Raw genomic sequence first — 58,674 nt, 5'->3', positions numbered from 1 at the left:
ATGAGTTGGGTGAAGGGAAGGGGAAAGCAGAGCGAGGAGGGTGCGAACGAAGGGAAAACTGGAGGAGGATGGGAGGAGAGAGAGAGAGAGAGAGAGAGAGAGAGGAGAGAGAGAGAGAGATGGGGGGGGGGAGACAGAGAGAGGGGGGAGGCGAAGGGAAAGGCGATTGAAAACAGGTAGAAGGGAAGGCAGATGGAGCTAAAATAGAGAGAAGGATAAGAGGAATGGTGTTGAAAGAAGAAGAGAATAAAGGAAGAGTAGGAAAAGTGAGGAGAAAGAGGTGGGGAAGTGAAAGGGTAAATGGAAATGGAAACAAGAAAAAGGCAAGTGGGAGTGAAAACCAGAAAGGAAAAAAGATATGGAATGTGAAGGGGAAGGGGACGCAAGGGAGAGAAGTGATTGACAGAGGTAGCAAATGACAAGGGGATAAAGATGGAGAGTGGGATAGAGAGATTGGGGAAATTGGTTAAGAGGGCAAATAGTTGAAAGGAGAAGTGGCATGGAAGGTGTATGGGGTAAGGGGAGGGGAAAAAAGGGAAGTTGGGAAAAAAGGTGAGGAAGAATATAGTACGGGTAAAGGAAATCAAGGTCATGCAAGGCGGAGAAAAGGAGGAGGGATGACAGGGGACGAGAAGGGGGAAAGGGGGAAGGGATGAGGAAATGGGGAAGGGATGAGGAAAGGGGGAAGGGATGAGGAAATGGGGAAGGGATGAGGAAAGGGGGAAGGGATGAGGAAAGGGGGAAGGGAGGACGAAGGGAGCAGGAAAGGAGGAAGGGATGAGGAAGGGAGCAGGAAAGGAGGAAGGAATGAGGAAAGGAGGAAGGGAGGAGGAGGGGAACAGGAGAGGAGGAAGGGAGGAGGAAGGGAGCAGGAAAGGAGGAAGGGGGGAGAAAGGGAGCAGGAAAGGAGGAAGGGGGGAGGAAGGGAGCAGGAAAGGAGGAAGGGAGGAGGATGGAGCAGGAAGGGAGGAGGATGGAGCAGGAAAGGAGGAAGGGAGCAGGAAAGGAGGGGGAGGAGAAAAGGAGGAGAGGAAGGGAGGAGGAAGGGAGAAAAGGAGGAGGAAGGGAGGAAAGGAGCAGGAAAGGAGGAAGGGAGGAGGAAAGGAGGAAGGGAGGAGGAAAGGAGGAAGGGAGTAGTAAAGGAGGAAAGGAGGAAGGGAGTAGTAAAGGAGGAAGGGAGGAGGAAAGGAGGAAGGGAGGAGGAAAGGAGGAAGGGAGTAGTAAAGGAGGAAGGGAGGAGGAAAGGAGGAAGGGAGTAGTAAAGGAGGAGGAAAAGAGGAAGGGAGTAGGAAAGGAAGAAGAAGGGAGGAAGAACGGGGAAGGGAGGAGGAAAGGAGGAAGAAGAGAGGAAGAACGGGGGAAGGGAGGAGGGAGGAGGAAAGGAGGAAGGGAGGAGTTAAGGGGGAGGGGAAGAGGAGGGGAAAGGGAGGGGAAGAGGATGGGAAAGGGAGGGGAAGGGGAGCGGAAAGGGAGGGGAAGAGGGAGGAAAGGGAGGGGAAGAGGATGAGAAAGGGAGGGGAAGAGGAGCGGAAAGGGAGGGGAAGAGGATGAGAAAGGGAGGGGAAGAGGAGCGGAAAGGAAGGGGAAGAGGATGGGAAAGGGAGGGGGAAAGGAAGGGGAAGAGGATGGGAAAGGGAGGGGGAAAGGAAGGGGAAGAGGATGGGAAAGGGAGGGGGAAAGGAAGGGGAAGAGGATGGGAAAGGGAGGGGGAAAGGAAGGGGAAGAGGATGGGAAAGGGAGGGGAAGAGGATGGGAAAGGGAGGGGGAAAGGGAGGGGAAGAGGATGGGAAAGGGGGGGAAAGGGAGGGGAAGAGGATGGGAAAGGGAGGGGGAAAGGGAGGGGAAGAGAATGGGAAAGGGAGGGGGAAAGGGAGGGGAAGAGGATGGGAAAGGGAGGGGAAGAGGATGGGAAAGGGAGGGGGAAAGGGAGGGGAAGAGGATGGGAAAGGGAGGGGGAAAGGGAGGGGAAGAGGATGGGAAAGGGAGGGGGAAAGGGAGGGGAAGAGGATGGGAAAGGGAGGGGGAAAGGGAGGGGAAGAGGATGGGAAAGGGAGGGGGAAAGGGAGGGGAAGAGGATGGGAAAGGGAGGGGGAAAGGGAGGGGGAAAGGGAGGGGAAGAGGATGGGAAAGGGAGGGGGAAAGGGAGGGGGAAAGGGAGGGGGAAAGGGAGGGGGAAAGGGAGGGGAAGAGGATGGGAAAGGGAGGGGGAAAGGGAGGGGAAGAGGATGGGAAAGGGAGGGGGAAAGGGAGGGGAAGAGGATGGGAAAGGGAGGGGGAAAGGGAGGGGAAGAGGATGGGAAAGGGAGGGGAAGAGGATGGGAAAGGGAGGGGAAGAGGATGGGAAAGGGAGGGGAAGAGGATGGGAAAGGGAGGGGAAGAGGATGGGAAAGGGAGGGGAAGAGGATGGGAAAGGGAGGAGTTAAGAGGGAGGGGAAGAGGATGGGAAAGGGAGGAGTTAAGAGGGAGGGGAAGAGGATGGGAAAAGGAGGAGTTAAGAGGGAGGGGAAGAGGATGGGAAAGGGAGGAGTTAAGAGGGAGGGGAAGAGGATGGGAAAAGGAGGAGTTAAGAGGGAGGGGAAGAGGATGGGAAAAGGAGGAGTTAAGAGGGAGGGGAAGAGGATGGGAAAGGGAGGAGTTAAGAGGGAGGGGAAGAGGATGGGAAAGGAAGGAGTTAAAAGGGAGGGGAAGTGGATGGGAAAGGGAGGAGTTCAGAGGGTGGGGAAGAGGGAGGGGAAGAGGATGGGAAAGGGAGGAGTTAAGGGGAAGAGGATGGGAAAGGGAGGAGTTAAGGGGAAGAGGATGGGAAAGGGAGGAGTTAAGGGGAAGAGGATGGGAAAGGGAGAGTTAAGGGGAAGAGGATGGGAAAGGGAGAGTTATGGGGAAGAGGATGGGAAAGGGAGAGTTAAGGGGAAGAGGATGGGAAAGGGAGAGTTAAGGGGAAGAGGATGGGAAAGGGAGAGTTAAGGGGAAGGGGATGAGGAAGAGGATGTTATAGGGAGCAGTTAAGGGGAAGAGGATGTTATAGGGAGCAGTTAAGGGGAAGAGGATGCGAAAGGGAGAATTAAGAGAAAGGTGAAGAGGAAGGGAAAGGGGGGAGTTAAGGGAGAGTAGAAGATGAGGGGAAAGGGAGGAGGATGTGAAGGGAGGAGGAGGGGAAAGGGAGGACGATGGGGAAAGAGAGGAGGATAGGGAAAGGGAGGAGGATGGGGAAAGAGAGGAGGATGGGGAAAGAGAGGAGGATGGGGAAAGGGAGGAGGATGGGGAAAGAGAGGAGGATGGGGAAAGTGAGGAGGATGGGGAAAGGGAGGAGGATAGGGAAAGAGAGGAGGATAGGGAAAGAGAGGAGGATAGGGGAAAGAGAGGAGGATGGGGAAAGAGAGGAGGATGGGGAAAGAGAGGAGTATAGGGAAAGGGAGGAGGATGGGGAAAGAGAGGAGGATGGGGAAAGAGAGGAGGATGGGAAAGGGAGGAGGATGGGAAAAGACAGGAGGATGGGGAAAGACAGGAGGATGGGGAAAGACAGGAGGATGGGGAAAGACAGGAGGATGGGGAAAGACAGGAGGATGGGGAAAGACAGGAGGATGGGGAAAGACAGGAGGATGGGGAATGAGAGGAGGGGAAAGGGTGGGGTAGACAGGGAAGAGGGAGGGGAAAGGGTGGGGTAGAGAGGGGAGAGGGGGGAAGGATGGGGGTGGAGAGGGGGGAAAGGGTGGTGGGTAGAGAGGGGAGAGGTGGGAAAGAGTGCGGGTAGTTAGGTGAGAGGGAGGGGAAAGGATGGGGCTAGAGAGGGGAAAGAGTGGGGCTAGAGAGGGGAGAGGGAGGGGAAAGGGTGGGGGTAGGGACAGGGAGACGAAAGTGTATAGGAGAGGTATGGCAGAGGGTGTTGAAGGATTGGGAGGGGGAGAACGGAGGGAGATGTAGGAATGGGAGAGGGAATGAGGGAAATGATGTGGGACGGGGGAGAGGAAGGGGTAACGGGTGTCGAAAGCCAAGGGGAGGAGGGAGAGGTATGAGATTGGAAGGGCAGGGGAAGAGGGAGAGGTCATGACTGGAAGGGGGACGGGGAGAGGGAGAGTTATGACTGTGGAAGAGCACGGGAGAGGGAGGGTCATGAGCGTGGAAGGGCGGGGGAAAGGGAGGGGTATGAGTGTGGAAGGGTGAGGGGAGAGGGAGGGGTATGAGTGTGGAAGGGTGAGGGGAGAGGAAAGGGGTATGAGTGTGGAAGGGTGAGGGGAGAGGGAGGGGTATGAGTGTGGAAGGGTGGAGGGGAGAGGGAGGGGTATGAGTGTGGAAGGGTGAGGGGAGAGGGAGGGGTATGAGTGTGGAAGGGTGAGGGGAGAGGGAGGGGTATGAGCGTGGAAGGGTGAGGGGAGAGGGAGGGGTATGAGCGTGGAAGGGTGAGGGGAGAGGGAGGAGTATGAGCGTGGAAGGGTGAGGGGAGAGGGAGGGGTATGAGCGTGGAAGGGTGAGGGGAGAGGGAGGGGTATGAGCGTGGAAGGGTGAGGGGAGAGGGAGGGGTATGAGTGTGGAAGGGTGAGGGGAGAGGGAGGGGTATGAGTGTGGAAGGGTGAGGGGAGAGGGAGGGGTATGAGCGTGGAAGGGTGAGGGGAGAGGGAGGGGTATGAGCGTGGAAGGGTGAGGGGAGAGGGAGGGGTATGAGCGTGGAAGGGTGAGGGGAGAGGGAGGGGTATGAGCGTGGAAGGGTGAGGGGAGAGGGAGAGGTATGAGTGTGGAAGGGTGAGGGGAGAGGGAGGGGTATGAGCGTGGAAGGGTGAGGGGAGAGGGAGGGGTATGCACATGGAAGGGTGAGGGGAGAGGGAGGGGTATGTACATGAAAGGGTGAGGGGAGAGGGAGCGGTATTAGCGTGGAAGGGTGAGGTGAGACGTAGGGGTATGACGGGGGAAGGGCGAGGTGAGACGTAGGGGTATGACGGGGGAAGGGCGAGGTGAGATGTAGGGGTATGACGGGGGAAGGGCGAGGTGAGACGTAGGGGTATGACGGGGGAAGGGCGAGGTGAGTCGTAGGGGTATGACGGGGGAAGGGCGAGGGAGAGGGAGGGGGTATGAGCGCGGAAGGGCGAGGGAGAGGAAGTGGGAGGGGAATGAGCGCAGGGACTAGGGGGAAAGAGTGACAGAGAGGGGGACTGGGTGTGTGTGTGTGTGTGTGTGTGTGTGTGTGTGTGTGTGTGAGAGAGAGAGAGAGAGAGAGAGAGATAGAGAGAGAGAGAGGGGGGGGGGACTGGGGGGGGAGAGAGAGAGAGAGAGAGAGAGAGAGAGAGAGAGAGAGAGAGAGAGACTGAGAGGGGGACTGGGGGGGAGAGAGAAAGAGAGAGAGGGGGGACTGGGGGGGAGAGAGACGGGGGACTGGGGGGGAGAGAGAGGGGGGACTGGGGGGAGAGAGGGGGGTGACTGGGGGAGAGAGGGGGGGACTGGGGGAGAGAGAGGGGGGCTGGGCGAGAGAGAGGGGGGACTGGGGGAGAGAGAGGGGGGGACTGGGGGAGAGAGGGGGGACTGGGGGAGAGAGGGGGGACTGGGGGGGAGAGAAAAAGAGACAGAGGGGGGCAAGGGGGGAGAGAAAAAGAGACAGAGAGAAGGGGCTGGGGGGAGAGAAAAGGAGAGACAGAGAGGGGGACTGGGGGGAGAGAAAAGGAGAGACAGAGAGGGGGACTGGGGGGAGAGAAAAGGAGAGACAGAGAGGGGGACTGGGGGGAGAGAAAAGGAGAGACACAGAGGGGGACTGGGGGGAGAGAAAAGGAGAGACAGAGAGGGGGACTGGGGGAGAGAGAGGGGGGGCCTGGGGGAGAGAGGGGGGGACTGGGGGGGAGAGAAAAAGAGACAGAGGGGGGCTGGGGGGGGAGAAAATGAGAGACAGAGAGGGGGGCTGGGGGGGGAGAAAATGAGAGACAGAGAGGGGGACTGGGGGGAGAGAAAAGGAGAGACAGAGAGGGGGATTGGGGGAGAGAAAAGGAGAGACAGAGAGGGGGACTGGGGGGAGAGAAAAAGAGACAGAGAGGGGGACTGGGAGGGAGAAAAAGAGACAGAGAGGGGGACTGGGGGAGAGAAAAAGAGACAGAGAGGGGGACTGGGGGAGAGAAAAGGAGAGACAGAGAGGGGGACTGGGGGGAGAGAAAAGGAGAGACAGAGAGGGGGACTGGGGGGAGAGAAAAGGAGAGACAGAGAGGGGGACTGGGGGGAGAGAAAAGGAGAGACAGAGAGAGGGACTGGGGGGAGAGAAAAGGAGAGACAGAGAGGGGGACTGGGGGGAGAGAAAAGGAGAGACAGAGAGGGGGACTGGGGGGAGAGAAAAGGAGAGACATAGAGGGGGACTGGGGGAGAGAGAAAAGGAGAGACAGAGAGGGGGACTGGGGGGAGAGAGAAAATGAGAGACAGAGAGGGGTTCTGGGGGGAGAGAGAAAATGAGAGACAGAGAGGGGGACTGGGGGGAGAGAGAAAATGAGAGACAGAGAGGGGGACTGGGGGGGGAGAGAAAATGAGAGACAGAGAGGGGGACTGGGGGGAGAGATATAATGAGAGACAGAGAGGGGGACTGGGGGGAGAGAGAAAATGAGAGACAGAGAGGGGGACTGGGGGGAGAGATATAATGAGAGACAGAGAGGGGGACTGGGGAGAGAGAGAAAATGAGAGACAGAGAGGGGGACTGGGGAGAGAGAAAAGTAGTGACAGAGAGGGGGACAGGGGGGAGAGAGAAAAGGAGAGTCAGAGAGGGGGCAGGGGGAGAGAGAAAAGGAGAGACAGAGAGGGGGCAGGGGGAGAGAGAAAAGGAGAGACAGAGAGGGGGCAGGGGGAGAGAGAAAAGGAGAGACAGAGAGGGGGCAGGGGGAGAGAGAAAAGGAGAGAGAGGGGGACAGGGGCGTGAGACAGAGGGGTGGACAGGGGGAGAGGCAGAGGGTGGCAGGGGGGAGAGGCAGAAGGGGTAGGGGGGAAATGCCGAGGGGGGACAGGGGAAGAGGCAGAGGGGAGAGACAGGTGGGGACTGGGGAGAGAGAAAGAGAGACAGAGGGGGGACTGGGGAGAGAGAAAGAGAGACAGAGGGGGGACTGGGGAGAGAGAAAGAGAGACAGAGGGGGGACTGGGGAGAGAGAAAGAGAGACAGAGGGGGGACTGGGGAGAGAGAAAGAGAGACAGAGGGGGGACTGGGGAGAGAGAAAGAGAGACAGGGGGGGACTGGGGAGAGAAAGAGAGAGACAGAGGGGGGACTGGGGAGAGAGAAGAGGAGTGATAGAGAGGGGGACTGGGGAGAGAGAAGAGGAGTGATAGAGAGGGGGACTGGGGAGAGAGGAGTGATAGAGAGGGGGACTGGGGAGAGAGAAGAGGAGTGATAGAGAGGGGGACTGGGGAGAGAGAAGAGGAGTGATAGAGAGGGGGACTGGGGAGAGAGAACAGGAGTGATAGAGAGGGGGACTGGGGAGAGAGAAGAGGAGTGATAGAGAGGGGGACTGGGGAGAGAGAACAGGAGTGATAGAGAGGGGGAGAGAGAAGAGGAGTGATAGAGAGGGGGACTGGGGAGAGAGAAGAGGAGTGATAGAGAGGGGGAGAGAGAAGAGGAGTGATAGAGAGGGGGAGAGAGAAGAGGAGTGATAGAGAGGGGGACTGGGGAGAGAGAAGAGGAGTGATAGAGAGGGGGACTGGGGAGAGAGAAGAGGAGTGATAGAGAGGGGGACTGGGGAGAGAGAAAAGGAGAGACAGAGAGGGGGACTGGGGAGAGAGGAAAGGAGAGACAGAGAGGGGGACTGGGGAGAGAGGAAAGGAGAGACAGAGGGGGGACTGGGGATAGAGGAAAGGGGAGACAGAGGGGGGACTGGGGGGAGAAAGAGAGAGACAGAGGGGAGACAGAGGGGGACTGGGGGGAGAAAGAGAGAGACAGAGGGGGGACTGGGGAGAGGAAGAGAGAGACTGGAGAGAGAAAGGGGACTGGAAAGAGAAAGAAAGAGAGAGGGGGGACTGGGGAGAGGAAGAGAGAGACTGGAGAGAGAAAGGGGACTGGAAAGAGAAAGAAAGAGAGAGGGGGGACTGGGGAGAGGAAGAGAGAGACTGGAGAGAGAAAGGGGACTGGAAAGAGAAAGAAAGAGATAGGGGACTGGAAAGAGAAAGAAAGAGATAGGGGACTGGAAAGAGAGAGAGAGAGAGAGAGAGAGAGAGAGAGAGAGAGAGAGATACTGACAGGGGGACTGGAGAAAGAGAAAGAGAGGGATGGAAAAGGAGAGGGAGAGAGTGAGAGAAAGGGAGGAGAGAGAAAAGGAGAGCAAAGGTGAAACAAAAAGGGATGGTGAAAGGAAGAGGGAGGATGAAAGGGAGGGAGAAATGGAGATAGGTGCATTGAGAGAGGATGGGAAAAAGGGAGGTAGGGAGAAAATGTGGGAATGTGAAAGGGAGTGGGAGGGAGAAAGGGAGTGACAAGTAGGGAAGGGCTGAGAGAAGGGTAAATAGAATGGTAGGGGTGAGAAGCAGTAGGGATAAACAGGTATTTTGGAGGGGAGTGGTAGGAAAGGGGGGGGAGAATGGCGACGGGGGGGGGGGGGGGGAGCGGCAACGAGGGGAAAGGCAGCTGTGTTAAGGTGGGGTGACAGGGTGAGAAGCAGCTGTGTTATTAAGGTGGGGTGACAGGGTGAGAAGCAGCTGTGTTACTAGGGTGGGGTCGCAGGGGGAGAAGCACGTGAGTTGCAGTGGGGTGGCAGGGGGAGAAGCACATGAGTTGCAGTAGGGTGGCAGGGAGAGTGGCAGCTGAGTTAAGGTGGGTTGGCAAGGGAGAGAGGGCTGAGTTAAGGTGGGTTGGCAAGGGAGAGAGGGCTGAGTTAAGGTGGGCTGGCAAGGGAGAGAGGGCTGAGTTAAGATGGGTTGGCGAGGGAGAGAGGGCTGCTTTAAGGTGGGCTGGCCAGGGAGAGAGGGCTGAGTTAAGATGATAGGGCAGCAGGAGGGAGGGTGGCCAGGGAGAGGGCAGGGTGGCCAGGGAGGGAGAGGGCAGGGTGGCCAGGGAGAGGACACGGTAGCCAGGGAGGGAGAGGACAGGGTGGCCAGGAGAGGGCAGGGTGGCCATGGAGGGAGAGGGCTGGGTGGCCAGGGAGAGGGCAGGGTGGCCAGGGAGAGGGCAGGGTGGCCAGGGAGAGGGCAGGGTGGCCAGGGAGGAAGAGGGCAGGGTGGCCAGGGAGGAAGAGGGCAGGGTGGCCAGGGAGGAAGAGGGCAGGGTGGCCAGGGAGGAAGAGGGCAGGGTGGCCAGGGAGGAAGAGGGCAGGGTGGCCAGGGAGGAAGAGGGCAGGGTGGCCAGGGAGGAAGAGGGCAGGGTGGCCAGGGAGGAAGAGGGCAGGGTGGCCAGGGAGGAAGAGGGCAGGGTGGCCAGGGAGAGGACAGGGTAGCCAGGGAGGAAGAGGGCAGGGTGGCCAGGGAGAGGACAGGGTAGCCAGGGAGGAAGAGGGCAGGGTGGCCAGGGAGAGGACAGGGAGCCAGGGAGGAAGAGGGCAGGGTGGCCAGGGAGAGGACAGGGTAGCCAGGGAGGAAGAGGGCAGGGTGGCCAGGGAGAGGACAGGGTAGCCAGGGAGGAAGAGGGCAGGGTGGCCAGGGAGAGGACAGGGTAGCCAGGGAGGAAGAGGGCAGGGTGGCCAGGGAGAGGACAGGGTGGCCAGGGAGAGGACAGGGTGGCCAGGGAGAGGACAAGGTGGCCAGGGAGAGGACAGGGTGGCCAGGGAGAGGACAGGGTGGCCAGGGAGAGGACAAGGTGGCCAGGGAGAGGACAGGGTGGCCAGGGAGAGGACAAGGTGGCCAGGGAGAGGACAGGGTGGCCAGGGAGAGGACAGGGTGGCCAGGGAGAGGACAGGGTGGCCAGGGAGGGAGAGGGCAGGGTGGCCAGGGAGGGAGAGGGCAGGGTGGCCAGGGAGGGAGAGGGCAGGGTGGCCAGGGAGGGAGAGGGCAGGGTGGCCAGGGAGGGAGAGGGCAGGGTGGCCAGGGAGGGAGAGGGCAGGGTGGCCAGGGAGGGAGAGGGCAGGGTGTCCAGGGAGAGAGAGGGCAGTGTGGCCAGGGACGGAGAGGGCAGGGTGGCCAGGGAGGGAGAGGGGTGGCCAAGAGGGAGAGATGGCCAGACAGGGAGAGAGGGATAACCAGTAGGAGAGATTGTGCATGGCAGAGAGAGATAGGAAGCAGAAGAGAATCCGCAAAAATGTGTGGGTGGCAAGGGCCCAGGGTGGAGGGTGATGCAAACTTCACCGTGAAGCTGACATATAAGGAAGGTGTGTAAGTAACATGAGAATCAATTTTTTTCACCGATTAGTTTCTGAAAATCATTTGAGAAAGGTTACAGGAGGGTCCACTTCGATTCTGTCAGCACAGCGGCAGGCAACGTGTTACCAGACAAATGGTGTAACTCAGGAATCTTATTACCAATACTTTGAAAAGTGTTGACAGTGCTCAAAAAACTAATGCTGACAGATCAAATGAATTCACAACTGAAAATAATGACTACCAACAGCTGTTGAATGGAATGACTACAAATGAAAATTTGTGCCAGACTGGGACTTGAACCCCAATTTCCCATTTATCACAAGCAGTTGCCTTACCATTTGACTACCCGTGCACTCACAGGCAGACCCAAACTTCCATATGTCATCAACCATATGTCTAAAGCTAATGGCAGTTATTATTCGCAACTGCGAATTCATTTGATGTGTTTAGTAACAGCTGTGGTCACTGCAATGCATCATCATCAGAATAACACAAGCACTGCAATATCATAATGCTGACAGGTTTGCCTGCAACATAAAACTGATGATAATGAGGACTGAAGGCTCAGGAATAAAAATCAGTGCGGATCTTAAAAAACGAAGTTTTTTACAAGAAAATAAGAAGAAAACAAGAAGTGATAGGCCAGGAGATTATTGCATACTTCACAGGAAAAAAGGATGTTCAAGGAAAACAAGTGCATAAGCAAAACACAGCAAAAGGCAATAAGGGCCTAAGGTGCCTCATTTGAACATATACATCACCGCTAGACAGTGCCACATAACAAAGAAACAGACAAGTACATCAGGAGACAATAAAACTTCCATCGCAGCTTTTACATCTTCTACACATTCAATGAAGCCGGACATATGGTTATGTGGATTCAAGGGCCTTAATGCACATGAGTACTTGATGTGACTGGTGTATGAAGTACGAAGCCTACCAACACCTACTGTAACCGCTGCCAGCAACATCCTGCTTCCTGGATAATATTGGAAATGTTAATTTGATACTGAATTGTGAGGAAAACAAGAATTCAGATAACAGCTGTAGTATATTACTGAAAGTTACTGCTAATCCTTCGTCAGTTAGTGCTACAATGAAACACAGATGATATGTGCATTTTAGGCACAATGACTGCCATATATACTACAGGGAGGGATCGTTTGTGTGTTCAATGGCAATGATAAATTATTTTCATTTTTTGAACACACTAAGGGAAATCAATGGTAATTTAACTGGTCCACATAATTTAAATTCCGTTGCCCTCAGGCATCGGCACATGGGACATTAGAATTTTAGTAATGTAAATAAAATAGCAGATTGTACCCAAGATGTAAGTTTTTCTACTGCTGGTAGTAAGGAACCTATTCCATGCACAACGTGCCTTGAAGCGAAGAAAGCCAGACTGCCATTCAGTGTTGCTGGTTCACGAGCTTCACAACCATGGTCCTATGAAAACAGTATCACCAGGAGGTATGTATACTTCATTACTTTCACAGATGATCGTCCCACAAGTGTGTGTGTGTGTGTGTGTGTGTGTGTGTGTGTGTGTGTGTGTGTGTGTGTGTGTCTTTCCTAAAAGAAAACTCTCTTGTTTTGGGAGCTATCAAGACTTACAAAAACAGAATAGGAAAAAAAACTAGAAAAGAAAATTTTTTGAACAGAAATAGTATCCACCAATGGACGACAACTCCATAGTTTCCTCAGCAGAATGAGCTCGTAGACCACATGAAAAGAACACTAGTTGAAAAAGCGAAGTGTATGTTATTAGAAGCTGTATGTAAGCTACTCTGGACAGAGGCAACAACAAAAGCGGCTCAGATAATTAATAGACCATCTGAGAAAATTATTCATGGAAAGACTTCTTTGGAGGTATGGCCTGGCAAGAAATCTGATTTATCACATATAGGAATTTTTGGAGATGTTGAGTTGCAGATAGGCACAAAAAGACTGATATACTCTAAATCTTTTGACTAAAAGCCCTTTATCTAAAGGAGAGAACACACACACACACACACACGCACACACAGAAGCACAACGAGAACAACCGAGCGAGGTGGCGCAGTGGTTAGACACTAAATCAGGATGGCCGGACGCGGGATTGAACCGTCGTCCTCCCGAATGCGAGTCCAGGTTTTCGATGATTTCCCTAAATCATTCCAGGCAAATGCCGGGATGATTCCTCTGAAAAGGCACGGCCGACTTCCTTCCCTAATCCGATGAGACCGATGACCACGCTGTCTGGTCTCCTTCCCCAACCAACCAACCAACCAACAACTAGAACAACTGTGACCAGCTTTTGGCCCATAGCTTACATGTATAGTAGGCCTTTGTTGAGCCTGTCTGTGACTCGACAGCTCTTCTATAATGTGAGTAGCAATCTATCCTTTTCACAATATTGTTATTACCTTGTAAGAGGATATTTTAAATGAAGACAAATGAGAGTGATAACTAATTCAGTATAAAGTGACAGAAGTGGTTAAAGGGCATATTCAAAGAAGAGGTACTGTTTATGATAAATTCTTCTGACCAATTGCGAGGTACACTTCGAATTGTAATATGTTTGCTTTTGCTGCAAAATATCACTTATAGTCTGATTAAAATTACTTGAGATTTGATATCTGTCACTTGCTGCTAGTATTTCCAAATCCACTGCCAACTACCACCTCATTATAGGTGACATACGAGCATGGCAGGTCACTTGATGTATGTTGTTAATGTATAATCTCAACCAATGCTGGCAGCAACCACCACGGGGGTGGCGGGAGGCAGGAGGGGGACGAGGGGGGCAGGAGGGGGACAAGGGGGGCAGGAGGGGGACGAGAGGGGCAGGAGGGGGACGAGAGGGGCAGGAGGGGGACTAGAGGGGTAGGAGGGGGACGAGAGGGGCAGGAGGGGGACGAGAGGGGCAGGAGGGGGACGAGAGGGGCAGGAGGCCGAGGCAGGTTGCAGGAGAGGGATGGGTTAAGGGGCGGTGCGCGGGTTAAGGGGCGGTGGGCGGGTTAAGGGGCGCTGGTCGGGTTATGGGGCGGTTGGGGGGTTAAGGGGCGGTTGGGGGGTTAAGGGGCCGTTGGGGGGTTAAGGGGCCGTTGGGGGGTTAAGGGGCCGTTGTGGGGTTAAGGGGCGGCTGGGGGGTTAAGGGGCGGCTGGGAGGTTAAGGGGCGACAGGGAGGTTAAGGGGCGGCAGGGAGGTTAAGGGGCGGCAGGGAGGTTAAGGGGCGGCAGGGAGGTTAAGGGGCGGCAGGGAGGTTAAGGGGCGGCAGGGGGTTAAGGGGCGGCAGGGGGTTAAGGGGCGGCAGGGGGTTAAGGGGCGGCAGGGGGTTAAGGGGCGGCAGGGGGTTAAGGGGCGGCAGGGGGTTAAGGGGCGGCAGGGGGTTAAGGGGCGGCAGGGGGTTAAGGGGCGGCAGGGGGTTAAGGGGCGGCAGGGGGTTAAGGGGCGGCAGGGGGTTAAGGGGCGGCAGGGGGTTAAGGGGAGGCAGGGGGTTAAGGGGAGGCAGGGGGTTAAGGGGAGACAGGGGGTTAAGGGGAGACAGGGGGTTAAGGTTAGGCAGGGGGTTAAGGGGCGGCAGGTGGGTTAAGAGGTGGCAGGGGGGTTAAGGGCCCGTGGGGGTTTGTTTAAGGGGCGTTGGGGTGTTATGGGACAGTGGGGCATTATGGGGTAGTGGGGAGTTATGGGACAGTGGGGGATTAAGGGACAGGAGGGGGTTAAGGGGCAGTGGGTGGGGGGTTAAGGGGCAGTGGGTGAGTTAAGGGGCAGCAGGGGGGTTTAGGGGCTGTGGGGGGGGGGGGGCGTTTAAAGAGCGGTGAGGGGTGTTTAAGAGGCATTGGGGTGTCATGGGACGATGGGGAGTTAAGGAGCGGTGGGGAATTACGGGGCGGTGTTGAGTTATGGGGCGGTGTTGAGTTATGGGGTGGGGGGGTTATGGGGTGGGGGGGTTATGGTGCGGAGGGGTTATGGGGTGGCGGGGGTTATGGGGGTTATTGGGCGGTGGGGGTTATTGGGCGGTGGGGGTTATGGGGCGGTGGGGGTTATGGGGCGGTGGGGGTTATGGGGCGGTGGGGGTTATGGGGCGGTGGGGGTTATGGGGCAGTGGGGCTTATGGGGCAGTGTGGCTTATGGGGCAGTGGGGCTTATGGGGCAGTGGGGCTTATGGGGCAGTGGTGAGTTATGGGGCGGAAGGGGTTGTGGGGCGGTGGGGAGTTATGGGGCGGTGGGGAGTTATGGGGCGGTGGGGAGTTATGGGGCGGTGGGGAGTTATGGGGCGGTGGGGAGTTATGGGGCGGTGGGGAGTTATGGGGCGGAGGGGGTTATGGGGCGGTGGGGGTTATGGGGCGGTGGGGGTTATGGGGCGGTGGGGGTTATTGGGCAGTGGGGGTTATAGGGCAGTGGGGGTTATAGGGCAGTGGGGGTTATAGGGCGGTGGGGAGTTATGGGGCGGTGGAGAGTTATGAGGCAGTGGAGAGTTATGAGGCAGTGGGGAGTTATGGGGTGGTGGGGGAGTTATGGGGCAGTGGGTGTTATGGGGCGGTGGGGGGTTATGGGGAGGTAGGGAGTTATGAGGCAGTGGGGAGTTATGGGGCGGCTGGGGGTTTTTGGGGTTGTGGAAGGTTAAGGGGCGTTGGTGGGGGTAAGGGGGCGTTGGTGGTGGTAAGGGGCATTGGGGGGGGGGGGGGGGGTAAGGGGCAGTGGGGGGGGGGGGGTAAGGGGCAGTGGGGGGCGTAAGGGGCAGTGGGGGGCGTAAGGGGCAGTGGGTGGGTAAGGGGGAGTGGGTGGGTAAGGGGCAGTGGGTGGGTAAGGGGCAGTGGGTGGGTAAGGGGCAGTGGGTGGGTAAGGGGCAGTGGGTAAGGGGCAGTGCGGGGGTAAGGGGCAGTGGGTGGAAGGGGCAGTGGGTGGAAGGGGCAGTGGGTGGGTAAGGGGCAGTGGGGGTTAAGGGAGGTGGGGGTGTTTACAGGCAGTGGGGGGTTAAGGGAGGTGGGGTGTTTACGGGTGGTGGGTGGTTGAGGGGCGGTGGGGGGTTTAGGGGCGGTGGGGGGTTGAGGGGCGGTGGGGGGTTTAGGGGCGGTGGGGGGTTGAGGGGCGGTGGAGGGGTTGAGGGTCATTGGAGGGGTTATGGGGTGGTGGAGTTGAGGGGCATTGGAAGGGTTATGGGGTGGTGGAGTTGAGGGGCATTGGAGGGGTTATGGGGTGGTGGAGTTGAGGGGCATTGGAGGGGTTATGGGGTGGTGGAGTTGAGGGGCATTGGAGGGGTTATGGGGTGGTGGAGTTGAGGGGCATTGGAGGGGTTATGGGGTGGTGGAGTTGAGGGGCATTGGTGGGGTTACGGGGTGGTGGGGTGTTGACGTTAGGTGGTCGGGTTGAGGGGAGGTGGTCGGGTTGAGGGGAGGTGGTCGGGTTGAGGGGAGGTGGGCGGCTTGAGGGGAGGTGGTCGGGTTGAGGGGAGGTGGTCGGGTTGAGGGGAGGTGGTCGGGTTGAGGGGAGTTGGTCGGGTTGAGGGGAGTTGGTCGGGTTGAGGGGAGTTGGTCGGGTTGAGGGGAGTTGGTCGGGTTGAGGGGAGTTGGTCGGGTTGAGGGGAGATGGGCTGGTTGAGGGGCGGTGGGCTGGTTGAGGGGCGGTGGGCTGGTTGAGGGGCGGTGGGCTGGTTGAGGGGCGGTGGGCTGGTTGAGGGGCGGTGGGCTGGTTGAGGGGCGGTGGGCTGGTTGAGGGGCGGTGGGCTGGTTGAGGGGCGGTGGGCTGGTTGAGGGGCGGTAGGCTGGTTTAGGGGCGGTGGGCTGGTTGAGGGGCGGTGGGCTGGTTTAGGGGCGGTGGGCTGGTTTAGGGGCGGTGGGCTGGTTGAGGGGCGGTGGGCTGGTTGAGGGGCGGTGGGCTGGTTGAGGGGCGGTGGGCTGGTTGAGGGGCGGTGGGCTGGTTGAGGGGTGGTGGGCTGGTTGAGGGGTGGTGGGCTGGTTGAGGGGCAGTGGATGGGGTTGAGGGGCAGTGGGCGGGGTTGTGGGTCAGTTGGCTGGTAGAGGGGCAGTGGGGGGTTAAGTGGCGGTTAAGGTACGGTGAAGAGGTTAAAGGACGGTGGGGAGGTTAAGGGGCAGTCGGGAGGTTAAGGGGCAGTCGGGAGGTTAAGGGGCAGTCGGGAGGTTAAGGGGCGGTGGGGAGGTTAAGGGGCGGTGGGGAGGTTAAGGGGCGGTGGGGAGGTTAAGGGGCGGTGGGGAGGTTAAGGGGCGGTGGGGAGGTTAAGGGGCGGTGGGGAGGTTAAGGGGCGGTGGGGAGGTTAAGGGGCGGTGGGGAGGTTAAGGGCAGTGGGGAGGTTAAGGGCAGTGGGGAGGTTAAGGGGTGGTGGGGAGGTTAAGGGCAGTGAGGAAGTTAAGGGGTGGTGGGGAGGTTAAGGGGCAGTGGGGGTGTAGGGGCTTTGGGGGATTAAGGGGAAGTGGTGGGGTTAAGTGGCGGTAGGGGGTTAAGGTGTGGGGGGGGGTTGAGGAACGGCAGGGGATAAGGGGTGGCAGGGGGTTAAGGAATGGCGGGGGATAAGGGGCGGCAGGGTGTTAAGGGGCGGTGGGGGGATTAATGGGCGGCAGGGTGTTACGGGGCGGTGGGGGGATTAAGGGGTGGCAGGGGGGTTAGGGGGCGGTGGGGGAATTATGTGGCGGCAGGGGGGTTATGGGGCAGTGGGGGTTTACAAGGTGGTGGGTGGTTAGGGGGCGGTGGAGGGTTAAGGGGTGGTGGATTTTTAAGGGGCGGTGGATTTTTAAGGGGCGGTGGATTTTTAAGGGGCGGTGGATTTTTAAGGGGCGGTGGATTTTTAAGGGGCGGTGGATTTTTAAGGGGCAGTGGATTTTTAAGGGGCGGTGGATTTTTAAGGGGCGGTCGAGGGTTAAGGGGTAGTGGTGGGTTAAGGGGTGGTGGAGGGTTAAGGGGTGGTGGAGGGTTAAGTGGTGGTGGAGGGTTAAGGGGTGGTGGAGGGGTTACAGGTGGTGGATCAGTAAAGGGCAGTGTGGGGGAGGACAGGCTACGAAGGTAGTCAGCCTGTTTTTCTGGGGGATTTGTGGGCTAGGGTAGCAGGACCCTTACAAGAATTTAATGTGGGTGAAAGGGCTAAAAATATTTTCTCGCTCTCACTCTTGCATTGACCCACACAATCACTCCATATCACATGCTGTAGAACAAACGAGAAATAGTGATAGAAACGACAGAAGAGGTAAAACAATGGCATAGGTAAATGTGACAGGGCTGACCACTTACAAAAATCATGGATGAGCCAGTCACACTGTTAAAACCTTAAGCATATCTCCCTAAAATATTAGGAAGCAAGATGGACTTTTCACAAAACCATTAGAAACCATTCATTTCAATGGCAGTAAAAACAGTGGGTAGATCTGCTGGCAAATGTGCTGCTCCTCCCTGTCTGAAACTAAATACAGTCTCATAAAATGTGGTGCAAAGTGATCTGTATGCCACAAGCACTACACACTGGAGGGCCTTCTCATTGGAGGCCAAGCATCATATGGCTGTTGCCTAAGCAAAGGAGGACCTCATCCCGTCCTCGTTGCTTTAATAGATGCAGGTTATTATCAGTCACTGAAATAACTGAGGATTGCTACATGCCTCTTTGGTTACTACATGTGTCTTCCTGTTTCTCACAATACCCATTTGCCCTGGTATCAAGCAGAAAGATACCTGCTTCCCCAGGCATTGTGGTTGGAGGCGGGTATCCTGGATATTCAGGACTACTTTATCTTCTGGGTACAAGTGTTACAGAGTGGAGGTCACTCAGAGAATCGGAACACACAAGGAATTTAGCACTTGAAGCAACCCCATTTGCTGCAGTCACCTTAAGACGGCAGACAGTATAGTCTTGACACAGGGTCAGATTGTTGACAGTGGACTGAACTCTCCAGAATCCATACTAGTAGCAATTAAATAGTTGCTTGGTCTCTAGCAAACAGACCAGACAATGGTTAACCAATCACGCTACGTTCTTCCCTACACAGCTTGTTAGGGTGAAATTCCTATAACTACTGGGACATGTGCAGTCTTTTTCTGGTTTGTGCTGAGGTATCAATACTGTTCTCTCCACACATGGGGAAACTGTCTAATCCGCCATATCAAATTAAAATACTGAAGGAGGATTTTCTTTGATGCTGCTGGCAGCTGACAAAGCATGCAGTACCAGATGTAGTAATGACGAGGTACTGTACCATGAATCTCAGCCAGTACTGATTCGAGTTCGCACATGGAGAAGGTGCAGTTGTAAGACTCATAAGTGTGAGACCCGAATTCTAACTTGCCGCCTCCCCCCCCCCCCCCCCCCCCGCGGAGTTGCAAGGTAGTGGGGAGATGTCGGATCCTGGCAGCGAACGGGACAGAGGCACGGCGGAGGTGTGGAGGGGCGGCGAAGGTGCGGAGGAGCGGCGGAGGTGCGGACAGGCAGTGGAGGGAGTGTTTTGGGGGGAAGCGGAGTGCGTGTTTTGGGGGGACGCAGAGGGCGTGTCGTGGGGGGACGCAGAGGGCGTGTCGTGGGGGGACGCAGAGGGCGTGTCGTGGGGGGGGACGCAGAGGGCGTGTCGTGGGGGGGGGACGCAGAGGGCGTGTCGTGGGGGGGGGACGCAGAGGGCGTGTCGTGGGGGGGGACGCAGAGGGCGTGTCGTGGGGGGGGACGCAGAGGGCGTGTCGTGGGGGGGGACGCAGAGGGCGTGTCGTGGGGGGGGACGCAGAGGGCGTGTCGTGGGGGGGACGCAGAGGGCGTGTCGTGGGGGGGACGCAGAGGGCGTGTCGTGGGGGGACGCAGAGGGCGTGTCGTGGGGGGGAAGCAGAGCGCGTGTCGTGGGGGGACGCAGAGGGCGTGTCGTCGGGGGACGCAGAGGGCGTGTCGTCGGGGGACGCAGAGGGCGTGTCGTCGGGGGATGCAGAGGGCGTGTTGTGGGGGGACGCAAAGGGCGTGTTGTGGGGGACGCAGAGGGCGTGTTGTGGGGGGAAGCAGAGGGTGCATTGTGGGGGGAAGCAGAGGGTGCATTGTGAGGGAAGAAGCAGAGGGTGTGAGGAGGAGGAAGAGGAGAGGGCATGTTGGAGATGGAACAGATGGCACATTGGTGATGGAGCACAGAGCACAGAAGTGGATCAGAGGGCAGGAGTCTTGGGAAAAGGATGTGGAGCAGAGGGCACGAGTCTGGGGCGCAGGAGGCTGAGCAGAGGATGTAGACAGACTGAGAAGAAGGGTAGGAAATTAAGGGAGAGTGTACATTGAAAAAGGTTGATACTGATGAGTTTGTTGTAAGAGACTGGAATAAGAAAATGGTGAAAGGAAACAAATAGGAGGTACACAGCAAGAAGGGTAAGAGAAAGGAACAACTGTAGTGGTACAAATTAAATAGGAAAAGTGAATGAAACTTTTGAAGTTAATAGCAGAAAGGGTGGTATATTCGAAGAAGAGAGAAGAAAGAATGGAGGAAGAAAGTATGAAAAAGAAACACAAGACCTTAGGACTCAGTGTTTAGCATTTTTCTTTTCCTAACAAGGCACACCTCCATAACTCAAGCATGACGAATTACGCCTATGACACCTTAGCCTTAAACTATTGCGAAGAATATAAAGAAGTGGAATCTTCAGAACACTTATGGGGTAATAGAAATAACTAAATACTTCAATGGTAAGGACATGAAATATATCTCAGATACTGGCATTTAAAACATGCAGTTTCCAACACACTAACATAAATAATACACATATATTCCAGGCAACTGGAAATTTCTTGGCGTATATGTGAATGAAAATTTTCATTACTTGGTTTGGGGAAAATCAGTAGTGCCTTTTATCTTTACAGCCAGCTGTGAAAGATAACCCATGGCTAAACACTAAGAATTGCAGAACTGTATGCTGTGGGACAATTTATCCTTTTTTTCTGAATGGACTATGTGACTGAATTCAGACTTATACCTAAGTAAGTCACAAAGAATCTTTGTTTAATGATGGTTGTGCTGCATAAATACTTAATAATATATATTCTTTAGAGGATTTAATTAGTTAGATTTTTGTGGCTCATAAACTGAAGCAAATAATGAGTGGGGCAAATAAAAGTGGTCCAGACGAGTGAATATATTTGGGCGGAATGTATGCATATAACCACACCACATGACATGCACACCAGGTGCATGCCCGCCACACAATCCACACCAGTTCAGACATTAATGCAGGCTGTGTCAGTGTGAGTGGAGCAGTGCAAAGGGGATGCTGGTGTTCACAGAGGAGCAGCAGGTGGTCATTATGGAAAGTTACGTGACAATAAAGTTATGGGAATAGTGTGGTCAATTGTTTGCTGAGAAGTTTAATGGTGTCAAAGTGCCAGCAAAGAGTGCCATGCAATGCTTAGTCCAAAAATGGCATCAGACAGGATCTGTTTTGAACAAGTCAAAAAGCATTCTGAAACATGCCTGCACACTAGAAAATGTTGCTGTAGTTCACCATAAAATGGTTCAGAGTTCTACCAAATCACTCTAGTGCCAGTTGAAAGAGACCAGAATATTATATCAATCATGCAGATGAATACTTCACCTGAAACTGCACATGCACCACTGCTGAGTGTCTGTTGCTCATGCACTAAAACCAGCAGATGCTCCTCAGTGCCTCCAGTTTTGTGAGTGGCTGTTCACTAAGGTAAGAACGAATGGCTTGAACATGGATCTGTTGTTTATGTCTGATGAAGCCTGTTTCATCTGAGTGATTATGTCAACTCACAGAATCACAGGAAGTGGAGAATCTGCGTAACTTCCACAAAACACCATTGCATGATCAGAAGGTCCCGCCTTCTTTCATCAGACTCTGATTTCAGCTCATTACATTGCAAACACTTTGAAACCATTTGCGGCAGTGTTAAAGGAAGAGGAAAAGATCTACAGCTATTTTCAACAGGATGAAGCAACTGCCCATACAGCTGCCTGAACCTTGGAGAACAGTTACGCAATCTTCACACCTAACAGAGTTGTTATCAAAGGCCAGTCTGGTCATGGTCCTAGCTGGCCATCCAGGTCACCTGGTCTGTTGGTGTGCAATTACTTTGTGTGGGGATGCCTCATGTTCAAAATGTATTGCAGCAACCCTCAGTCTTTAAGAACTAGCAGCAGAACATTTTGGATGAGACTGCAGGAATCCCAGCTATCCCAGCTTCAATCCGCCTTCAGAAACTTGCTGATCAGGCCCCAAAAGTGTCAAGAGATGAATGATGGTCATTTTCAACATTTGCTACAGTGAAGTTAGCACTGTATTTCTTTTCCTCTGCTGTGTTTCTTTCTATGCCGGAGCTCTGATCTCCAAGGCACAACCTGTAAACACACTGCAATGATGCACAGGATCACAACAGTAGAAGGAGGTATAACCACTTTCCACAAACAATACCTATTGAAATTTTCAGATAGAAAGCCATTTATGAATTGTTTCTCTTTGTTTAATAATCTACCAATCTAACATTTGCAAAATCCATCAATTTGGCAACTCCATGAAAAAATGTAAATGAAGTTTTTAAAAATTCTTGTATTCCAAAAATTGCAGTGCTTGTATCAAGCTGTTTGTTTAAACGTTCAGAGGCTGTAACTACTTTAAATACACTTTTCTCAAATAGTCTATTACATTTTTGGTGCTAGCCTCACTGACCCAGATAGTATTTAACACTCTGCTACATTGTACTGATGTGCAACACAAAAAAATGCAGCAAGTAAGCAATAATGTAAACAATTTCTAAAGCAGGTTTGCATATGTATAATTAATTTTTGCAATTACTTTTTTTCTGGTGATAAAAGTAATTCAGGAGCAACAAGCACAATGTAACAGTATCATTCAAATATTTATTTTTCTCAAATTTCAGAGATTAAGTCATATGACATTTTTATTATTTCTTGGTGTGGTGAAAACTAGGTTTCAAGTTTCCCCTAAATTAAAAAAATCATGAACAAACTTGTTCACTTTAAGATCATTATAAACGCTCCAGCCAGGACTGCAGAACTAAAGTACTAAAATTACTATACAAATTATGTATAGTGAATTCTTGTATGCCAACAGTTTCACTATGAAACAGCAATAAACAAGTAATAAGTAATTTAGAAATTGAGATATCATGTCATGGAAATCTCCTTCATGAAGTCATAACATACTAGATGTAGGTGAGAATATCGCCTTTGCTAGTACTTTCAATTCAGTGCAGGATATCCAAGTAACAAATGAAAACACTAATCATGTATCGGGCCTATTTCTTTTACACCTTTCTAAAACACCATGACAGTCTACAAGCACTAATACCATACATGGTAGCAAAGGAGACTTAAAATTACACAGAAGTTCCATATGAGATGAAGAGAAAGCTGGAACTAAAGAAAATAAGAATTTGACCAGAATGATGGCACTTAGAAATGGAACAAGATGACAAGGGAGAAGGGAAATACGTTCCATGCCACTTGTTCCTCACAGAGAAATAGGTGAAATAATTATTTCAGTAAATGGGATGTATTAGTATTTAAAGGCTTAATGGCATAATACAAGAAATCTTGGTATATCTAAGACAGCTGCAGAGGTCAATGGGCTCTGAATACCAACAGTCGTGCACACTTCTCTAATATAAACTGACTAGAAACACATACCATGCAAAACGATTAGTAGTAGCAATTGTGAACATTAATGCAAAATTATCTGCTTTTCAGTTTGTAGTTTAACAGTGTAAACATACATTTTAAGTTCGTAGGCTAACTGTGTAGACATACATAAGACTTCAGGAAAAATCAATGGAACCAATGATAAGGGACCTGGAGGACATATACATGATGGAAGGTCTTCAATCCAGAACACTGTTTCTGGCAACATAAATGTATCTTCCAGATTTAAAACTCAACTGTCTTGCACACAAATTAAGAAATTGTATCACTTATAGGAAATTCTGATCAATGTTTAGGCTCTATTTAATCTGCTGGCAATTTAAAACATGCTAGTAGTTGTGCGTAAGAAAGTACACCACGTACAGGGTTATTACAAATGATTGAAGCGATTTCACAGCTCTACAATAACTTTATTATTTGAGATATTTTTACAATGCTTTGCACACACATACAAAAACTCAAAAAGTTTTTTTAGGCATTCACAAATGTTCGATATGTGCGCCTTTAGTGATTCGACAGACATCAAGCCGATAATCAAGTTCCTCCCACACTCGGCGCAGCATGTCCCCATCAATGAGTTCGAAAGCATCGTTGATGCGAGCTCGTAGTTCTGGCACGTTTCTTGGTAGAGGAGGTTTAAACACTGAATCTTTCACATAACCCCACAGAAAGAAATCGCACGGGGTTTAGTCGGGAGAGCGTGGAGGCCATGACATGAATTGCTGATCATGATCTCCACCACGACCGATCCATCGGTTTTCCAATCTCCTGTTTAAGAAATGCCAAACATCATGATGGAAGTGCGGTGGAGCACCATCCTGTTCAAAGATGAAGTCGGCCAGTTGTGGCATGAGCCAATTTTCCAGCATGTCCAGATACACGTGTCCTGTAACGTTTTTTTTTTTTTTCACAGAAGAAAAAGGGGCCGTAAACTTTAAACCGTGAGATTGCACAAAACACGTTAACTTTTGGTGAATTGCGAATTTGCTGCACGAATGCGTGAGGATTCTCTACCGCCCAGATTCCCACATTGTGTCTGTTCACTTCACCATTAAGAAGAAATGTTGCCTCCTCACTGAAAACAAGTTTCACACTGAACGCATCCTCTTCCATGAGCTGTTGCAACCGCGCCGAAAATTCAAAGCGTTTGACTTTGTCATCGGGTGTCAGGGCTTGTAGCAATTGTAAACGGTAAGGCTTCTGCTTTAGCCTTTTCCGTACGATTTTCTAAACCGTCGGCTGTGGTACGTTTAGCTCCCTGCTTGCTTTATTCGTCGACTTCTGCGGGCTACGCGTGAAACTTGCCCGCACGCGTTCAACCGTTTCTTCGCTCACTGCAGGCCGACCCGTTGATTTCCCCTTACAGAGGCATCCAGAAGCTTTAAACTGCGCATACCATCGCCGAATGGAGTTAGCAGTTGGTGGATCTTTGTTGAACTTCGTCCTGAAGTGTCGTTGCACTGTTATGATTGACTGATGTTAGTGCATTTCAAGCATGACATACGCTTTCTCGGCTCCTGTCGCCATTTTGTCTCACTGAGCTCTTGAGCGCTCTGGCAGCAGAAAACTGAAATGCGGCTTCAGCTGAACAAAACTTTATGAGTTTTTCTACGTATCTGTAGTGTGTCGTGACCATATGTCAATGAATGGAGCGAGAGTGTATTTATGAAATCGCTTCAATCATTTGTAATAGCCCTGTACTGTGCACAGAAGTCCATGATTACTCAATCAAGTAGAAAAATATTTACTGTCTTTAGTTCACTATCACCAAAATGTCAAGGAAATCAAGTTATTCTGATATAATCAGGGGGTAGGAAAGGGTGATTTATTTTTCTCTCTCTCTTCAGCATGTGTGTATATGCCACCTTCACTTATCCCCTGAGCCTAAGATACATCAGTCACTGCTTCAGTTTCTGTTGCTTCCTCAACCGTTTCCACTGGCAACAACATCACTTCTCCCTCTTCTTCACCATTATGAATATAATACTAGAATATCTTAAAACACACACACACACACACACACACACACACACACACACACACACACACACACACAAAGGAAGGAAAATTAGGTTTTAACATCCTGTTGATAAAGAGGTCATTAAAGTTGGTGTTTTGTTAAGGTTAGGGAAGGAAGTCAGCTGTGCCCTTCCGAAGGAAACATTCTGATATTTGCTTAGAATGATTTAGGGAAACCAGGAAAAAGCTAAATCTAGTGAGTTGGATGTGGATGTGAACCATCGTCCTCCAAAATTCTAGTCCAGTGTGGCTATAATATCAATGAGTCACCGTTGGAATTGGCCAACTTGTACAAATACCTGTTTGTAACACTCTGTAGTGATATGAAATGGATTGATTACATAGACTCAGCAGCGGGGAAATCAGGTCGTAGACTTCAGTTTACTGGTAGAATACTGGGGAACTACAATCAATCTACAAAGGAGATTGCTTACAGACCACTCGTGCGACCCATTATAGAATATTGCTGAAGTATATGGGAGCTGTACAAAATAGGACTAATAGGGGATATTGAACATATACAGAGAAGGGCAGCACAAATGGTCACAGGTTTGTATGAGCCATTGGAGAGTATTACACTGATGCTGAAGAAACTGAACTGGCAAACTCTACAAGATAAAGATGTAAACTATCTTGAGAAAGTCTACTTACAAGGTCTCAAGAATTGGCTTTAAATGATGACTCAAGGAACAGAACCCCCTATGTATCGCTCACACATGGTTTCAAGAATTGGTTTTAAATGATGACTCAAGGAACAGAACCCCCTATGTATCGCTCACATCCTCTCCGGGGGACACCACCTTGGTGAAGCACTGTCTTTGTGGGTGGAGAGGCTTGCGTATCCGCGTGAAGCTGAGGGCTACGCTGAAGGTAGAGGACCTACTGCCAGAAAGGCCTTAGTTGATGGATCAGGCTAAGAGTGTCTCACAACGTCCTGTCTTCCTTATCCGTTCCTAGTCCTTACCTAATTCTCTTCCCCAACCCAAGGTGTGATGCGACCCACGCCGAGGGGTGTGTGGCACATGGGAAGATGTGTCGCAAACAGGTTTCTTAGGTGTGGACTGTGTAGATCCTCAGACCTCATTCGACCAAGATGGACATGAAAGATGAAAATAAATTAAAACAAACTGAGGGGGGCAAACTGAGACCTCATATGCCCATACATTGGGGTCAGGACCGATAGAGGTCTGGACCTGAGCAAGAAGTTGGAACTGTAACTGATAAGTTGGACCAAATCAAGATTAAAGCTTTGTCTGGGGCCCCGAAGAGGAAACTTCTAAGGGAACAGTAACAAAAGGAAGGGAAAGAATGGCTTCCAAAACATAAGTGGAGGGAGTTAAAAGGGCTTGAATCCAAGACCCCCAAGAAAAACTGTCTCAAGTTGAAGGTGATATGCAGACCCCCACAACGTCGAAGACAGGTAACAACAGAATAAGGGAGGAATCTACGTCTTCTCTCAGGCTAAGCGAGCCCAGAAAAAGCCGAGGCAAGAAATAGGGAAACAGACCTATAGTACTGCAGTCTTAGTTTTTAAGATGGCAGTTATCGAGGAAGGCTATCCACTGACAGGCATTGCCTTGCAGCAGGAGCAGCTCGTACAGATGGCCCTCTTTGAAAATATTGGGGAGGAAAGGGGGGGCACTGGTCCAGGACCCAATTCCAGGAGGATCTATCTAGATCATGGTGCCCTCATTTTTATCTGTGAGTGGGTGCATACAGTGGAATGGGTCAAGGACAAGGTGCCCATGATATCCCTGTGCGAGGATGCGAAGCTTCTGGTCAACACGGCAGCTGAGCTTCTTAAGACTGAAAAGGTATCAATATGGGTACCCAAGATCCTCAAGGATGTGCCTCCAAAGACTCTGTTCGAGAAAATAGGGGTCCAGAATCCAAAAGTCTCGACAGAGGATTGGAGAGTAATCAACTAGTAGGCTGTACTGGAAGGACGAACCCTGGTGGTGGAGGTCGGAGGGAAGTCCGTGAAGGCAATGTGAGAGCAAGACCTGAAATTGTTTTTAAGGTTCTGGCAGGTGGCTGTCAGGGTAATCAAAGACCTCAAAGGCAATGACAGCAGCAAGATGGAGACTGGAAGTGCTGCACATTAATCTGCAGCACAGTAAAGGGGCCACTGCTACCCTGAGCCGTTGCCTGGGAGACAGGAAGTGGACAAGGCCCTGATACAAGAACCCTACATACATAAAGGGAGCGTATCGGGCCTTGGTGACACTGGAGGTAAGCTGATTTATGCTAGAAATCTAAGAAACTCCAGAACATGCATGAGAGATGGAATTTCTTTCATGCCAATGATGGATTTCTGATCCAGGGACCCTCTGAATACCAGGATGCAGCAACGTGAAGAAGGTATCACAAGGGAAATTGTTTTGGCCTCAGCATACATTCCTTATGAAGACAGCTCTCCTCCTCCTTCAGAGGTGAGGAGACTGATAGAAGCTTGCCATCGGCAAGGCGACCAACTGTTTGTTAGATGTGATGCCAATGCCCACAACCTAGTGTGGGGCAGCAAGAACACCAACAGCAGAGGTGAGTACTTTTTTGAATTTCTCTTGTCTAACAACTTGGAGGTCCTGAATAGGGTGACGAACCTACATTCAGGAATAGCAGAAGGGAAGAAGTAATTGTCATAGCCTTTAGTTCCATGATGATGGGCAGCAACGTCGAACAATGGCATGTGGCATTAGAGCCATCCTCATCGGACCACATGTGTATTAAATTCAAGACTAAAATGGAAATCAGACAGACAGACCACAGACTATAGGAATCCCAGGAAAACAGACTGGGAGATATATAGAAGGGACATTGACTTAAGCTTATTGGAAATTAAAACCTTGATAAGGAACCCAGTAGAGTTTGAGGAAGTACAAGAGGCTGTCACCTCTGCCATAGTGACTTCATACCAGGTCAACTGCGCAATCACCAAGATGTGCAAAAATAGGAGTGTGACTTGGAACAATAACTCGGAAATGCAAAGAAAACAAGGTGTGATAACTGTTCAACCTTGCATGATATAAAGGACAATGGGCAAAATATCGTGAGGCCCCTGTCAACTACAACCTTGCAGTTAGACAAGCAAAGAAGGCATCTTGGAAGGCATTCTGTGAGGAAGTGGAGGGCACGGATGCTCAAGGCAGACTTCACAAAATCCTCACTACAGTACCAACTAATTCAGGACATACATTGAGGAAGGAGGATGGGGAATACACAAAGACAGCAAATGATATGTTAGAACTGCTCCTCAAAACTCACTTTCCTCAATATGCTCTGGCGGATAACATAGATCAGAATGTGATCCCCGAGAGACAACGGTTCCCAGGCGCTCGAAGAGAGGGCTGGGCATTGGCCAAGGAATGTGTCGACTTCAATAAAATCCAATGGGTGGTGGAAACATTTCAATCATTCAAGGCACCTGGCCCAAATTGAATCTTTCCAGCACTCCTGCAACAGGCAGGAGAGAATCTCATAAGAGTCCTATGCAGGTTATTCAGGGTTAGCCTAGCAGCAGGAATCAGTCCCAATGCCTGGAGGGCAGTGAAGGTTGTTTTTATTCCAAAGCCAGAGAGAATTGATCATACCAAGGCCAAGGATATGAGACCAATCAGTCTGTCCTCCACCACTCTTAAAACATTGCAAAAACTGGTTGATGTGCATGTTGGGGAGATGAGGCTAACTAGGGCTCCTCTATATTTAAACCAAGATTCATATCAACCAGGCAAATCATGTGAGACAGCTCTCCATCAACTCGTTGGGAGGGTGGAGAAAGCACTTCACTTTCAAGAAATAGCCCTCTGCATCTTCCTGGAAATCGAGGCGGTCTTTAGTAACACAGCCTTCGATTCCATGGTTAGGGCAGCAGAGGTGCATGACCTAGGGACTACTAAATGTAGGTGGACTAGGGCCATGGTTAGTGGAAGGAAGGTAGAGGCCTCCATGATGAATGAAAAGGTGGAGAGTGATACCACTAGAGGTTGTCCATAAGGAGGAGTTTTGTCCCCTTTATTTTGGAGCCTAGTGGTGAATGAACTCACTGAGGAACTAAATTGCAGGCAATACTTCTGCCAAGGATATGCTGATGACCTTGACATAGTAAAACTTGGAAAATTTACTGACACAATTAGGAATTTGGCACAAGGTGCACTGGACATTTTGCAAGACTGGTGCATTAAACAGGATCTAAGGGTTAATCCTAAGAAGACTGTTGTGGTGCCATTCACATAGAAGCATATCCAACACTCCAGCTGGAATCTAAAGCTCTTTGATGAAACTCTACCTGTGAAGGGGACAGTGAATTATCTAGGGGTAACCTTATATGAGAAACTAACATGGAACCCTCACATTAAGAGCATCTGCTCCAAGGTGAAAGGTATGCTAGTGAGTACCAGAAGGACTTGTGGCAAAAACTGGAGCCTAAGCCCCGGAGCTATGCACTGGATATACACCACGGTGGTTAGACCTAGGATCTCCTACAGGGCCGTAGTGTGGTGGAAGAAGGTAGAACAGCAGGTTGCAGCTAAGGAGCTTGCTAAGGTGCAGAGACTGGCCTGCTTAGCCATAACAGGTGGAATTTTAGCACACAAACCACTGGGATGGAAGCCATGCTGGACATGCCTCATTACACCTTTGGGTCAAGATGAAGGGAGCAGCTGGTGCATACAGACTCAGAACTGATAAAAACTGGATCTCCTTGAGATATCCAGAATCACACGCTAAAATAGTGAGCAAGGTAAATATAGGAACGGCTGGGGAAATGCCAGCTGACTATATAATAACTCTCAACTGCTTCAACCAGCCTTATAATAATTGGAAGCACAAAGCAGTGGCAAAAAACAGTTTGACAACATACGGGGGACACTGACTGGCTCACTAATGGGTCGAAATCAGACCAAAGTGCTGGCTGGGGTGTATGGAGTTCAGTCAACACTGGAGGGCATCATCTCTCTAGGAAAACTGGACTCAGCATTCGAAGTTGAAATTATTGCAATAAGGGCATGTGTGGAGAATAATAAGCGTAGGTGCTACAAGGACCGCAGCATCTACATCTAGCCAGGCAGCCCTGAAATCATTGGCAGCTCCTGCAACAAGATCTAAGATTGTTGCAGAAGTCACAGGGCTCTGGTGGAACTAGGGGGAAGCAATAGGGTAAACCTAGTGTGGGTCCCTGGCCACTCAGGGATCAGTGGCAATGAACAAGCAAACGGATTGGCCAGGATGGGGGCAAAGACTCCAAGGCTAACATCAAACTAGAACTATGGAACTGGCTTAGAAGATAGCACATGGAATACTGGACCAAGGTCTATAAACAAAAACATGGTAAGGTAATGATACCAAAGCCATGTTTCAAGAGAACATCTGTAATCCTGGATTTGAACAGGAAAGAGATTAAACTCATGGTTGGACTGATTATCGGCATGTGAATTTCAAAAAACACCTACATGCAATGAGCATAACGGAAGAAGACCCTAAATGTAGGATCTGTGATGAGAGTGAAGAAACTGCATCACACCTAATTTTTGCATGCACAGCATTGGAGAGCAAGAGAAAGAATTTTCAGGACAACTAGACCTGAAGAAATTGTGTCTAAGAAAAAACTGGTAAGGGGGCTACGTGCACTATTTGAGGGCATTGATTGGATTTACTAGATATACAGGGAGTGATACTGCACAGTAAACTTGGTTTCGGTGCGGCAGTTGTGGGTTAGACCAAAGCTGTTTTAGCTTCCCTGCCAATATCAAATCAAATCAATCACTCACATAGGGATCAAGAGGACAAATTTAGAAAGGTATTCAAACAATCATTCTTCCTGTGATCCACATGTGAATGGAATGGGAAGAAACCCTAATAACTGGTACAATGGGATGCACACTCGGCCAAGAACTTTGCAGTGGTTTGCAGAGTATGGATGTGGATGTAGATGTAGACAATCACTGCACCATCACTCATGCAAAAAACCTTCTTTACGTGGCTGTGGACAACTCAGTACCTCATTTGCATGGTGTGTTGTTACCTTTACACTTCCCTTCTTTAGAGCTGAATGATAAGCAAAGTGTCTATTTGCCATGCAAAAGCGGATTGCCAAACATTCCAAAATAATGGAAGAATCACAAGCTTCTAGAAGTTTTATTTAGACTTGGAAGAAATGGGAAGGTTACATACTGCAACAGGATGTAACCAGTTTCTTTCACTTTCACTGAACTTCCACTTTCCTCAGACATAGCTTTATTTTAATTATTTTATTTGTAATTCTGTTCTCGAATTGGGCTTACTTCTTCTATTTATACTCCCCCCCAATCCAAAAAATAAATAAATATATACATAAATAAATATATACATAAATAAATAAATAAAAAATCTCTCTCCCTCTCAGTACTGTTCCTGATGCTATTTCAAACTTATGTAAGGACTAAAATCACTCTGAATCATTTTGCTGATGAAATAGTGTGACTGACCAGTGTTAAGTTACTTAACACATCAAGACCCTACATGAATGGACAAGTGTGTGTGTGTGTGTGTGTGTGTGTGTGTGTGTGTGTGTGTGTATGGTTTCACACTGCAATAGTCTTTACTTTCAGGGCTTGAAGTGCAACCAGATTGTTGCTTTATCATAGAATATAACTGTAAATGAAGGAGAGAAAATTTCAGTACTGTAGTCCTGTCCGTAAAACATCTTTTGGTATATGTCAATTTCTACTACAAAAGAATGAAGATACAAACTCCCTCTGTTATAATAACATAAAAAGCACAATTATTTTTTATTTTTAAATTCAATCAATCATGTACCACCACTGGACAGAAATGCCATATACTAGGGTGAGCCAATAAGTATGTCACAAATGCAAGAATCATTTTAAATTTTGTGCTTATATGTATCTAGAGGGTGGCAGCACAAATAGCATGGAAGGTAGCCAACAGGCAGTATTCCACGGACAATGGTTAATGATCTGCAGTCCTGTCAAGATGGCAGGTGTGCAATGTGGGTGTACCCGATTAGAAAAATGAAATTTCTGTGACCTGAGGGACTGTATGCAGAGCATGTCCATAGTGAAATTCATCCTGTGTATGATTAGAATTGTATTTCATGGAAATTTATGTCAACCAAATACAGGAATTCAGCAAAGGACAAAAGAAGTCACAAACAATGAATGTCCTGCCCACTCTCGTTATAAAGTGATAGCACATTGTTTCCCCATCTGGGGGCATTTCACTGTCCCCAAGACACACATTGATCTTGTGGGTTAAGGCAATTTAAGGTTAAAAATAAACTTATTACATAATAAGAGGTCACCTGTTAGATGCGAGTGCTGCCACAAGAACACTGTGTTGAAGAGGCTTTTATCACCTTGTCGAATTATGGGATAAGTGTTTTAAGTTTACAGAGGAATATGTAGAAAAGGAAAATAAATTTCAAGCCAATATACATGGCTCTGATGTCTCTTTCCCAGTTTGTGACTTACTTACTGACTCACCCCTGCACAATGAGAGGAAAGGAAGAAAATATATACATAAAAATGGAGTATGCCAACTCGTCATAGGGTAGAAGAGAGATTACATATAGACTGCAGCAAAATATTCATCATTTTTCTTGTAAGAATGAGATACCTTTCAATTTACTATTGGAAAATCCAAGCTCTTTCTCTCTCTCTCTCTCTCTCTCTCTCTCTCTCTCTCTCTCTCTCTCTCACACACACACACACACACACACACACACACACACACACACAACTTAAAAAAATTGGTGCGAGGGTGATATCTACAGAACATTGAATAAAACCATGTGTAGTCTTAGGTTTCAGATTGACCATTTAGCTTGCAAATACATATTTACAGTAATCTCTCAGAAATATCAACTTATAATTTTTTTAAGTATTATGTAACAAATATTGTGACAGTTCTCAAATAAAGTTATTATTCTTCTAGAAATAGCATAAGTACACAACTGAATTTTTTGGTAAGAAATAAATGCTAAAAGCTCACATTTCACACAGACAAAACAAACAAATTCAATTCACAAACAGTTGTGAAGCATTAGAATTTCAATTTTTTTAAAAAGTAAAAATAATTACATGACACTTACAACAAATTATACACCACTGAGAATAGCAGTGTGAGGAGGATTCAATAGTTTCTTGTTTCCCACCACCAGAGATGAAATACTAATACACTTCAGCTAAGTTTTCTACAATTTAGTTTTGTAAACATAAAAGCATTTTATATAGTCTTTATAAATAGCTTTATAAATTATACGTGTTACACAAAATTCATCTTATGGGAAACAAATGCCTGCATCGCACATGCCTTTCCAAACTTGATTTATGTTTCGATTTGTAGGGACACAGTGGACACAAAAATTGTGGTTCTTTGCCACATTCCTGTCTGATGTGCCGATTCAAATTATGTTTGTGGAGGTAATGTTTCCCACAAGTTTCACAACGAAATGGGCCCAGTCTCACTTTTGGTTCAGAGATAAATAAATTCTGCTGACTTTCCTTCATCACATCATCATATCTCGTAGTGGAAGGTCCTACAATGTGAAGAAAGTTATTTCATTATTGTGATGTGCATGCAAAACATATCATGAATAATTAGCAGAATCATTGTGACAATATCAATGTGCTATTCATGCCCTAAGCGAAATATTCAACAAAGTAACAGAAGCACATGACACTAAACTATGATTACTTAGTTTTTAAGGATTATTACATACGAGAGCAATCTGTGTGTACAAAATGTCATTAAAAAATTTCATTACTCATGAAAATGAATAAAGACTATATAGACTAGACACACCCACACAAACACAAACACACACACACACACACACACACACACACACACACACACACTTAATGAAAACTTTAAGCAGTGACAAATATCTGTTCCACAGCAATTAATCACAATCCACAAAAATATTGACAATTTTGTTTAAATGGGTTTCTTCCTTGGACTTCATGTATAGAAAACTTTGGATAGTATAAAGATAGGGTTTTCTTCCTTAAAAGTCAAAAAATAGCATTTCTTGAGAAGTAAACTGAAAGACTAACACACAAATCAAAGTAAGGAATGAAAGCAACATGGGAAAAGTAAGTGTGTTACAATTATCCACTTACTGAAGTCTTGAGCTATAGCTAAATATGCATACAATTTCTGTGGGGGCCGAAAAAAAATAAAATAAAATAAAATAAAAAAATAAAAAAAAAAATAAAAAAAATTTACAGGTGAAAATTGAAATGCAGAAATATAAATAAATCTTATAAGAATATTATTCAAGGTACAATGGAAAATATGGGAGAGGACAAATTTAGATGAAAGGCAAACAGAAATTCTATTACTCATTTGGATGATCATCAATATCTTTTACTTTTTTATTTTTGTTTCTTAATTGATTGAGTCAGATAGCAACACTGATTGTGAAGACTAAACATAGAAATAATTGCAGATTTGCCAAATACAATTTTTTACTATTTTTTTACGGAACATACCGTAACTACAACTACGTTACAAGTCAACAATGTTTTACAGAAATGTCACAGAAAATTGCAAATACTATGTCAAATACATACTGAAATCTCTCTCTCTCTCTCTCTCTCTCTCTCTCTGCATGCACGTGTGTGTGTGTGTGTGTGTGTGTGTGTGTGTGTGTGTGTGTGTGTTCAAAAGAGTTTCTCATGGCGATGAAAAATGTGCGACTGTAAGCTGCTTTTATGTTTTGTTAGATGTGGACAATATGGACATTTAAGCTGTGGTTGTTTTCCACATTCAATGCGAACATGTCTCATGAGATTCTGTCGATATCGGTATGTCTTCCCACAATCTTTGCAGCCAAAGCTGTTTTCTGTCGTGTTGGTATACTGACGTACTGCTGGCGTTGTTAACCACCCATAGTCTCCACCTGGGCATGTACAACAAAACCGTTTTACAAATTATATAACTATATGAAAGCTAAAATATGTTAGTAAATTCATAATAATAATAATAATAACAATAACAATAACAATAACCACAATAGAGTATAGGGAGAGAAGCAAATTTTTGAAACATAGTACTAACTCAGGATACTAAACTGTCCTTCTTGTAAATTACGAGAGAACATAAAATGGCAGTTATCATATAGCAAAATGCATTCATAAAACTTAAGCCATAATGCATAATGTGTGGCAGTGACTTGTCTCCTTGTAACTGTAAGATCATACAGAAATGACGACAGCAACAACACCAATAAAACAAATCACTTAATTTCCAAGTTACAGACTAACATATCCAAGTTACAGACTAACTGCTTATAAAATACTTCTCTTGTTTGTCAAAACTTGCTGTCTTTCACAAATAAGTCAATAAAAATATGGCTCTTTTGCAAAATTGTACAAGTTCATTTACTATTAAAATTCCATGGTAGATATTCTTATTTTTCTTTTCTGTAGAGGAAATACATGCACACTCCACAGAAGATGGAGCTTCAGAAGATAAAACCATTAGTTATCTACTGTAATTTGAAAGTCACTTTAAAATAGGTTATGAGGTAAAGAACAATGAAAATTAGAAATGAATGGCACTTTTCTCCAAGTTTCTATGGCGAGTTGCTATGTGTCTCTCAAGATTAACCTTTTGTTTAGCTACATGATTACAAAATGCACATGCAAACTGTCCCATTTTCCCACATTCAAATCTTGTGTGCCTTCTCAAATTTTTCAAGTAGTGGTACCACTTTCCACAGTCTGTGCAACAGTAGTTTGGTAGTCTCTGACCAGTCCAAATATCTCTAGGATTTCCTGTAAAGGAAGACAAATACAAAAGTCTGAAAAATCTGTAAAGCGTGGCACTATAAGACATTTTCCAGGAGGCAGGATGTATATGATGTGCATTTATAGAGCATAGTAGACACACTCAACAAATAAACACACCAACAGGTTTCATGGGAGCAAAACATTTTAATGTCCTGTTTCCGTTAATCGCAAAGCACAAAAATAAATTCACTTAATCAAAGAAACATAATAATGAACATAAATTTTTTGAAGGTCTAAGCAGAAAACACTTACACTGCCATGACCAATATAATACCTCACACATACTGTAGATATGATGACACTAAGAACCTTAGCATTTTCCACATCGTAGTGCGTAGTCACATGTATGATCTATGGAATATGTAAGTAATACAAATAAATATGGAAAAGAAATATACTAAGATCATAAGGATAGGCATAAGTGACTTACATTAGCCCCTCGAATGGGCAAGCCATTTATCGCAACACAAAATTCCTGGGACTTCCTATCAAATAAACTAAGAAGTTTTACTGACTTGAGTACATGAAAAATTGCTTATCATATTTATTTTGAGTCTGTCTTTAGATATGGGATAATTTTCTGGGGAAGGTCAAGAAGTGTATCTCAAATACTGAAACTGCAAAAGAAAATTGTCCGATGCATTTGTACTGCACAGCAAACAGAGTCTTGTTGGCCATTATTTCGGAAACTAAAAATCCTAACTGTTCCCTCCATATACATTTATGAAATTATAACCTTCCTACACAGCAGACAAAAATTATTTGAGGAGAATCATTTTTCCCATCCATATAACACAATAAATAAAACAATAATTTTATGCTACCCACACACCAGTTGAAATTACATGCATGGATTCCGCAGTACATGGGGATCACAATATATAACAAGTTAATGGGCAAAAACATATTTAATATGAAGCCAGAAATTTTTTAAATGCGGCTACAGCAGATTCTGCGCGAGAAATACTACTACTCAATAGAAGAATTCATAGAGGATGAAATTATTTGAGCAAGGGGTAATTAAGTGTTAGATTTTATTGTATGTATACATAACAAAATTGTGTTATTATTATTACGCTGTTTTTTAAAATCAACCGTTCTTGGTTTATGGTGAAATTTTACCACAATTTGATATGTCTCCTGTACCTGAATTAAATGATACAGATTAAGTGTGTTATGAGACAAATAAACCACAATTCACAATGAAAGAGAAGAAGTAGTGAGACAGCGTTGCACCCTATCCCTGATGTAATTCTATCTGTACACTGAGGAAACATTTCTGAAGAATACAAATACATTACATCTAACCTAAAATCTACAATTAAGTGTTTTCTGGAGGTATTCTTCTGGATTGTAGCCTTGTATCAAAATGAAACATGGACGATAAATAGTTCATATAATAAGAGCACAGAAACTTTTGAAATACAATGCTACAGGAAAGTGCTGAAGATCTGATGAATAGATTGGACAGCTAATGACAAGTTACTGAACCGAATTGGGGAAAAGGAATTTATGGCACAACTTCGCTAAATTAAGGGCTCAGTTGATGGGACATTTCCTGAGGTGTCAAGTGATAGTCAATTTCGTAACAGGAGGAAGGGGGAGGGAGAGAGAGAGAGAGAGAGAGAGAGAGAGAGAGAGAGAGAGAGAGAGAGAGAGAGAGGGGGGGGGGGGGAGGAGAGGCAGGGTGAGACAAGTGTTGAGGGAAACCTATGCATGAATACTGTTCGCAGGCTCAAATTTTTGTTGGCTGCAGTAGTAGCGCTGCATCAAACAAGTCTTAGGACAGAAGACCACAATGACAATGACATCAGTAAAACTGTACAACATGTTTCAACTTTTTGTCTGCCCTCTGGATAAAATTATGGATTATCACTTGTCATGGTAATGGGGAACACAGATTTGAAAATAAAAATATTCTATTGTGTAACTTTTTCAAAAGTAGAAGTTTTATTATTTACAAACAATATGTAGCTGTAAAACCTTGGAAAGATAAATATTTCAACTAAGGATAAGTATAGAAGGATGTTTTTGGCTGTCTTCATTTGTATTCATGTTCTGCTACATTTCTAGTTAAGGACCAACAATGTTCTGCCCACGTAGAGCACTGCCACTACACCACAATTCGCTTTTCCATTACTAAAACATCCTGGTGAAAACATTCCCCATGTTCATCAATTGTGTCCCCCAAATTCTGAGGGTAAAAAGTCAAGAAGGCAATCAAGGAAATGCAACTTTGGTGACAATCGTCAGATTTCTGATTTCTGAAATAGAATGTACACTTTGCCTGAAGGCATTAAATGCATCTTTTTCAGTTTCATTCAATGAGTTGGTGAAATCTGTATCTTGCAAAAGTTCTCATATTTGGGGACCAATAAATACAGACTCTTTAATTTTTTACACCTCTGATATAGGGGAACTTTGTCTTCAGGTGTGCAAAAGCTTCCCATTCTCTGTCCAGTACTTTTGCAATTATCTTCATTAAACCCATTTTGACATGCAGCAGTGAGAGATATACATTTTCAGGTTTTACTAACTGCACATATGACACAATAATTATACTTGGAATGCAGGCATTTCGCTTCAGCCACTCTATGTACATAGTGTTCATTCTTGCTGCGATTGTCCCACTCGCACAGAAAGCTTCGGTATTTCAGGCAACCTGGTTACATATTCCAGTTATACTTATTGTAGTGTAAGTAACTGGCCAAATCTCACACAAAACTTTTATCTACTATGAATGACTGGTTGCAGTAATTTCAAGAAGCCTTTAAATCTCACATAGTTTCGTAATTCTCTTTCTTGTTCACTGAGTATCCGACTGTAACTGAGGGATACTTATTACCATTATAAAGGAATACTGCCTTTTAACTTGAATTAGGGGAATCAATAATGTGTCTCCATTCCTCACATTTGAAAACTAGATGCATTGCTCCCAACAAATGATTGATGTCACTACAGTAAACATATTCGTTAGAGGAAGAGAATAAGATTTCAAACTCACTCTGGCACTTTCTATATGAAGTCACTTTAACACCACGAGCAAGCAAAATCCATCCATGCAATTGCAAACCCAGTAACTCAGAATTTGTCTGTACAGATTCAAGTTCCTATACATGTTGTTAAGATTTGTCTGTGCAATGCAATAATGTGATGTTGATTGTGGTGGCAAATACTCCAAATCCGGACCACCACGTGCTGCGCTGGTCGCTGGTGATTTTTCATTCCCACTGCTGTTGCAGAGCATCTCTACGTATTTTTCATCATCCAGTAACTTAGTGGCTTAAAAAGTGGAGAAGTTGGCCACATGGCTGAATACAGGTTTGGGTATTGAATAACATGTTTTGATTTTGCAAAATATTCATTCACTTTGGTCAGCAAAAATAGCATGATCCTTCTGTTTGCACCACATCATCAGTACCATAATCGGCACTGATGCTTGAGAATTCTGCAGCCACTTACGTAAGTTACTTGCACATGTCCCACAGCAAAAAAGAGGAGCAAAAGGCTAATCTTTGTCCCCAACTCTGCAGCCAAAGTACAAATTGTATGCCTACTTAACTACAGGAGTATGATTATGCCTCTGTTTTTCTCTGTATATTCCCCACATACACTCCTGGAAATGGAAAAAAGAACACATTGACACCGGTGTGTCAGACCCACCATACTTGCTCCGGACACTGCGAGACGGCTGTACAAGCAATGATCACACGCATGGCACAGCGGACACACCAGGAACCGCGGTGTTGGCCGTCGAATGGCGCTGGCTGCGCAGCATTTGTGCACCGCCGCCGTCAGTGTCAGCCAGTTTGACGTGGCATACGGAGCTCCATCGCAGTCTTTAACACTGGTAGCATGCCGCGACAGCGTGGACGTGAACCGTATGTGCAGTTGACGGACTTTGAGCGAGGGCATATAGTGGGCATGCGGGAGGCCGGGTGGACGTACCGCCGAATTGCTCAACACGTGGGGCGTGAGGTCTCCACAGTACATCGATGTTGTCGCCAGTGGTCGGCGCAAGGTGCACGTGCCCGTCGACCTGGGACTGGACCGCAGCGACGCACGGATGCACGCCAAGACCGTAGGATCCTACGCAGTGCCGTAGGGGACCGCACCGCCACTTTTCCCAGCAAATTAGGGACACTGTTGCTCCTGGGGTATCGGCGAGGACCATTCGCAACCGTCTCCATGAAGCTGGGCTACGGTCCCGCACACCGTTAGGCCGTCTTCCGCTCACGCCCCAACATCGTGCAGCCCGCCTCCAGTGGTGTCGCGACAGGCGTGAATGGAGGGACGAATGGAGACGTGTCGTCTTCAGCGATGAGAGTCGCTTCTGCCTTGGTGCCAATGATGGTGGTATGCGTGTTAGGCGCCGTGCAGGTGAGCGCCACAATCAGGACTGCATACGACCGAGGCACACAGGGCCAACACCCGGCATCATGGTGTGGGGAGCGATCTCCTACACTGGCCGTACACCACTGGTGATCGTCGAGGGGACACTGAATAGTGCACGGTACATCCAAACCGTCATCTAACCCATCGTTCTACCATTCCTAGACCGGCAAGGGAACTTGCTGTTCCAACAGGACAATGCACGTCCGCATGTATCCCGTGCCACCCAACGTGCTCTAGAAGGTGTAAGTCAACTACCCTGGCCAGCAAGATCTCCGGATCTGTCCCCCATTGAGCATGTTTGGGACTGGATGAAGCGTCGTCTCACGCGGTCTGCACGTCCAGCACGAACGCTCGTCCAACTGAGGCGCCAGGTGGAAATGGCATGGCAAGCCGTTCCACAGGACTACATCCAGCATCTCTACGATCGTCTCCATGGGAGAATAGCAGCCTGCATTGCTGTGAAAGGTGGATATACACTGTACTAGTGCCGACATTGTGCATGCTGTGTTGCCTGTGTCTATGTGCCTGTGGGTCTGTCAGTGTGATCATGTGATGTATCTGACCCCAGGAATGTGTCAATAAAGTTTCCCCTTCCTGGGACAATGAATTCACGGTGTTCTTATTTCAATTTCCAGGAGTGTATATTACAAAACATATCAGGGTCATTTACACATTGTCTAGATATTTTGTACAGACGTTTATGGCAGAATATACTCGTAAATCACAAACTTTACAGAACAACAACACACAATACAGTGATAACTGCCATTACAATGTAGAACCAATACTCTTTCTTTTACACTTGATGAAAACTCACCAAGTGGTAGCATAATGCATAATTATGACTTCTGTTTATGATAGTTAATGTCAGATAGACAAATGCAGAAATCAAGAGAAGAAAGTTTTTCTGTTGCATGAGAACTGAAACTTGGTCCAATTAAATTAAAGCAATTTCAATAACAGGGAAGAAATTCTTATCCACAAGTGAAAAACTAAAATCAAATCTGAATTCACCATATGGAAAATTAATCATAGTCACCTGTTTTTGTGCAGAGAGCAAAAAGGGTGCTGTGCAGTGTAACTGTTTTGTGTGCACCAGATAAAAAAAAAAAAGCTTAAAATGATGTTAATTGTGGATTTATTGCATGTCTAAACCCTACAAACTAAAAGATAATGGTCCCACCAATGAAAAGATGAGAATACCAAGACGACCAACAAACATTTGTTATTTGGAAACATATTTGCAATTATTTATTTTAATTTTGGGAGATTTTGTTGCATGATTTTCTTTAAGAACAAAGAAATGAGGGAGAGAAAATTGAATTCGTTGTGAATGGACAGTGATGAAGAACCCATTAACTCATCCGTTGCAAGGAAAATTAGCGATCTATAAAAGGTGTCCCCGTTTGTTGTTGTTGTTGTTGTTGTTGTGGTTCCCAGTCCAAACACTGGTTTGATGAAGTTCTCCATGCTACTTTATCCTATGCAATCCTTTTCATCTCCAAATAACTACTGCAATCTACATCTTTCTGAATCTGCTTACTATATTCACCTCTTGGTCTCCCTCTACAATTTTTGTCCCGCTACACTTCTTTCCAATACTATATCTGTGATGCCGTGATGCCTCAGAATGTGTCCTATCAACCAATCCCTTCTTTTAGTCAAGTTGTGCCACAAATTTCTTGTCTCCCCAGTTCTATTCAGCACTTTCTCATTAGTTAAGTGATGTACTCATCTAATCTTCAGCATTTTTCTGTAGCACCACACTTCAAAAGCTTCTATCTTGTTTTAACTGTTTCTTTTCCATGTTTCACTTCCATGCATGGCTAGGCTCCATAGAAACACTTTCAGAAGAGAGTTGTTAATGCTTAAATCAACATCTAATGTTAACAAATTTCTCTTCTTCTGCCATTTCTTGCCATTGCCACTCTGCATTTTATACCCTGTCTCCTTTGGAAATCATTTGTTATCTTGCTAGCCAAATAACAAAACTCATGTACTAATTCAAGTGTCTCATTCCCTACCCACAGCATCACCTGATTCAATTACAATACATTCCATTATTCTCATTTTGCTTTCGTTGATACTAATTTTGTATCCTCCATTCAAGAGACTGTATATTCCGTTTAACTTCTCTTCCAAATCCTTTGCTGTCTCTGATAGTATTACAATGTCATCGGCAGAGGTCAAAGTCTTTATTTGTCCTACTTGAACTTTAATTCCTACTCTACATTTTTCTTTTGTTGCCTTTACTGCTTGCTCAATGTACAGATTGAATAACATTGGGGATAGGCTACAACACTGCCTCCAGGGTTGCAACAAGTATCCCCAAATGAAATTCCCTGATATTTCCCTGATTGCCAGACAAGTTTTAGCACTTTTCCCTGACAAATTTTGAGATCTCAAGGATAAGTGAAGACATAAGTTGATAATCCATCTTTGCAGCTACAGTACAAGAAATAATAGAGCCAAATGAGGAAATATCTAAATAAAGCAAGCAGAAGGCGTTTCCTAATGTGAGCAAAAATCTTAAGTAAGAGAAATATTTGATTACACGGCATACAAACTGCCACAATTTTCTTACTACCATGAACATCTCTTGTAATGAACTGTTTATAGATGGAGAAAGCAAGCCAAATAGTATGTGTGTTTAATTAAGAACAATGATGTTACTTTATTTCAATAAAATGAAACACATCTGATGACATGGAGTAGCAAGACAGATTTAAACTACCTTCACTGATTTCTGAAATAGCCTCAGGAAAAAATAGGCCTCTTTAAAGAAGTATATAAAGTGTGGAAGAGTTGAAATGCCAGTTCACCACTGGCAACGGAGAGTGAAGCTTTGACAATACCAGCCACTCGTGCTGGCAAAACGTCAGTAAAATCATTAGATGAACTTCGGCCAAAGAACCCGAGACAGAAGCCAATAGGCAGTTTGTCAGGCTCATTATTCATTCAAATTATGATGTTCTGGAGCAGGCACCAATCATTTAACTACTGTAAGCTGAAAAAAGTCTCATTGGAAGTTTTTATGCATAAGTAGTTTCATTTAGTAAGTAACAGTCAGAACCATTTTCCTTCAATTGATATTTAGACTTAAAATCCACTGAGGAGATCTGATAAACAGAACAGATTATATAAATTCAGATTATACAGATACATGTCACAGAAAATGTCTTGTCCCTATGAATGCGGTCACCAAAGACTAGTCTCTTTACTGAGGAACCATAACTTCATTATTCAGTAGGTCAAACAGGGAGAAATTATATTGGGAAAAAAGCGCATGTAAATAGTGTAAACAAATAGAAATAAATCAAATAAAGCCCAAAGAAGACATTAGACGAGGAACTGAAATAGAATGAAGGCTTAATTTTACTGGCAACACATAATGCTATCAAATTCATTTGAATATGATTTAAAAGCCACAAAGTAAACAGAGAATGAGAATTTCATACTAAAAACTGAAGTATCTCAAAGATTTCCAGTTGTAAACTTGCACTCAATATTAAAACTATCAAAATGCAATTCCTCCAATTAACATTGAATTTAAGATCATGGTAAAAGCACTCTGAGTAATTTTGCAAGAGTACAAAATTTGAAACACAAGAAGCACCATCAATAAAAATTACTCAATCTTTCAAAGAATACTTTGCAGAAGTTCTAAGTGAGTAGATAAAATTGTTCAAAAGTGGCCAAACAATTTGTAACTGAATTCAGAAAACTAACATGGAATTTAGCAATAGTTAAAATATAATTGCTATGATAATTAACTTTAATAAATTTGCTTGACTGTAATCTTGATACATAGTTTTTCTCCGTGCTTCTCGCCTAGCATTGTTTGAAACCACACTTGACACATCAGGTTTCACTGATATATAAGAATACTACAGCGAATCTCCAGCATTTAAGCACATGTAACCAAATTCTAGAAACGCTAATGCATCCGCAACTTTACAGCCAAACTGGAATAATAATACACTCCTGGAAATTGAAATAAGAACACCGTGAATTCATTGTCCCAGGAAGGGGAAACTTTATTGACACATTCCTGGGGTCAGATACATCACATGATCACACTGACAGAACCACAGGCACAGACACAGGCAACAGAGCATGCACAATGTCGGCACTAGTACAGTGTATATCCACCTTTTGCAGCAATGCAGGCTGCTATTCTCCCATGGAGACGATCGTAGAGATGCCGGATGTAGTCCTGTGGAACAGCTTGCCATGCCATTTCCACCTGGCGCCTCAGTTGGACCAGCGTTCGTGCTGGACGTGCAGACCGCGTGAGACGACGCTTCATCCAGTCCCAAACATGCTCAATGGGGGACAGATCCGGAGATCTTGCTGGCCAGGGTAGTTGACTTACACCTTCTAGAGCACGTTGGGTGGCACGGGATACATGCGGACGTGCATTGTCCTGTTGGAACAGCAAGTTCCCTTGCCGGTCTAGGAATGGTAGAACGATGGGTTCGATGACGGTTTGGATGTACCGTGCACTATTCAGTGTCCCCTCGACGATCACCAGTGGTGTACGGCCAATGTAGGAGATCGCTCCCCACACCATGATGCCGGGTGTTGGCCCTGTGTGCCTCGGTCGTATGCAGTCCTGATTGTGGCGCTCACCTGCACGGCGCCAAACACGCATACGACCATCATTGGCACCAAGGCAGAAGCGACTCTCATCGCTGAAGACGACACGTCTCCATTCGTCCCTCCATTCACGCCTGTCGCGACACCACTGGAGGCGGGCTGCACGATGTTGGGGCGTGAGCGGAAGACAGCCTAACGGTGTGAGGGACCGTAGCCCAGCTTCATGGAGACGGTTGCGAATGGTCCTCGCCGATACCCCAGGAGCAACAGTGTCCCTAATTTGCTGGGAAGTGGCGGTGCGGTCCCCTACGGCACTGCGTAGGATCCTACGGTCTTGGCGTGCATCCGTGCGTCGCTTTGGTCCGGTCCCAGGTCGACGGGCACGTGCACCTTCCGCCGACTACTGGCGACAACATCGATGTACTGTGGAGACCTCACGCCCCACGTGTTGAGCAATTCGGCGGTACGTCCACCCGGCCTCCCGCATGCCCACTATACGCCCTCGCTCAAAGTCCGTCAACTGCACATACAGTTCACGTCCACGCTGTCGCGGCATGCTACCAGTGTTAAAGACTGCGATGGAGCTCCGTATGCCACGGCAAACTGGCTGACACTGACGGCGGCGGTGCACAAATGCTGCGCAACTAGCGCCATTCGACGGCCAACACCGCGGTTCCTGGTGTGTCCGCTGTGCCGTGCGTGTGATCATTGCTTGTACAGCCTTCTCGCAGTGTCCGGAGCAAGTATGGTGGGTCTGACACACCGGTGTCAATGTGTTCTTTTTTCCATTTCCAGGAGTGTATACTGATTTGCCTACTATTTCAAGGATAAAAATTTGCTCTCTTGCTGAATTTTGGAAAGCATATGACAATGGCAGTGTTATCACCTACAACAGAGCACATCCATTGTTGTTGTTGTGGTCTTCAGTCCTGAGACTGGTTTGATGCAGCTCTCCATGCTACTCTATCCTGTGCAAGCTTCTTCATCTCCCAGTACCTACTGCAACCTACATCCTTCTGAATCTGCTTAGTGTATCCATCTCTTGGTCTCCCTCTACGATTTTTACCCTCCACGCTGCCCTCCAATACTAAACTGGTGATCCCTTGATGCCTCAGAACATGTCCTACCAACCGATCCTTGCTTAGCATAAAAACAAGAATCAGTTAAAATGTGTCACACTGTTATAATGGTGCCACAAGCATCAAAATCCTATGATTTCTCTACATGGAGGAGAAAGTCACATGTTAAATTCTCTATATAGAAGCCACTAGAGTTGCTTTTATTTTGCTGAAGTGATAAAATGGAGGTACAACCTGGCTGAACAATTTGTTTGATCAACTGAAGCTTATTTGTCTCTACTTCCAGTCGCTCTCCCATCAATCCACAACTGACTTTCTTACGAGTGGCATTCATAAATGTAAGTTACAAGAGCACAGTTTCCTGATAAGCCTCATTATGTTCTGCATCTGTCATCCAATTGCCGTGAATTCCTGTTTACCCCAGAAGCATACAAAATGATTTATTATTGCAATGCAAACAGCATGTGCTGGATAAACTTTTCTGCTGGGAAATTTCAGTGCATGGTCAAATCTGACATGTTTGAAAGCTGTATAGATCATGTCCATCTATGAATCAAAGGCATGAAACTCCCATGGCAGCTGTATTCCAAGAATTTCTCTATGAAAATGACAAGGCAGACTAATTTCCTTTCCAAAAGCTATTGATATATTATGCTCCTGTGCAGTCACAGTTAAAATTAACAGAAAGTGTGCTGTAAGGTACAACTTGCAGTGCCTGACTTCTTGTAAGTAAGAAATTTAAACATTATACTAGGTTTGTGATCGACCAAGAAAGGTGTTTGCTGGAACTTTGAGGGAGATGTGTCAAAACACTACTTTGTGATTTATCATGAGTTACTTTTTTTCAGTTGCCTAACAACTCTAAGACTAATTGCAAGGAATGCTCAAAAAGTGAGTGTGCTCGATCTTTATTTCTTTAGAAAAATTGCATGTGAAAAAAAATTGCAGGATGATGTTGATACATCTGTTGACTTTTTTTCACATCATTAATGTCCCATTCACTGCAAGTGGTGAGCTATGGCACTAGCTTCTTTACGACCTCCTTGAAGAACTCTCCTGGCACTTCCTTCCCCCACTTGGAGCCTCTTTCTTCAACTGCTTGTTGGTTGAAAATTTAATCCCATTCATGTCTGCCTTTAGGGAGGTGAAAAGATGATAATCTGAAGATGTCAAGTCACAGGAATATCGGGGTGGTTCAAAACATCCCAACCAAATCAGGCTAAGACTGCCTTGGCACCTAAGGCTATGTAAGCACGGGCGTTGTCATACGACAAGCACACTCCTCTTTGTCAGTATTCCTCTCCTTTTGTTCCAAACGATCCTTTTGAGTTTTTTCGGGCCTCAATATTGATGTACATTGATGGCCTTCCCCAGAGGCAGAAATCTGACCAAAATGATGTCTTTTCGGTCCCAAAACATTGAGGTCATGACTTTTTGGCCCACAATTGTGGTTTTGAATTTTTTGGCAGATGGAGAATTGGTGTGATGGCACTGTGATGACTGTCTTTTCGTCACAGGTGTGTGAAGAGCCACCCACATTTCATCTCCAGTTACAACAGAGTTCAGAAAATCCTCACCTTCCAATTCAAGTTAGTCAAGAAACTCACAGGCACAACTGACTCAATTTTTCTTGCGCTACTTTGTCAACTGTTTGGGACCCATCTTGCATTGCACACAGTTCCAGGCATCCCAGTGTTTCTGAGAGTGCCTAATTTAAGTCAGTTCTGAAAAATTGTGGAAGCAACGTGGAAATTTCATCCACTGTCAATGGGTGGTCTTGCTCGATTTTTTGCACCAGCTCATCAGTCAAAATGAAAGATTTTCAGTCTTCTGTTTGTCATGAACATTTGTTTTGCCTTCACTAAGCTCCCTACACCACTTAAGCTCCCTACACCACTTAAACACATTCATTCTGTTCATAGCACCACCATCATAAACCATTTTTATTCGCAAAAAAATTTTAGTAGATGTTATTCCCTCCACAAGTAAGAAGTGGATCATAGCACATCGTTCGCAGTGGATGGGATTTCTTACTGACACCTTTCATGCAACTGGACACTGCAGCATGGGTTTATGAACAGGCCTCATACTCTACTGCAGAGTTAGCAGGGATGCAATAATGTTATACTCTGTGGTCTCCCTGACCTTGAAAACATACATATAACATGGGAAGGAGAACTGTTCAGAGGTAGCTCATTAGCTTCTGCCCAAATGCTAGGAGTGGGACTTGACCTATTGGCCCAGTTATAAGTCTAATTGCTTCGAGATATACTTCACTGGAGATTTTCAGATAAGAAGATCAAGTCACTCCATTGATGGCATTTCCATAATTTAATCAAGACCCAAAAAACACTTTGTGAAACTGTAGTGGACATAACATGTCAGTTTCTCAGCTATTGATGTTCACAATGCCACATATACATGCTGCTTTGGTATTGTTGAAAAAAAAAAAAAAAAATGCTTTTAAACTGAAATGATTTGAGCAGTAGATCTTAAAAAAGAGAAAAAAAATTATATCATTCATTAGTAACTGATCAAGTTTCACATTTATAAAAGAAGTAGATGTTTTGCAGCAAGTTCACAAACAGTAAGAATGAGAAACCGAAGAAAATAAATACCAGCCAAATCACTGAAATTATATATTCATATACAAAATGAATTTAGTTGAATGACGTGATTTTAGTGATATATGAAACATCTACTCATTTTATTAATCCAAAACTGCTTGGTTACTAGCAAAAGATGCGATTAAATGCTATTTAAGTCACACTTCTAATTTAAAAGTACAATTGTTGCAGCAACACCATGAAGGTATTAATATTGAACCTGATATGAAGTTACATTTGTTGCACAGTACTACTGTTACACATTGTGAATTTCATTAGTTAAATTTTGTTCCAATTTTTGTACACTATTTTATGTTAGGCAGAACTATGATCAAGAAATGGAATGCAAGACATAAGAAGCAAGTGAGGAATAAACTTGTTAAAATCCTAGTCGTTTTACTTGTTATTAAAAAAGTGTTTTAAAAATTTTCATATGCAGAAGTTACACATCAAAAGTGTGCGAACTTTGATGCTGTGTGCTAACCATGTCTCTTGGCATACAATTTTCTTCACTGATGAATGTTTACTTGAATAGCATTTCTGTAGTTGCTGGACAGCTGAACTACATATGTAGGTCTATATACCACTTTTCATCATCTCACAGAAGACTGAAAGAGAATACACGGGCTCATGCACTGTTAATAACTAAGGGAAGAAACGTGTATAGCTTCTCGATCAAGTGTGAAATGATACTTCTCAACCAGTTGTATAAAATGGTTACATTAAATTTTACTGAATGTTGTGCAAGCACTGCCATCAATGTCTTCTTTAAAAAATTCAACTCCAGTTCCAAGTTGTCACCATCACTGATACGGAAGGCACGTGAAGACAGTGTGTTGAGCATTCCTTGCTTCTGGGCTGGGTGGTGCTGCAAAGTGATATCTAAATACCCGCTTGTATTGGTCGGCTTTCTTTACTCTCTGGCTATGATAGTTGTTCAATCGACAGAGCTTTTAGGCAGAATATTAATCACGTTAATAAAAATGACGAGGAACTGCCTTCTCACTCCGTTAGATTATTGTTTGTTTCTGGGATCACTGACCACAGAAGCAGAATTCTAAAGAAAAATGGTATTCAGATATCTTTCCTTAGTCAAAACAAAATATAAGATTTTTTCGAACGAAAAACGGATGCACCTGATTGCTTCCACAATGCAAGCGTCTATCAGTGACATGTGGCTGCGGCAAAGTGTATATAGGCAAAACAGGAAGAACTGTTAAAGAACACATTAAGGAACACGAATGGCACATGAGGCTAAAACAAAGTGTAAATTGGCAGTAGTGGAACATCATGAGAGCTGTGGCTCTGACATCAATTTTAATAACGTATGTGTGCTGGCTAAGGAAACAAACATTTATAGAAGAAAGGTCCAATAAGTGGTTGAAATTTCCAAGAATGCATCTAATTTCAATAAAGAGGACAGCTATAGGCTTCCAGCATCGTGGAACCCTGCCAGCAAGGAAGTGAATATGCCACCACAGTGTGCGAGCAACATAAACAACATGCAGCAAATCACCTGGCAGACAATAATATTTTGGGTAAAAAGTCCCCCTTCTCTCTCTCTGTCTGTTTTGGATCTAGTCAATGATGACAGCCAACCAATAGCAGTAGCAGGAATTTCAACCCAGAACCCTTCTGCAGAAGTGTGGATTAGTGTCTTTCTATCCAATGACAATGGGACACCAATAGTATCCACAAGAGTTTAGCCAATAATGCCCCTTTTTCTGCATCAGTGAGGGAATATTAGCCTATGATGAAGGCCACCAATGGTAGTCATAAGAATTTTAACCAATACTACCGCTTCTCCAGCATGAATTTGAGAAAAATGTCCTTATAAGAAAATGTGACACTGCCCTCTGATAGTGTTCTAGCAGTAGTGGACATCAGAAGCTCCTGAAGATCACAGCAGAAGGGTTGAAACATCAATTATTTTAGAGGAAATATGACGCATCTCTAATAACGCAGAAGATTTTAACTTCACTTCGGAATATGTTTTCCAAAAACTGTCTAGAGCAGATACTTCAATAGCACACATGCAATGGAAATATTTTAGACCTTGTAGCTGCAAACAGGCCTCACCTTATGAACTGTGTCAGTATAGAGACAGGGTTTAGTGATCATGAAGTCATTATAGCAACAATGGTTTCTGAAGTTAATAAATATGACAAGAAGGCTAGGATGATATTTTTGCTAGGAAGAGCAGATAAGTGGTTGTTAGTATCCCAGTCAGACAGTGAATGGACACCATTTAGTTCCAGTATGATGAACATCGTTTAGTACCAGTATGATGGATGCAGAGGAATTGTGAGCAAAATTTAAATGAATTTTAAATCATGCTCTGCAGAAGTATGTGCCAAGTAAGTGGATTACGGATGGAAGAGACCCACCATAGTTTGATAACAAAATCGAGAAAATGCTGAAGAAGCAAAGAATGTTGTACCCGCAGCTCAAAAAAGAATGCAAAAATGACAACAGGTAAAAGTAAGTAGAACGCAGAAATTTGTGTGTGTAGAGAGATTGATGCACAAAGTGTACAACTAGCACTGCCGTACATTGACAAAAGATCTTGCTGAGAAACCTTAGAAAGTTCTGGCCCTGGCCCAAGCAGGTTGGATCTTCTATCCGGTCACTCAATGACCAGTCTAGTGTGGCAAATGAAGACAACAAAAGGAAAGCTGAAGTTTTAAATTTCACATTTAAGAAATCATTCACACAGGGGGATCACACAAATATACTGTCGTTTGACTGTTGCACAAACTCCCATATGGAGGCCAAGGTAATAGGCATTCCGGATGTAGAGGAGCAACTGAAAGAGCTGAAAACAAATACACCATCACATTTCGATGGAATCCCAATTCTGTTTTACACAGAATAATCTACAGCATCACTCTCTTACTTAGCTTGCAATTGCTGTGAATCTCTCCCCCAATGCAAAGTACCCAGTGCCTGGAAAAAAGTGTAGGGTATATATAACAATTACAGACCAATATCCATAACATTGAGTCACTGCAAGATTATTGAACATATCCTCAGTTTGAATACAATAAATTTCCTTCAGACAGAAAAGCTACTGTCCGAAAATTAGCATCACACATGCAAAATTCAGCTTGTCCTTTACTTGCATGATATCCTGTGAACCACATATGAAAGGCAACAGGCAGATTCTGTATCCCTAGATTTCTGGAAAGAGTTTGACACAGTGCCCCACTGCACTTTGCTAATGAAGTTCCGAACATATGGATCAGGTTCCCCAATACGTGAATGATCATCAGAGAAGAGTGTATTTTCAGGTGTGCTCCAAGTAAGTATTCACTATATACGTAAATGATCTTATTAACAGTGTGAGCTGCAACCTGTGGCTGTTTGCCAATGATGCTATTGTGTATGGGAAGTTGTTGTCGCCAAGTGATCAACGGAGGATACAAGACGACTTGGACATAATTTGTAGTTGGAATGATGAATAGCAGCTACATCTAAGTGTGAAAAAATGTAAATTAATGAAGAGGAGTAGGAAAAACAATACCGTAATGTTTGACTGCAGCATTAGTAGAGCGCTTCTTGATGCAGTCACATTGAATAAATATCTATGTGTAACATTGCAGAGCCATATGAAATGGAATGAGCATGAAGGGATGGCAGTACGGATGTTGAATGGTCAACTTTAGTTTACTGGGAGAATTTTAGGAAAGTGTGTTTCATCTTTAAAGGAGACCACTTACAAAACACTAGTGTGACCCACTCTTGAGTACTGATCAAGTGTCTGGATCCCCTAATACACTGGATGAAAAGAAGAAATTGAAGCAATTCAGAGGTGGGTTGGTAGATTTGTTACAGGTAAGTCTGATCAACACATGGGTATTATGGAAACACTCCATGAACTCAATTGGGAATCCCTGAAGGGAAAATGCCGTTCTTTTCGCAAAACACTAATGAGAAAATTTAGAGAACCAGCATTTGAAGTTCACTGCCACTAATGCACATTTTGTGTAAGTACCATTAGGATAACAGAAATTTGGGGTCATGTAGATGTACCTCTGTAAGTACTTGCTATTAAGGTGGTAAACAAAAAGCCTGAGTGCCATTAACTACCCATTCTGTTTTGTTTTCGATTACTGAACAACATACATCTTGACAGCTTCTAGGTTATGGATTAATGAGTTTACTGTGTCACATAGTTGTTGCACACGTGCCCAGATACTTTGATCCAACATTGTACATTCTAAAATCTGTAGCACCTCATAGGAATGTTTTCTTTCTTCTGCTTTATCTAATACAGTGTGTCATAATTTTGCACATCTGTGCTGTTTTCCTATCCATTGTTTCTTCTTTTCCTCTTCCTTTTATTTTCTTTTGTCAGTCTTCCTCACATTATTTTATCTATTAGTAATTTATATCAATTAATAGTATGGGAGAATGGGTAGGTGTAAATACAGTCACCATGAACCAAAGATGTAGAACACTAAGAGTAATGTATAAACATTATTGGAGCAAAAGGTTAGCATCAGTATCTTACTGAAATCAAGGTCAAGAGAGGGTGTGTTAAGGGATCTACCTCAGATTTGCCTGACGTGATTTACAGCGTCCACAGGACACCTAAAACAGAATGTCTAGGTCAGGATTTGAGAAATGCATGTCGCATATACAAGTACAGTGTTTATACAATGTTTGGTAGCAGTCTCTCTTGAAGAAGAACGTGACATAAAACAGAACAATCTAAAGAGGCTAACTGACAAAATGGAGGAACAAAACAGGCAGAACAAAGAACAATGAGTTCATAGCAAGATGGTGATGGTGGTGGTGGTGGTGGTGGTGATGGTGGTGATGATGATGCAGATGCTAAATATGGTGATTTAAATCAAAAGGAGTTGGTGAATTTCATGTACTTCTTATTGGTTTCTTTGTATATACCGTATTTACTGAACCTGTAAAACTGTCAAATCTGAAATACGTATGACAGTCAGTGTTTTACTATTCTTTTTCTTTGACATCTTCTCCTCCAAAGGCAATATAAAACTGTTTTTCGTCTTGGTTTTCATCTGTTCTTGTGCTTATAATCTAATTTGTTTCTGGTTTGCCACTATTCTGTCTTTGAATTATGTAGACCTGATATTATAAATTATTAGATACATATTGTATTTTATGGACTATAAGATGCTGTGGACTGTAAGATGCAATTTTTTACAAAAAACTTTACTTTTTACTATTATTATTATTAGAGTACAAAGCCAGACTTTAAAAAAATCTTAGTTTATAAAACCGAACTGACCTTTAAAATCCCTGAAAATCATCATCTGAACTTTCTTCTCCTTTCTCCTCTTCACTGTCGTCATTATCCTCTTCATATATAAGGTGGTCTTCACTGCCACTGAGAGCATTACTTTGCCACACTTATTGAAGGATTTAACAATAATGTCTTCTCTCACTGTAGACTATGACTGTTTTATCCACTGACATGCTTGTTTGATTGTAGGTCATTTTAAAGCTACCTTTGGGATGAATTCATGTTGGGTTTCATCCTTCATCTATATGTTCCATTCCTCTCTCACATTAACATTAAATGGTTTATTTATCGAGACATCAAGAGGTTGCAATTGTGAAGTAAACCCTTCTGGAATAACAGCAAGCTCTGAATTTCTCTGTCTCACTTTCTCTTTCACCGAATTTTTCAAATGACTTCTGAACTGTTCTAGCACAAGAAGAGAACTCTTCTTCAATAAAGCACCTTCCCTTCTCTCCCACACTCCGTTAATCCATAATTTCACACCACCCTCATCCATCCAACCCTTGCCATGTGCGTGAACAAGAACAACTAGCAGTATTTCAGAAGGTTTTGGCATTGTTTTCTCTTGAAAGTGATCGCTGGATTAAGTTTAGTACTGTAACCACAACATGAAAAGACATCAGTGTAGTGCTTTTTTCACGTCCACTTATTTTTATAGTTACAGTTTTAGCACCTTTCATGGCAACATTTCTGTCACTCAGCACATCAAATGTCAGAAGAGTTTCGTCCATACTCGCTATTTGGCTTATACCCAAACCTCCAGATGTCAGAAACTCAGATTGGTGCCAAATGTTGTGTGTCGATAGATTAACAACGAAAACTCCGATTTAGTTCATACTATGTGCTGCCGCCCAGCAGAACAGGTGTAAATGTTAATTAAAGCAACACCTGAACTATCAGGGACAATGAAAAGAGTATTTGTGAATAGTTAATGTGTATGGCTTCTGAGGGTGAGTTGGTACAGCATTAGGTCGTTGATTCAAGGATCCCTGATACAAACCCCATTAATGACTATTTTTTAAACTGTTTATGCATGAAACTGTTACATGAGAGAACATTTTCCTGATATGTAGAGAGACTTTTTAGAGTTTGTAGAAATGTTCTTTTTGCTTTCTGCTTTCACCTCGTTAGTGAAAGCAGCATACCTTATAGGGTACGTATGTGTGGTGTTCTGTCAGATTCTTTGGAACTGATTAGTCTGCAACAACAGAATAATCTTCTTAAGCTGCAGTACCTCACATATAGTCAGTTGCGTTCTTCATGCTTCTACAATTCTCACCGTCATGGTTGGATAATGGCTAAACTCGTTGATGAACCCAGACCCTTTGAAACTTCAACAAAGTTCAGTTCCAGACACAAGCTTTCATTCTGCAATCTACAGGGTGCATGCACAAATGTGGGATTCATCAAACGGTGTATGAATGTACCAAACAGCCTGCCAATTCACCCATGGAAGTTATACTTGTTATTTAATCGTAGTAACGCTTTTCCTGTGCTCTGGTAATTCAAGTGTTACTTTTAATTAATGTTTATGCCTGTACTGCTGGATGACAGCACACAGTACCAACTAAATGGGAGTTTTAGTTGACATACAACAACATACAACATACAACAACATACAACGTTTGGTACAGATCTGAGCATCTAACATCTGGAGGTTTGAGTGTAAGTTCCACACTGGTTTTCTTTCGATGTTGAATAATAAAAGTGATGGAAAGATAAAATTTTCTCCTCATACTCTTGTAGCATTTTCTCAGATATTTTGGGTTTGGTTCACAAGCTATGTCCATGATGCTTCATAAAATTGTATCACCAACCAACTTCACCCTTCACGTCTGTTAAGTTTGCCTATAGTGTTACCTCATGAGCGTGTATTTGAACCATGTTTGTATTAATTCCAATGCCATTCTGATGGTTCCTTGAAACCATTTCAATGCATCATCATCTAGTTTTAGCCATTCTGGATTCAGTCCTCTATTTGAACGTTTAGTCTTCCTCATTTTTTTTCAGTTCTCCTCTACTTGCTCGCCAATTGTGAATGGTTTTTTCTGTTGGTGGAGGGCCGAAATGCCACTCAGCTGCTCTGTTTCCATGTTCTCTTGTATATGCTATTACTTTCAATTTATGGTCCATATCATATGAATACCTTTAACTTTTAACTAGCTACTAACAAAAATACTGTACGGTTACAGATAACACAAATTACTTTCAATTCAAGTTCACTGGTGCATATATTGCAATGACATATCACAGGCTAGACAGTGTTCTGGGTTTGTGATGGCGGGGTGGGAGGGAGACGGTGTTAGCAAGCTTGTGAATCCCCCAAACTCATGTTCCTCGCATCGGTGCACAGCTGACGACAGTTGACTCCAATGTTGCAAGATAGAGATAGATTTCTGTGGCATCAAATATATGTAGTTTTTTAGACTGACAGGAATTTTAAATCAAACACTGGACATTTTTATATTGATTTCGAGTATAAGATGCACCTGAATTTTGGAGGCAATTTTTCGAAGAAAAAAGTGTGTCTTATAGTCTGTAAAATATAGTAAATATCTGAATTAATTGCCTAAACCCTCTTTTCTGGAGATGTAGCATTTTATTTGCATACATGTAACATTCATTCACTCATCTGTTCTTTTTTTCTCAACTTAATAACCCGATTCCAGATGATGACCCAATTTTTTACAATTCACCAGTTTCCACACTGTCTTTTATAAAAGGATCAGAGCTTGGCAGTGCGCATCTAGTGTACACCCTCTGAACCCATAAAACAGCCCCCCCTCCCAACACACACACACACACACACACACACACACACACACACACAGACACAGACAGAAAACATATTTTAAGATAGAACCAAACACACAACTGTTCTAGCATACTGTAATCTTAAAAGAAACAGCATGAATGCTTTAAATTGTGTTGCACAAAATAAATAAATAAGCTACACAATGGATGCTTGTATTTAAAGAACAAAATGAGAAGTAATTTTCAATGCATAATGTCAGAAATAATAAAAAATGAAAGAACATACTTACATTACGAATGTATTTTTGGCTGAATAACAGCAATACATGAGTCAGATAAAGATTACTTTTAACCTGTTTGTGCATGATATTATTCAGGCAAACAAAGAATACTGTTAGTCATGAGGGTATAAGATTTATTGACAGATAAATTCAACACTAGTAATCATTGTAAGCAGTCAACAAGCTTCATTTTAACTGTGTGACTAAACATAACAGTAAATTGTTTCTAGATGACATTTCAGCAGAAGTAAACAAATACAAAGGATGATGAAGAATTAAATGCAACACACAAACTACAAAGGAGACCAGTCAAAAAGTGATAAGATACTTGACTGATTAACTTGTTTAGATTCTTAAAATCATTTCAAGTGAACATATCTTATATGCGCAGAAATATTACTCTTTCTTTTTGAGCGCAAGGGGCAAAATGGGCACTGAAATGCAGGTTCTTTTCCACATTCTAAACGGAGGTGGTGACGAAGTGTTCTTCTCCATTTATACGACTTTCCACAATTATCACATGGAAATACACCTGGACCTTCTGTTACAGGAAAAGCTCTTGTTCCAGTTGGCCTTTTATTCTTGAGGGATTCCTGTGTTCCTTCTGGCAGTTGCCATGTGTCAGAATCCAGAAGTGTTGCAACTTCAAAAAATGAATTAGCAGCTTGCTTCGCAAAGCTGTTGTGCACTAGCTGTGTAGAGCTTAGTTCAGCAGAAGACTGTGTTCCACTTCGAGAAATACTTTTACTTCGAAAGAACTGTTGCTTCTTGATCCCACATTTCAAGTCAGGCTCTGGAATAAATATGTAATGTAAATATTACTTTAGGAGGTAACCAACAGCCACATTTAAGGATTGTTACTGTACATCAGAAAACTGGGTTCATTTATAGTACGAGCATACTGTTCATGAAAAATATTCATATTCTAGTGAGAATACTGTAGACAAACACAGAATACGGTGTACAGCCAAATACTTTTTAAATTTCTTACATTTGCATTAACATTACACAAAGCATGACATTCAACAAATGTGTATTACCTAGACTCCTATATTTTAAAAGGGCAGAAATTTCATCTGTTTCAAATACATGTACACCTAAAATTTAATTTAAAAAAACACTTTCAAATTATGATATTTAACTGCATAAAATCAACAATCTATATTATATACATATTGAACAGGACTGAATGTACATCACACATGAAAATGAGAATTTGAATGTAATGGAAACAACTAAAGAAGTTTCCCATATATACATACCATCAACTTCAGTTGCCCTAGGGTGTATACGAATCATGTCTTTCTTCTCTTATATATCACACATATTGGGTTCTGGACTGCACTGGCTGTTAAAACAGAAATTCCACCTCTATTGCTCATGAAAATAATGTTGAAGTTTGGTTCCCAAATTGAGAGAATAATAATAATTATCCCAAAGTATATAAACTGTGACATAACATCTGATAAATCACTTTCAATTGTAGATAAACTCGATATATCTACAGTCATTATTTTTGTCACCAATGCTTGATATTTATGTACATTACTGGTTGCCTGATTCTTAAAACCAAATCATGCAGTTTGAAAGACAATGCAAAATTTTCACAAAAAAAAAAAAAAAAAAAAAAAAATATATATATATATATATATATATATATATATATATATATATATATATATATATATATACAGAAAGAGTAGAGTAAAACTACAATGCAAGGCACAAAGCCTCCTGTTAATGACTACGCTATAGGAGATAAAGCGAAAAACAAGGATGGGGAAGAATATTTGCTGTGCCTTTTAAAGACTATCATCCTGGTGTTCACCTTCCCTGATGTATGGAAACCACAGGAAACCTAAATCCTGACTGCTCAAATGTCAGCTCAGTGCTCTTTCCACTATACCACCTCAACCAGTGAAGTAAATGTAACTGAATCCATTAGAGATGACACAATTAGGTTGCCTCAAGTGAATTCATACGAGAAAAAGCTATAAGAAGAGCTACAGAACAAAT

At 45.3% G+C, this 58,674-nt stretch overlaps 3 protein-coding genes across 3 annotated transcripts; 1 reads left to right on the top strand and 2 right to left on the bottom strand.

The window, feature by feature from the left end:
• Nucleotides 1-14,184: 14,184 nt before the first annotated feature.
• Nucleotides 14,185-14,646, top strand: LOC124606519 (acanthoscurrin-2-like). Its single transcript, XM_047138503.1, has one exon. It carries the CDS (start codon nucleotides 14,185-14,187, stop codon nucleotides 14,644-14,646), a length of 462 nt encoding a protein of 153 aa, XP_046994459.1.
• A 926-nt stretch (nucleotides 14,647-15,572) lies between these two features.
• On the bottom strand, nucleotides 15,573-31,097 carry LOC124606518 (proline-rich extensin-like protein EPR1). Its single transcript, XM_047138502.1, has 3 exons — nucleotides 31,035-31,097; nucleotides 16,868-17,266; nucleotides 15,573-16,229 (listed from the first exon to the last, which is right to left on the bottom strand). Exons 1-3 carry the CDS (start codon nucleotides 31,095-31,097, stop codon nucleotides 15,573-15,575), a joined length of 1,119 nt encoding a protein of 372 aa, XP_046994458.1.
• A 25,726-nt stretch (nucleotides 31,098-56,823) lies between these two features.
• LOC124607221 (zinc finger protein 1-like) lies at nucleotides 56,824-58,168 on the bottom strand. The gene is made up of 2 exons (XM_047139492.1): nucleotides 57,921-58,168; nucleotides 56,824-57,451 (listed from the first exon to the last, which is right to left on the bottom strand). Exons 1-2 carry the CDS (start codon nucleotides 57,955-57,957, stop codon nucleotides 57,018-57,020), a joined length of 471 nt encoding a protein of 156 aa, XP_046995448.1. The 5' UTR covers nucleotides 57,958-58,168; the 3' UTR covers nucleotides 56,824-57,017.
• Nucleotides 58,169-58,674: the final 506 nt, after the last annotated feature.

This window comes from Schistocerca americana, chromosome 3 (assembly GCF_021461395.2).
Source record: "Schistocerca americana isolate TAMUIC-IGC-003095 chromosome 3, iqSchAmer2.1, whole genome shotgun sequence".
In the NCBI taxonomy this organism is placed as follows: domain Eukaryota; kingdom Metazoa; phylum Arthropoda; class Insecta; order Orthoptera; family Acrididae; genus Schistocerca; species Schistocerca americana.
The sequence above is the reverse complement of the archived record's forward strand: the minus strand, read 5'-3'. Positions and strand labels throughout refer to the sequence as shown.

Coding starts and splice junctions, on each gene's coding strand:
- LOC124606518 (XM_047138502.1), bottom strand. CDS start 31,097: ATGTCTGAGGAAAGTGGAAGTTCAGTGAAAGTGAAAGAAACTGGTTAC. Junction 17,267..31,034: donor GTTACATCCTGTTGCAGTAT/GTAACCTTCCCA, acceptor CTGCTACCCTAG/CCCACAAATCCCCCAGAAAA. Junction 16,230..16,867: donor CACTGCCCCATAACCCCCCT/GCCGCCACATAA, acceptor CCCCTCTACCAG/CCAACTGACCCACAACCCCG.
- LOC124606519 (XM_047138503.1), top strand. CDS start 14,185: ATGGGGTGGCGGGGGTTATGGGGGTTATTGGGCGGTGGGGGTTATTGG.
- LOC124607221 (XM_047139492.1), bottom strand. CDS start 57,957: ATGATTCGTATACACCCTAGGGCAACTGAAGTTGATG. Junction 57,452..57,920: donor TAGGGCAACTGAAGTTGATG/GTATGTATATAT, acceptor TATTTATTCCAG/AGCCTGACTTGAAATGTGGG.